Below are 72089 nucleotides of genomic sequence, written 5' to 3' on the forward strand. Positions count from 1 at the left end.
CTATTGAAATTAAATTCTAATTATGTGATAGATTTTTCCATTATATTCAGCAAATAACAAATTTCTTTGTTTCCATTCATATCATTATACGTTGTCTCCTCTTTGGGCTGGAACCAAGACCCCCCCCCCCCGCGCCTGTTTGCCAGTGATTGAACGTGATTGAACGGGGGGCGTTATAGAGCCATTTGAAGGTTAATGAGCAGCCCCTACTGCGTTGGGGCTGGGGCAAAGCCCCTGTAGCTTATTTGCATAAAATTTAGCAAGCTTATAGCACAATGTTGTATGCAGTCCATCTTTCTTCCCGCTCTTTAATTTCAATCATCGGCAGCCCGGTCGCGTTATTATTTTTGTTCTTGTCCCTTTTCTTTGTTTTCCAATTTAGCTATTGACTAATTACACTCTTACCTTCGTTTCCCGCTATTGTTTGCCACTTTGTCATCTTTTAATTTATTTCCCACCGTGCTATTGCATTACATAGGCCTATTTCGGAATGATTTGTTCTTTCTCAAATGTTCTTCTTTCGTACATTTTCCCGCTTTCCTTCCTTTTTCATTAATTTTTTTTTTTTTCGTTTTCTTTTCCCTTTCCTTTTCTTCCTTTCCTTTTTCCCTTTCCTTCCCCTTTCCCTTTCTTTCTCCCTCTTTTTTTTTCTTTTTCCCGTTTTTCTTTTATTTTCCCGGTGAAATCCGCCAGGGGGGGCAGCTTGCCCCGCCTGTTACGCCGCTGTTCCTGCGGTGCCAATCCTGGCTGGCCTCGCCGCTGGTGTCCTAGGGCAGACAGGCCTTTCGTACGAGAACATTGCCTACTCCTCTGTGGACTATGCAGTAAGTATGATATTTCAGACATGTATGTTGATTTAGAAGATTAGAAAACAGCTTCATAGTTTATATTACTATATAGTATATCAACTTGCTGATCAAAGTTTCAATCAGTGTCTGTGCCTGCAGACTAGGCTACGGGAGCATTGAACTACACAGAATGTTCCACAAATATTCGGAATAGAAAGGGAATCGATTAAAAGAAATGCATATCACATTTGAGGTACACTGTTTATTTATTTTTGCTTGAAGTGCGAGTCAACCCCAACAAAACATTAAACTTATTGAAGCATGAATGAAAATGGCAAGAATATAGACCTAGGCCACAATCCTTCAAAGAATTACGATTGATCCGATCAACCTGTCTCTGGGAATCCACCATTGTCATACATTTTATTCTACAGGAAATTTACACAGTGTCATTTGTAAACAAAGACATGAAAGAAAAGTACACTTAATTTTCAGAAAACGATGAATGTATGAACGTAGAGCATTAGTTAGGACATGTTGAAGTTAATTTTCGCAAAGCAGATTTTTTTTTTTTTGCTTTTTTTTAAGGATGTTTTATTGTATTCTCTCAAATCAAAATACACATTCAGATTCCATAAGCAAGTTGTACAAACTATTTGAAACATGATTATAAATTATACAATAAATCCATAACAAGTATAATTATACAAATTATACATCAAACTTCAAAGATACTGGAAATTAATACTAATGCGTTTCAGCAATTACAAAATTAAATATTAACAAGATGTATGAAATCCTAATCGATATCAAATGATATTTGAAAATATCCCCCCCTCCCGAATATAAGGCGAAAAATATAAATCGTTCAATATGTGGGATTTCCATTTTGTTCTCTATTGTAGTTCAATAAAGATGCTTCCTTATTGTCAAATATAAAAAAAAATCTTCATTTCATATAATACAAAAAAAATAGTGCATGGCATTATCGACTGTCTAATTTGCATGTTGCTGATATAGTGCATAAAGCTGATTTGTGAAAATAAGGGAAACTTTAAAACTGTACAACTTACTTTACATCATATTGTGATAGAGTTTTGCTTGTTTTTTTTTCTCTGGTAATGCCTCTTTCTGTTCGGATAGACTCACCCTTTCAAGGTTTAGGCTAGCATTATAAAGGGCTCATTTAGAAAACTGCTTAACTTTGATACAAGTAGTATTAAATATATTTTTCATATGAATGAGAAAAAAACCTGTGACTGGAAAATCTTCATTAATATAATCGCCTGAAGAGACTATATATACTAACACATGTTAGTAGGCGGATTGAAATTAAGATGGTGTTTCCAGTCACTTTCTATTTCACTTTTATTCGAAGCACTAAATTATGAATTTCGGGTGCGATTATATTTTCTGGGTATCATTTTTATGATATATCACAGACACTGGTAGACCCTTGAATCTCAGATTATTTGAAATCAAATCAAAGTTAGCCTCTGCCTTAAAAGTTTTACGTGAGCCTTTTCGCGAAAAAGGACATGAAGTAAGAAATGCATGTAATAACATCGCCTACCTATCCTGGCTTACTTTTTTTAATAATACTAATATTTCTTTGTTTTCAGATCCACCCAACCCTCGTCAGATCTGTGGTAAGATTAACGAATAAAATCAATTCAGATATTAGATACAAGATAGCTGTAATAACAGAAGAAATGCACGATGAATAATTATGATTAACAATACATCGTGCCGTATATTTTGGTTAATCATGTCTTGGTTATCACTCATGGTCAAAACATGAAAGAATGATTGATTAATTGAATTAATTATTTTATTAAATATTTTAATTCTCGCAGTTCAGAGACCGGAATTTAAATGGTTACAACATTAACAAGATTATTAAAAATCAATGTTGTAACAGCCACATATTTAGGTCGTGAAAAAATTCAAAATAGTGATATACATACATATCATTTAAAAAAAATGCAATATTTGGAAGAGAATACATATTAGAATTGATTATTCAAATATTGACAATACACAGGATTGACACAACACTGGAAAATCTAAGTTAATATCCTCTAAAATATAATCGCTAATAAACTTTTGACCGAAATGATATTAATTCATATTTGAAAATAATCAATTATAAATTGCATAGGAATTCTATGATTGGAATTTCATGCAATTTAGGAATAAGTTGCGAAATCATTATACAGGAATTGGATGTTACAATATTTTAAAACAATGCTCATTTATTGAAATTCTTGACATAATATTGTTACTGCACGTTTTGAAAATATCAAAATAACATTAAAATAACATTAGATGATCTGGGTTAATATCTGCTATAAAATGATAATCGCTAATCAAATTTCGACCAAATATTGATTAATAACTTGAAAAATAACCAAATATATATGATTTACCGAATTATTTCACTAAAATTTCAGTTTAGGAATATGTTGCAAATATTATTTTGAAAAAAGGTTCCTTTATCATTGTATATTGATATTGTTTGATAAATAATCATTGCACCAAATATTGATTCATTTTATTTTTTTCAATTAATGCTGCAAAAAAATAATGAAATCATCAGTGCATGTTATGAATCCGAGCTAAAAAGTTAAAATCTAAATCACAGCTACTTCAATAACCAGACGGTATATACTTAGTATTCCTGTACAATATGTTTTTCCATAACAGAGAACAACCTTGAATAGGACACTCTGTGTCAGGAAGTCAGCCTGAACGTGTATAATTCCAGACCAGCTTGTTGTCCCAGAAAACCAGGCTCAGACGTCAGAGATTTTATGAACTTGATAATGGATCACATCGCTTTCATTTTCGGTTTGACCTGCTATTGGGAAATTGATGATATATTGAGCAATTGTTCTAAGCTTGTCTTTGAGGGCAATTATATGTTAACTTCTATTTTCAAATATGTCTTTAATATTATCAAATAATCACAATAAAAGAGTGAACATAGAATCATTTTATGCGATGGTGCTACGGGTTATTTGCGCATGATGGTGCTGACTATATTAATTATTTACATTACTTATGTTGTAAATTTACGATTTCCATCAATTTGTGATTCGTCTTGAAAGATTAGCAGGGGTAGATGGGTTCTCATAAACCGCATGTAAAACGAAGGTTTTTTAAAGAAAAATGTGCTATTTTTCATTAATATTGATATCTAGTTCTTTCCCGAGGTGAAACACAGCCTTCGTTAGATACAAGGCCGTGTTTAAGTTTTTATGATTTACGTTTAGTTAACTATTACTGAATGAATTAAAAAAAAAGTTTGAAAAAATGTTATTGGCTATACCCGATTCTATATTCACCAATTTACATGTATTGGGCCTATCGATCCAATGCTTTCATATACCTTTGCTATATATTTTTTTCACTTTGAAATGAGTGTTTTAAGAAATATAGTCCTGAATAACATGTTTAACTGGATTCACTTAATTGAATCCCTGCGACTGAAGCTAAAGCTTCTGAACTATAATTTGGGACACCTACCTGCTAAAGAGCTAGAACATGAATATCTGCAGACTGGTGATTGGTATAAGTCATGAATATACAAAAAGAGTAAAGGGCCTAGCGGAGACCCATGAGGTACCCAAGCATAGTTTACAAGCAATCACTTCATAAATTGACTAAATATTTAGTGCAACGTATAATACCGCAATGCCTAGAATCTTCATTGGTAGTGTGTACATGTACACACACACACACACCCTCACACAAATATTAAAATGGTAATTAGTCTGCATTGCAAATCATCAAATAAACCCATAAGACTGTTATGCTACATCCAGCATTAGGTTGGTAAGAAATAGTGTCATCATGTTATTATTAATTCATAATCCGGTATGTGTATTTTAATATGGGTTGTTGTACAAAAGAGGACAACTTGTCACCCCGCATCCAAATATGTTAATAGCGAGTTTTCGAAATCGCGACGGGGACAGATTATACCACATGGTAAATCTTTTGAAAATGCCCGTCAAATCATAATGAACAGCTTAGAAGTCTTTGTCGAAAATTGGTGAACCTGGAGAGCTGATCATCTTGAGATTCGGAGCTGACGAAAAATTGCAAATATGTCGTTAGACCAGACTCCAGGAAAACACTGCTGTTTCGATTCACCGATTTTCGACAAAGTCTGCTTTGTCATGAAGGCCTTTGGGCAAAATATTATCTACGTTCCAGAATGTGTCTACGTAGCTGTTTGCGAAAACTCCCCAATATCAGTATTGTAGTCGCAATATATCTCCCCATTCAGAAATTCCTTTTTAAGCAAAGATTTCTTAAAAATCATAGGATCAAATGCAGAGAGTTGCAATTAATCAACCAAGTACTACATGATTTTCAGCAACTGTGCATTTGGGACTTATATGATATCTGAGAGTTAAAGATTTCATTAAAATATATGGTCTACTTTATATTCAATATTCCTCGTTTTAATATATAACCAAAAATTTCCTCGGTTCAAATGTTGAAGGTTAGGCTTATGTAATATTCCTTTTTACTACTATTGATTTATGTTGCAATAAATGATCATGGTATATTGGATTTTTTTTCAGATTCAACTGATTTCCTTGTCTTTTTTTTTTTGCTTGATGTAATAGATTTCCCTGTTTGTTGATTGATTCAACTGATTTCCTTGTTTGTTTGTTATGCGTTTGTTGTTTGTTGTTTTATTCAACTGATTTCCTCGTCTGTTGTGTATTTGTTGTATAAATCAACTGATTTCCTCGTTTGCTGTGTGTTTGTTGTTTGTTGTTTGATTCAACTGATTTCCTTGTTTGTTGTTTGTTTGTTTTCTGATTCAACTGATTTCCTTGTTTGTTATTTGTTTGTTGTCTGATTCAACTGATTTCCTTGTTTGTTGTGTTTGTTGTTTGATTCAACTGATTTCCTCGTTTTTGTGTGTTTGTTGTTTGTTTGATTCAACTGATTTCCTTGTTTGTTGTTTGTTTGTTGTCTGATTCAACTGATTCCCTTGTTTGTTGTTTGATTCAACTGATTTCTTTGTTTATTTTTTGTGTGGTTTTGTTTGTTTGTTGTTTGATTCAACATATTTTCTTGTTTGCTGTTTGAATTAACTTACATCCTTGTTTTGTTGTTTGATTCAACTGATATCCTTGTCTGTTTGTTGTTTGATTCAACTGACATCCTTGTCTGTTTGTTGTTTGATTCAACTGACATCTTTGTCTGTTTTTTCTTTTTCTTTGTTGTGTGATTCACCTGATTTCCCTGTTTGTTTGTTGTTGTTTTTTGTTTGTTTGTTATGTGATTCAACATAATTCCTTGTTTGTGTGTTTGTTGTCTGAATCAACTGATTTTCACGTTTGTTTGTTGTTTGATTCACCTGATTTCCTTGTTTGTTGTTTTTGTTTGTTATGTGATTCAACAGAATTCCTTGTTTGTTGTCTGAATCAACTGATTTCTACGTTTATTGTTTGTTTGTTGTTTGTTGATTAATTCACCTGATTTCCCTGTTTGTTTGTTGTGTGTTTATTGTTTGTTCGTTGTTTGATTCAACAGATTTCATTGTTTGTTGTTTGATTTAACTTACATTTTTGTTTTTGTTGTTTGATTCAACCAGGGACTCACGTCCCTGATTCAACTGAGATCCTTGTCTGTTGTTTGATTTAAATGATATCTTTGTTTGTTTGTTCATTGATTCTACTGATATAATTGTTTGCTTGTGGTTTGATTCAACTGATTTCCTTGTTTATTTGTCGTTTGATTCAAATGATATCCTTGTCTGTTTGTTGTTTGATTCAACTGATTTCCTTGTTTGTTTGTTGATGTTTTTTGTTTGTTGTTGTTTTTTGTTTGTTGTTTGATTCACCTGATTTCCTTTTTTTTTTTTTTTTTTTTTTTTTTTTATTCAACAGATTTCCTCTTTTGTTTGCTTGTTTGATTTAACTTACATCCTTGTTTTTGTTGATTGATTCAACTGATATCCTTGTCTATTTGTTATTTGATTCAACTGATATAATTGTTTGTTTGTGGTTTGATTCAACTGATTTCCTTGTTTGTTTGTTGCTTGTTGTTTGATTCACCTGATTTCCCTGTTTGTTGTTGTTTTGTTGTTTGTTTGTTATGTGATTCAACATAATTCCTTGTTTGTTGTGTGTTTGTTTGATTCACCTGATTTCCTTCTTTTTTTGTTTGTGTGTTTTTTGTTTGTTTGTTTGTTGTTCGATTCAACAGATTTCCCTGTTTGTTGTTATTTGTTTGATTTAACTTTAATACATCCTTGTTTTTGTTGTTTGATTCAACTGATATCCTTGTCTGTTTGTTGTTTGATTCAACAGATTTCCCTGTTTGTTGTTATTTGTTTGATTTAACTTACATCCTTGTTTTTGTTGTTTGATTCAACTGATATCCTTGTCTGTTTGTTGTTTGATTCAACAGATTTCCCTGTTTGTTGTTTTTTGTTTGAATTAACTTACATCCTTGTTTTTGTTGTTTGATTCAACTGATATCCTTGTCTGTTTGTTGTTTGATTCAACAGATTTCCCTGTTTGTTGTTTTTTGTTTGAATTAACTTACATCCTTGTTTTTGTTGTTTGATTCAACTGATATCCTTGTCTGTTGTTTTTTTTTTTTTGCAGGGGCTGCGGAACGGTTTTCAAAGTGGGGAGGGCTGAGCCAAAAGTGGGGGGGGTTTACCATGCAAAAAATCACAATCATATGGTAATTTTTTACGTTTTTGTACACGGTTTTTTAAAAAAGTGAGGGGGGGCTGAAGCCCCACCGGATTTTGATATTACACGACTTTGATTTTCTTCATGCACTATACACGGATTTATCATTTAGTGAAACCAGTTTAATTATTATTCTTAATGAGTTTTATTTGCAATTCACATTTTAACAATAGATAATCTCAAAAACAAATACATGTTTATTTTACATTCATCAAAAAATTTAGATCATTATACAATAATCTCTCATAGTAATAACAATATTCCACTCGGATCGATTAAATTTGAAAGATAATATAGTGTTCTGCTTGTTATAACTGCATTAAGTGCCTACAAACAACTTGAAAAGAGAGATTAATTTGATATATTTACGCGAGAAAATGAAATATTTGACGTATAATATTATGGTATACACCAAATAAAAATATTTTGTTCGCTTTTCAAAGTTCCACAGCAAATTTCCAAACTGGATAATTTATATGGTCGGATATATTTTGAAGTCAATCAAGTACGCAAATCGTTCCAAAAATTTGAAATAAATTGGCTTTCAAAAACAGATGAATCAAATGAATGTTTAGTTCTGATACAAAATCAAATATGTTTTGATCGAAGTTTCCGAATTTCATGTAAGTAACGGTTCGTCGACACTTTTCAGTGTATAAATTTGAATTGATGGGTGGTGATTCCATTGCAGTCTGCCTACGTATATGATTATGCATAATCATGATGTACATGTGTGTATATATATATATTTCTCTTTACATATAGGGATGTCACGATAAAAACAAAAGTTTCAGTTTTGATCTATAAATTTCTTCGAATGGATCCGAACCGTTATCTGGTTTGTCTTTACATACATTTACATTCATTTATTCAGTACATGATGTCATGTTCAATGTCTTCCTTTCCGGTCTCTGTGCGAAACTCCTGGAGTAGTGAGACTACACACAATATGCAGGTAATCTGTGAATTAAATCGAGTAATCGTTGAAATTTTAAACCATCACCGACAAGGTTACTCATACCAGATATTTAAAATATATGTTTCTGGGTAATTATTGGATAAATTAAAATTCTAATGATCGAAAAGTTTTATTTTACGTTTTAAACAACGAACCTTCGGAAAAAAGTAGCCAATCCCCACCTTCCCGCAGTGGTTGTTTGAATTCAATTCTAAACTGTTCCCCCACGAACTCAGAATATTATGTGCAGTGGTAATGTAAAAACTTTAAATTTAATATTAACCAGTTTAAATAATGACGTATCATTACATTAAAATACTTTTTTTGATAGTGTAACTGAGAATTCAAATAAAGAAATGGTGAATCATACATTAATTTTATTTTATGGGCAAATCACACTACATATTTTAGGTATAGATCTGTGAATATCTGTGCGGGGGGGGGGCGCACTTAAAAGTGTAGAATGTGTTATGGAAATTCCTGCTGGAAAGAAGAGTGTCACACAGTGTGATCACAGTGTCTTCACATAGTGGACTATGTCATGATTATTAACACTGTTAAAATCCTTAAATTCAACACTGTGAAGATATTTTCACATTGTGGACACCTCGACATGCAGTGTGACTGTTCACAGCGTGTTCACATGGTCGATTATGTGGATAATTACGTGATTCACACTGTTGCCATAAACTCAAAATTAACTTAACAGTGTGAATGTGATTTCACATTGTGTTCCACACTGTGAAAACACTGTGGGACACTGAGTTCTTGCCAGTAATCAAGTAAATATTATTTATGCATAAAGCTGAGAATTTTCTTTAAAAAAAATATTTTTATAACTTACATGAACTGGTAGGAGGAAGATCCAGACAATGAAACCAAATATCATAGCATCTGCATAAAAAGCCTGTTTTATGAAACAACATTTATTTTAAAAGTCACAACTCTATTTTTTGAAATTCATTGTTATCATTTCTTCTGTTCTCGAAATGAAATTGTAATTTCATGCCATGTTTTACTTCAACGAACTATATTCAATGGACTCTGCATGGGCTTCAAATATCTTTGTCATGCTTTTCTCGTACCCTTTATTTTCATTTACAAATGTGACACTTTTTTTCCTTGTCAATGTGAATATTACTTTGCATAGTTATATAAATAAATAATAAAAATGACACTAGCACGTCGACTAGGTTTCGAATCCTGGTTACCGTAATGCGAGAAGTCTTCTTTCCAAACTCATATCGCCTTTTGGGCATGTATGGTGTATTCCATACCAAAATAACTCTACATGATAATGAATGCAATGCAACGTTCTGTGTGTCAAGAGTATGTATGAGTGTGTATTTTTTTTCAGACGGCTGGACCGACCTTTAACGTCACCATCCGACAAAAGTGACCAGGGTTTGAACGTCTGCATCATTTGTAACTTCCCCACATAGCTTAACTTGAATACAGTCACACGCGCGCCACAACGCCCAGTTTTATTTCATGCTTCCTATATACACAAAGCCGTAGGTGGCGTAATCTACAAACTGTTTCCAGAGCAAATTTGAAGGTGCGAAATAAAACACTTTTTTATGTTGAGGATTTGTTTAATATCAATATTAAAACTGTTATATTTTGGACCATACAAGTGCAGTTTTGCGCCTCACCGTTACGCAAATGGGTTATATTTCTTTATTATCGAACGGCTAGGAACTCACAGGTTATATTTTGGGATATCGAAGGCCGGGGGGGGGGGGGCACTTGGTAAAAATATACGATACGAAATGTATGATACGTATGTATCGAGGGGATAGGGACTCACCGTGACCCTAATGGGCTAAATTTTGGAGTATCGAAACTCTAGCGACTCACCATGATGCTTACGGGTTATATTTTGAATTATATCCTACATAGAGTAAATCCTGTATAGTGATTGGTTCAAGTAGCATCATGTGACCGAATATATTTCAACTATGATGTTGCGTGACGTCAGACTTCGAGATATTTTTGGATATACCAATATTCTGACGTCATTATTTCACAAAACTGGATATCTCGGCGCACCGGCTTGCGCGCTCTCTCTCCCGGTCAAGTCCAGCGTGATGCGTCAGCGAAGACACTAATCTGCGTTCCGCTGAGCGCGGTGGCTCGGAGAAAAGTAGGTAATTCAACGCAAGTAACAGGACTTTGCATGCTCAGCGCATAGATTTTGGTTATAAATTATTAAAAGTAGGATATAAAACAAATATATCAGGCGTTTCATTCTAAAGCATAGTGGGAATTATTAATCCTCGGTTGGACTGGCAAAACTACCCGGGGGGGCCACTTCCATTCACGAGTGGATACCATGCGCGACCATGGGGTCTCGAAAAGCACCCTAAACACGTAATTTCCATATTCTGAAAATGCACCCCTTAACAAGTATTGGCGTGTGAAACCCTACCCTTAACAAGTATTGGAAACAAAACGATACTCTTGGCAAATATTCCCTGAAATCAACCCCTAAACAAGTACAGGAATGTTTTATTGTTACGGGTCCTTCTGTCGTCGGCTTTACCTTATTTGGTTTAGTACGACCCCACCTTCTACACCTCGCGCAAATCGGACTCTAAACACGAAGTGTTGGGGCAAAATGGACATCCTTTATAAAACATTTTTTTTTTGGTTTTATCATTCCCGCAAATTCGACCCTAAACACGTAATTTTCCTACCGAAATAGACACCCTTTTTTCATTATTTTTGTGTTTTTGACACCCTTATCACGTTACGTACGTAACGTGCCCTATCGTGAAAAGGACATCCTTTTTACGTGTTTTTTTGGTCGCGCATGGTATCCACTCGTCAATGTAAGTGGCCCCCCCGGGCAAAACTACTATATTTCCCTCGGGGCTTCGCCCCTCGGGGAAAAATAGTAATTGCCAGACCAACCTCGGATAAATAATTCCACTATACTTTCTCAAAGCCTGATATATTTGTTTATTATATTCCGCATACTTGCTACATGATTGGTCAGAAGTCAGTCACGTGATAAAGGTTGGTTTCCCCATCAATATTATCACTCGCAGTGATGGGCCTTTTTTGTTTCGTTGATCTTTTTCAGCCCATTGAGTCATAACGCGTTTGAATTAGTTTGAGTATTATTTTTCCACTCGATTTGTTTGGTCCATCTTTCACCTGCAGTGACGAGCGCGCAAGATCTAGATTGGCGCACGCAGTGTACATGTACGCCGGTCGCCGGTCTTTGTGTACCTTTAGTAAAACTTTGCGCAAAAACGTGCATTGCCCCTCGATTGTTTTGTCGTGACACCACTTGTGAGGTCACAATAAATCTTGCTGGAGCAAGATCTCGGATGCTTGCGCAAAGTTTACATACGCGCTATAGCATTAAAACAAGCATAATGTCGTCCCGTTTCGATTGATTTTTTTTTTCAAAGGAAACCTTGATTTAAGAAAAATCTTCTTATAGAGACGTATTGATGTCGGTTTCTTTGTTTAAAGTGGCTCTCAATGCAGAATATAACGCATATAATCACTACTTAATTTCAGGTGACGAGGCCAACTATCACTTCTCGGCAAGCTGGATGTACTCACTATCTTTCCTCAGCTTCGATTCGGAAAGATAGCTACATCCAGCTTGCCTCGTAGTGATAGTTTGCCCATCACCTTCACTAACGGTGATTATTTGCTTACTATCGAACGGCTGGGGACTCACCGTGACGCTTATACGGACGATCCAAGTAATGATCTGGAGCACGAGCAGGACTGGGATGGTCGCAACATATGGGATGAGATACATCCACATGTCCTTTGGAACAAGAATGAAAATGATAATTGTCATGATTATGGGTGGGAAATGACAATGCAGTCATACGGCAACATTGAGCGTGCCTATAATGACCTTCTTGTATGATAAACTAGAAAATAGTGAGTACTTAAGGGTTAGATACGAGGACTTATCACACCGCAACGCAAAACGTATTCAAGAACGCAGTAAATGTATTGAAAATGCCCGTCAAATCACAATGAACAGCTGGGAGGTCTTTGTCGAAAATTGGTGAACCGGAACAGCAGTTTCGTCCTAAAGTTACAGAGGTGACGAAACATTGCAAATTGTGTCGTTTGTCCATAGTCCAGGACGAAACCACTGTTTTTATTCACCAATTTTCGACAAAGGCTTCTTGGTTTGTCTTTGTCATGAAAGTGCTTTGCGTGTATTCAATGTCTTATGGTGAATAGATCAGATTTGAATTCCCTTTACATAAAAAATGATAAAAATGGTGTTATATCATTACCTCTGCGACTCCGTAGATGAGAAGGACAGATGTGATAGCGAGACAGATGAGAGCAATGACGTCAATGATGTCAGCGGCATAGGCACCGTAACGAGAAAATTCAGCTCCTACATAGAAGCCCCAAAAAAAAGAATTCAATACAAATTTGGTTAGAAACAAAGCTGATCAACATTTACAATTTACTGCACAAATTCCACTCAGTACAAATGAACAATGTTTTAACACATCTTCAATAATCTTCACTAAGCATATTATGCCAATAATTAAGAGATTGGTTCAGTCACGGAGAGGCTATAGCCCCTCGCATATTGAAAAAGTAAGATTAATGAAAAAGAGATAAGACTAAACAAACTTCCCAGTTTATCACTAATGTCCTTCTCATGCATGTTTTAGAGATTGGCTTAATCACAAAGAAGCTACAGGAAGTTAATATCAAAATTTCAATGACTGGAACAATCACACAGCCACCCACAGATTCCCCGGGGATGTACCGGTAGCGAATTTTTTTTTCAACCTCAGTTCTGGGGCCCGAGACACAAAGCTTAGCAATGATCGTAGAACATTTTTCTATGATTGATTCCATTGACTACCATGTATAAATCAATCGTAAAAATCAAGTGTACGATTGATCGTTAACCTTTGTGTTACGGGCCACTGGACTTCAAGTCTACATGATATGAATATTCACGACTTGCGTCTTCAGAATAAGAGTAATTGCGTCGTGAACGTTTACATTGCCACGTATGATCAACACCCTAAAATTACCGGTATTCAATAGTTAGTGAACCCAACCACAAAATGCGACGATTGTACTGAGTGTTGAATGTAGACAACAACACTACAATGTTCGGCTATTTTATTGAATTTATCACCTGAATTCACAATTAAATATCTAAAACATGGCTGAACTTGGACACATTTAAATATATTAATTTTCTGGTGGGGTTCACTAACTTTTGAGCACCACTGTATATCTAGATCCAATTCTTAAACACTTATCAAATTGCCATTAATGACAAGACAAAATGCTAGGCGATAGGCAAGGCTGGGGTAGCGAAGGCTATCGCTTTAACCATGTTAACTTTATCTCAAATTTGGACCTGTCTAATGCCGAATGTCGACGAATGCCATGGTTAGCTTAGAACTGGTTAATTCCGAACTTTACGTTTATTTACTCTAGACCAATGCGATTTATAGATCTAAGCCAAAGGCCTATGTAAGGGTACCGGTAATTTGAGGTTGCTGATTCATAACGACTACAATTAATTTTGTAAAGATGAAAGTCCATGCACATGCGTATGGTGGCCCTGAAGGGACATCGCAAATAGACCAAATCGCGAATATTCACGACGAAATTCACGACGTCGCCAATTTCGTCGCGAATTTCGTCGTCAATTTGAATATTCACGACGAAATTGGCGACGAAATTCACGACATTGTGAATTTCGTCGCCAATTTCGTCGCGAATTATTCACGACAAAATTCACGACGTCGTGAATTTCGTCGCCAATTTCGTCGTGAATTTGTTTTGCTTGCCTGGGCTGTATGCAGGTTGAAACCAATTCGTCTGCTGCTAATTCCTCCACTCACAACAGGGTCTACATTCATTTAGTCTAATGCAATTCTGTCCATTAACTTTTCGCCTAACAACCATATGGTCCAATAACCATTTGGTCCAGTCATCACTTCGTCTAATCACCAGTTCGTCTATGACCATTTCGCCTCATAACAATTAACACTTAGTTCAAATAGACCAAATGGCATATGGAATAAATGGCAATTGGACCAACTTGGTTATTTGACGAAATGGCAGTTAGACCATGTGGATAGTGGACGAACTGATGGTAGACCAAATGATAGCAGACGAGTTGGCATTAGACCAATTGAAAATAAACCATTGAAACGACAGAGCGATGTCCACTGCTATCCATATGCATAGGCGGATCCAGGGGGAGGGCCCCCCCCCCCCCCTATTGGCGGAGCAAAAAAAAGGAAAAAAGGAAAGAAAGAAAAAAAAGAAGGGAAAAGAGAGTAGAAAAAAATAAAAGGAGGAGACGAGTGAATAAAGTAAGATGAGGGGAAGACATGGAAATAAAAATAATCTTTCATGTCACTGTATAAAATTTTCGCTCGCGCTTCGCGCTCACATTGCCTGTTAGGTGATTTTCATATCTTGTTCAATATTTAGTTTAAATATCAAGTTTGGAAGTCAATATACAAAACATATTTCATCTCGAAAATCAAACTTTCATTATTTTGCGTGATTTACAAATTTATTTTTAAAAAGTGCTTGAAATATAGAGCTGAAATTTACCCTTTTTTCAGATCGAAATATCAAATAGTTTAAGCTCGCGCTTCGCGCTCGCTTTGATTTTCATGATAAAAGATGTATTTAGAATGCCTAGATTCTAGGTCTAAATATGAAACACGCACTTGTTCTCTATTAAAATCATTATCCAGTTTCAGATCACAATATAAATAATTTTCTGCTCGCGGTTTGTACTCGCATCATTATGTAGGAATTACTAATTTTTTTTCAAAATTTACAAAACATTAATAGAGTGTCCCGTATTTAGGTCTAAATCTCGATTTTTTTTTCCGTTCGCGCTTCGCGCTCGCATCAATTGTTAAGTTATATAGCTATCCTGTTCACGATTACAAAAATTGATTAAAATTTTCCATTCTTTATGTAGAAATGTCAAAATTTTTCAGCTCGCGCTTCGCGCTCGCATCAATTGTTTATTATATACCTATTCTGTTTTAGTTACAAAAATTCCTTAGAATTTCCATTCTTTAGGTAAAAATGTCAAAAAAATTCAGCTCGCGCATCGCGCTCGCATTATTTGATTTTTAAAATATATAACGTCTTCATGACTAACTGCATACAGTCTTTAACAGGTACCTTTTCCACCAGTTCATTTCTGCTCGCGATTCGTGTTCGTAGTAATTATTTATTTGCATACACATCTCTTTTAGGAAAACAAACATTGCCCAGAATGTTCAAATCTTAGGAAAAAAATACATAAGATTTTCAAAAAAATTTAGCTCGCGCTTCGCGCTCACATTATATAAATAAGGAATATGATATTATATATTTATGTTGATTTATAAGAATAAAGCTAAGAAGACTACCCCTTCACATAAACCAAAAATCATCTTTGAGCGGCCGATCGGGGAAAATATGGCTGAAAAATAATTCCGCCCCCCCCCCCTTATTGGCGAAGGCTGGATCCGCCCCTGGAACACCTAACAGGCAATGCGAGTGCGAAGCGCGAGCGAAAATTTTATATAGTGACATGAAAGATTCTTTTTATTTCCATGTCTTCCCCTCATCTTCTTTTTTTCACTCGTCTTCCTCCTCTTCTTTTTTTTCTCCTCTCTTTTCCCTCCTCTTTTTTCTTTCTTTCCTGTTTTCCTTTTTTTTTGCTCCGCCAATAGGGGGGAGGGCCCCTCGGCCCCCTCCCCCTGGATCCGCCTATGCATATGGATAGCAGTGGACATCGCTCTGTCGTTTCAATGGTTTATTTTCAATTGGTCTAATGCCAACTCGTCTGCTATCATGGTCTACCATCAGTTCGTCCACTATCCTCATGGTCTAACTGCCATTTCGTCTAATAACCAAGTTGGTCCAATTGCCATTTATTCCATATGCCATTTGGTCTAATTGAACTAAGTGTTGATTGGGCGAAATTAACAATAAAATTGATATTAGACCAACTAGTTATGAGGCGAAATGGTCACAGACGAACTGGTGATTAGACGAAGTGATGACTGGACCAAATGGTTATTGGATCATATGGCTGTTAGGCGAAAAGTTAATGGACAGAATTGCATTAGACTAAATGAATGTAGACCCTGTTGTGAGTGGAGGAATTAGCAGCAGACGAATTGGTTTCAACCCGTATACCGCTCAGGCAAGCAAAATAAATTCACGACGAAATTGGCGACGAAATTAGATAAGATTAAGATTTATTTTATTTAAACACGGTTAAAAAGCCCAAACAGTTCACAGACTGATTTCCATTGGGGCCGTGTGGAACATACAATTGACAAAGTAAACATGTTAAAATCAGTGTCACGACATCGTGAATATTACGCGACGAAATTGGCGACGAAATTCACGATGTCGTGAATTTCGTCGCCAATTTCGTCGTGAATATTCAAATTGACGAAGAAATTCACGACGAAATTGGCGACGTCGTGAATTTCGTCGCTAATTTCGTCGTGAATATTCGCGATTTGGTCTATTTGCGATGTCCCTTCAGGGCCACCATACATGCGTACTCTTATTCCGAAGACATGAATATTCATAATCATGTAGACTTGGGGTCCGGAACTGCGGTAGGAAAAATGATTTCGCGTCCCGGTAAGCGAGGGATACTCTGAACGCGGCGTTTACACTGCGTTTATTTGTGTGTGGCTGAGTGAGATACGTACAGACACACACTTTGTTCAGATTATCCCTAAAGTAAAGGGAAAAAAAGAAAAATAAATTATGAATTTAGAAAAGTATAAAATGATGTAAACGGGAGACGAGCAAGAAACTAAAAAAATAATACTTAAATAGGAAAGACCATGAAAATTAAACTAAGAACCTGAAAGCAAAAATATATAAATCATAATTGTTAATAATTATATCAGAAATGTAAGCAAGGATAGATGCTAAAGAAATTCAGTATCTAAAATGGAGTGGGGGTATTGAAAAGTTATACAAACATGAATAAATTGAAGAATATATGCACAACTAATCTCAGCCAAAATAAAATGAAGAAGATGAAGTTTCTTTTAAGGAGTTCTGTTTTTATGGTGTGGGTAATGCTCCAACACAGATACATTCAAATTATGTATTAGTGTCCTATATCGTGCATGGTAATTTGGAACATTACGTTAGTCATGTTATGACAACAATATATGAATGGAAATATTACATTATTATTTTGTGATCTCTTCTCAACAAAAATAACCTTGTCGAAAAGGGATAATATATTGAGTACCGTTTGTTTGTGAAATCTGATACCACTGAAATCCGGTCCAAACAAAGTGGATGGCGCTGTAGTTCTGAGGGGAAAAAATAAGTGAAGCAAAATGAACATGGGTAAAAAGTGTTTTGATAGCAAATATTAACATCAGATTTAGTTAGAATGTATCGACGCTCCAAGAATGTGAAACATATAGACTCCTTTGCATACACGCTTACACAACACTCTTTCTCAAAATAATGTAAAGCAAATATTTCTAAGCCCCCCCCCCCCCTAGAAATTAAATAGGATAATCCGAATTTTCTTGTGTAAAATTTCCTTTTTTATTCAAACCAACTTAAAAACCTACTTGAATAATCCAAAGCGAAAAATTAATTAGAAGAGACTAATATTCAGCTAGTATAAAACTGAAATTTCACTTCAGTTTTGTTTCGAGAGTTCTATCCATTCATGCCCTTTTACTCTGATGAGTACAAGTCGAAAAGCTCCAGTATGCCACTTTTCAATGGTATCATCCGATCTTGCAGTACGAGCTAGCACTTTATGGTGGTAACTCCCGTCGGAACTCGACAGGACAGCTTTTTGCTGGTAAACGCCAAGCTTGTATATAACCAATTACCTTGGAAACATTTTACGTCTATAGGTTAATCAGTCATAGTGGCTGACGTTATAGACGTCGGAGTTGGGATTCGAACTCACATGCAACCTTGCGATTATGAGTCCACTGCTCTAACCACTGGACCACACGCCCGTGTGGTCCAGTGGTCCACTTCATTTATGAAATGTTATTTTCATTATATCATTCTGAAAATTTTAAGTGAATTGTCACCTAAGTACCAGATACGGTTATGTGTAATGAACGTAATCAATAACTCAAAACAAGCGTGCAAAAAAAATCAGACAGCTATAGAACTGTTCCACTAGGCTATTCAATAAGAATGCTTTATCGATTAAACCATATAGCATATTGTAAATGTGAAATGATGCGTTGCCTTTATTCGTTTTATTTTCAATTTCAACTGTAATAAAAAAAAATATCATTTTGAGTTGGTTGGTTGTTTTCGTATGAACATTGTATGATTGCGTTTGATTTATTAAAGGGGTACTGTATCTTCAGGCCGAAAAAAGTGATTTGAACAGATAGAGTAAAAAATCAGACAAAAATACTCTGATAATTTCATCAAAGTCCGGCAAGGAATAAAAAAATTATATTTAAAGTTTTGCATTATTTCGGTAAAACAGTTATATGCATATGTTCATGAATATGCAATGAGAAAGCTGATGATTTCATATCCACATAAATTATTTGCTTTTAGATTTTATCATATGAAATTATGTTTATTCAATTTTTTCCTCCAAAAAAGAAAAAACTATCGTTGTCCAGGGGGTAGATGTCCTGATACGAGTCGAAGAATAATTTTATTCATCTTCGTATTTATTTTTGTAGTAAGTTAAATTGAGTATCGTATCGGAAAAATGATATACTTTTTTGGCAAAATAATTCTAATCACAATTGCTCAAAAACGTCATTTAGCTTCAATGAAGAAGAAAATATTTTTTTCAGTATCGGGGGTAAACAAACAGGTTTTTATGAAAATCAATTTCTTAGATGTTTCACGGATCATTTTTGTCTCACCTGCATAGCAGAGTGAGACTATAGGCGCCGCTTTTCCGACGGCGGCGGCGCACAGTGGGCCAGAATGAACCCAAAGTGCGCCAAAACCCATTATTCACACATTTGTATGATTAAATTTGGTAGATAGGGGTAATTTCACCCGTAGAATTCAATAAAAGTATTTTCAAATATTGATGACGTCGTTAAAATACTGTTTTCTGATTGGCTGTTAACATTTGAGCATAAATTACATGTTTCTAATTCTACAATAAGTTTTAAATTTTCAGAAACTAGTTTTAGATAAATTTCAGCAATAATTAAGCATATCAGCAAACAGCAAACACACAAACAGGCAACCAAACCAGAAAAGTCTGTGCTCGGGGTACAAATAATTCAATTGGTGACCTGAGTATCGCTTAAAGAGGGCGTCCTACCATGAATCCGGAATTGTAAAATTCAAAGTGAAATTGTAAAAAAAAAATGAAAAGGAGTATTTTCATTCCCTGTGTACAATGCACTGGCGTAAATCCCGGGGGGATGGGGGGGATATATCCCCCCCCCCCACTTTTTGAGGAGGGGGGGGGGTGGCCTGTACAAACATCCCCCCACTTTTTACGAAAGAAATGACAAAAAAAATCACAAGAGATAATTGTTTTATTGGTGAAGATTCTTCCTGAAATACCGCTTAACAAATAAAACAATATTATTGAATCATAAAATGCAGATAAAGAGCCAGTTCACCATTTCCAAACGAAATACTTATGTCCTTATTATAACATTGAAGAGAAACTCCCGTTTCTTCCAATTCATCAATGTTGGGGTCTTTGGGAAGGGATTAAGATGGAATGTCAATTCTTTTTTAATGTAATATCTAATAAAACCATTAAACCATCATGGGGTAAAAAAAGATAATAATATTGGAGGGGTATTTGCCATATGGACATACAGTGGCGTAACTACGGGGGGGGGGCATGGGGGGCACGTGCCCCCCCCCCCCCCCAAGCGGCCGACCAAAAAAAAAAACGGGGAAAAGGAGAAAAGAGGGAGAAAGGAAGAGAAGCGTATAGTGGAAAGAAGAAAATATTATTCATTATAATGTTATATTATAATTATGTTATGTTACATTACATAAGAAACATTTTTATCATAACTTCATGAAACATAATTTGCCCAGGGCCTACGTATTCATTGTCCCTGGTGCTTGCATTGTCTGTTAACGAGATATATAATGCTGTTGTACTGAAACATCCCGTTTTCAAGTCAATATAAACCAAATATATTTCCTAGCACTTGAGTTATCATTGTTTTATGTAGTGACATATGCTTCTTTTTCATGACTCAAAAAGTGATTGCCCCATTTTAAGGTCTTCGTATATATGAAACATTTCCTGTCCGTGATTACGTTCGCATTAGTGGATTGGTGAGATATGTCTGCTCTTCATAAATTCCTAAAATCAGTCCTTAAAATGTCCCTTCTTCTGATCTGAATATCAAAAATTTTCAGCTCGCGCTTCGCGCTCGCATCATTTGGATATTGAAATACGTATGGTTCTAGTTAATTCCTACAAAGAAACCTTAGAATGCCCCACTTCAGGTCTGAATTATCTAAATTTTCAGCTCGCGCTTCGCGCTCGCAATATTTGATTAGTGAGATGCGTATGATAATCATGATTGCAATGACTACAAAAAGTGTTTCATGTGTTCAGATGTAATTCTTATAAACCAGCAAGCGCTTGGCACTCGCATTCGATGACTATGGTGAGATATGCATACTCTTAATGGATTCCTAAAATATATTCCTCAAAATCTTGCTGTTTGGGGTCAAAATATACGAAAACTTCAGCTCGCGCTTCGCGCTCGTATTGTTTAGCGAGACAGGTACGTATCATGACTACACAAATTTGATTATAATGTATCTTTTTAGGTGTGAATATAAAAAAAATTCAGCTCGCGCTTCGCGCTCGCATTATTTGATCAGTGAGATGCATATCCGTTTAATGACATTGTCCAGAAAATGTCCCTATTAGGTCAGTATAACTGGCAACTGGCTCGATCACTCAGTGATTCAAACATTTCGCTGGTGCCCCCCTCCCCAATGCCGTGACCCACGGTACGCCACTGTGGACATGTCAATGACAATTCCTTGCATATCTAAAAACATGATTGCAAAAAAAAGCCAAAATATTTCAGTCATCCCCCCCACCCATCAACACGGATTTACGCCAGTGGTACAATGATTAACCACACCTACATGAATTAAAATGGATTGATACCAGAAGTGGACAGTGAAATCTTTAAAATAATGATTACAGTGATTAGAGGCCGGGTCCTCTGCAGGTTAATCAGTACAAGGCCCTACAAGGCCTACCAAGAACGGCGTATACAAAGTTATTCCGAATCAGAGTCTCTCTCTACTATCTCAACAACTATTGTGTCTTTGGTGAGAAGATCTTTTTAGCATACTTTGAACATCAGGGGGAAGAGGCTGTGATTGTTGTACTCTTAAAAACTTGCTCCTAATCACAATGTCACCTGTTACCATTAGCATGTGGAATACATATAAAGTCAATGAGAATCATAAACCAAACAATCATTGAAATAATAATATGCACTTCCTTCTTGATCGATACCAACAATTATAGCAAATTTAGAATGAGCCAAGAGATAAACGAATTCATACGTGTATGTGAAGTTACAAACCCTTTTGGGGGATAAATACTAATAATGATAATGCAATTTATACATGTAATAGAGCCCACGTATATCCCATCTGTGTCCTATACACATTTTCATATTTTGTCAGAAAACTGCGAGAGACCTATCACATCCCTAGTCATGTGTGTTATAGCGATATAACAGTAGCCTCTACTTGGTTTATGAACAACAAACCAAATATATAATCTTACCCGGGAATCTTACCTTAAAGGGGAATCCAACCCAAATAAAAACTTGTTTTTATAAGAAAAGGAAAAATCAGACAAGTTGATAGGTGAAAGTTTGAACAATATTGGACAAACAACAAGAAAGTTATGAATTTTTAAAAGTTGAAAATATTGGTAATCACTATACTCATGGAGACTTCAAATTGGCCGCATATGGGATGTCATAGTGATGTAAGGCATGCAAGGACTACTCTTCCATGTACTCCAATACATATGATGCCTAAAATGTCATTTTTCCCAAAAGTTTTATTTCAAATTATATTTTTCTTTCATGAGGACATTAAACAATATACTACCTGGGTTATATTTAGATTACTGCCCCAGGGGAATGGGTACTTAGGAGAAAACCACAAATCCCTGATAATAAAGTACATGGCCTCTGGGAAAGTTGTCCTTGCCCATTGTCATAATTTACTTACCCAGTTGCCAATTTGAAATCTACATACTATTAGTGATCTCAATTTTAAAGCAGCTATAAATTTCTTATTGCTTGTCCGATTTCTTTCAAACTTTCACCATTCTGTTTAATTATTTTTCTCCTTCCCAACACAACATTTTATCGCCAAGGCTGGATTCCCCTTTAAGAATTAATCTTCTCAGTATGACAGCATATCAGATATGGAACACGGGATGGAACAGTTTGGCATCAAAATGAAGTTGCGTTACATGTATTATTATATAGTTAGTGGAATTGGAAATGAAAGATTGCCTTTACGTATGTTTAACGAAAATATTTTAAAGGTAGACACCAGTCACAAGAGCCACACACTTGAGCCAGCTAGACACCCCCCCCCCCCCTCTCTCTCTCTCTCTCTCTCTCTCTCTCCCAGAACGCGACGGGGAGTTTGATGTTTAATGTCACCCGCAACGTTCGGCATGCACGCGCATATAATGGGACAGTAACTTGGACCAATTTTTGTGATAAATATGGCGAACATGTGGTTGAAAAATTTGTTATATCTCCAGAAAATGCACGTATATGCAGCTAAATTTGGTATCAGTGTAAAGCATGAACTATAACAAAGACCGCCATGGTATTTACAGCGCAGCAATCGGCAGCAATTTGTAAAAGAAATGCTCATGAAAAAAATGCTAAAACACCCCCATTGTCAAATGGTTTCGTCCAAAATTGCCTCTGAAGGGATTATTATTTTATCTTGAAAATCTTTGATCACTTAAAACAATTATTCATCAAAGAGCACCGTGAATTAGAAATAAATTAAGCAATCAGTTTTGTCAAAACAGTGAAATATCTAAAACGTGTCATTTACACATGCGGTAGCCGTAAAGAGTCATTTTCCGGTAACATTGAATAAAAATGGGCAACTAATATTCAATTTAATGGAGAAATATTGTACGGAGGCATTCTACAGGTTCTTATCTTTGCTTAGAACATGAAAAAAACACAATTTGTTTCATGACCAAAAACCAGTTTTGGCGCACTTTTGCTCTCTCCTGGCCCACTGGCGTCAACACCAAATCTTAACCGAAGGGTAAGTTTTCGAAATGACAGCATAACTTAAAAAGTATATGGACCTAGTTTATGAAACTTGGCCATAAGGATTATCGAGTATTACTGAACATCCTGCATGAGTTTCATGTCACATGACAAAGGTCAAAGGTCATTTAGGGTCAATGAACTTAGACCATGTTGGGGGAATCAACATCAAAATCTTAACCTAAGGTTAAGTTTTTGTAATGTCATCATAACTTAGAAAATATATGGACCTAGTTCATGAAACTTGGACATAAGGTTAATCAAGTATCACTGAACATCCTGCATGAGTTTCACGTCACATGACCAAGGTCAAATGTCATTTAGGGTCAATGAGCTTTGGCCGAATTGGGGGTATCTGTTGAATTACCATCAAAACTTTGGAAGTTTATGGATCTGATTCATGAAACTTGGACATGATAGTAATCAAGTATCACTGGACATCTTGTGCAAGTTTCAGGTCACATGATTAAGGTCAAAGGTCGTTTAGGGTCATTGAACTTTGGCCAAATTGGGGGTATTTGTTGAATTACCATCATAACTTTGAAAGTATATTGGTCTAGTTCATAAAACTTGGACATAAGAGTAATCAAGTATCACTGAACATCCTGTGCGCATTTCAGGTCACATGACCAAGGTCAAAGGTCATGTAAGGTCAATGAACTTTGGCCATGTTGGGGGTATTTGTTGAATTACCATCATATCTCTGTAAGTGTATTGGTCTAGTTCATAAAACGTGGACATAAGAGTAACCAAGTATCACTGAACATCTTGTGCGAGTTATAGTAGTTTTCAAAGTCAGTACTGCTGCTATATTGAATCGCGTGATGCAGGTGAGACCGCCAGAGGCATTCCACTTGTTAGTAATATTTCATAGTAAGAACTGTGAATTCTCAAGATGAAAAAATATTTAGATAAAACATCATCGTATATCAGTGTATTTATTATTATTTATCAATATATCTTTATACATCATAATCAAACAAACAACACATTTAACATGTTTAAACAAATCAACTTACCGCAGAGAACACTCCGCTAGCTATTGAGCCGCTAACCGTGTTGGCGAAACAACAACATTTCTTCATCATCACCATCTTTATAATTATCGAAATACGGCCAAACGACAAGAAAAATATTGTGCTTCTTTTTCCTCTTCGTCACTGGTCCTGGTTCTTTCTCCTCTTCGTCATAAATGATTAGTTAGACGATGCGTGTTTATCTTTTGGGTTTTCACTCGATTTTGGGACGTTTTCGTTCACGGAAAATTGTCAAAATATTACAGCAAATGATCAAAATATTACAGCAGAGAATCACTGCCAGTGATAGCTAGCTCGGGTAGGTTGTAAGAAATATACATCGATATGTTGTTTTCAAATGCAACAGCTGTTTTAATGCTGGATACTCGCACAATTATTTGAAAGCAACCTAAGGAATTTTCTAAACCGGTGTTACCAGCTGTTCAAGGATTTGATTAACAATAGTTTATTGTTCGTTGAAGGGTTGAACCCGTTAAAAAAACAAATCGTATCAACACTGGATGTCGTGAATCTTTGTTGCTTTTCTTTACTTCTGTCACTGTTTAAATCAACTTAATTTTTTTTTAAAGCCTGAACCCTTCTTTCACGAACCCATTCTCCAATGTAAACGTACTAAATGTTTCCCTTTAAAATACTAATTCGATTTCAGAGCACTGTGACTTTATATGGCGGTTATAACTGGGGCGAGGGGTGGGGGTCAACAAAAGAACTTTCAAGTTTCAACGGGTTATCCAATGAGCTAGGTTGCTGTCAGTGCATAAATATATCTATACTTGTTTTGTTACCTTTTGTTAGGTAAACTTGAGCCCCCCCCCCCCCCCCCCAGTTAGAAATTACTATATAAAGCAGCGCCCACACCCAGGACTCAAACACATTTTGTCTATTGTCGACACGGCGTGATGATAATCATCATTCATCATTGATGTGATTATTATCATTATAATAATCATTGACATGATCTCTTTATCTTTATCTCTTCATTACAATCATCATCATCATAGTCGTCGTCGTTGGCATCGTCTCCATCATCATCATATAAATCGTTACGGTGATTATTACCACCACCACCATCATCATCATCACCACCACCACCACAACCGCCACCACTACCATAATCATCATCATCGTCGTCGTCGTCATCATCTCCATCATCATACTCATCACTGTACCAGCTACCCAGAACACATTTTTTCAGAGGACTTTCTATTTATTACTACGAGTTTCATTCATCAATGAAAAATCAATTTAATTCCTACAGTGAAGATAATATTATTATATTCATAATATACAAGACATAAAATGCAGAATATCGTGCGCGCATGACCATACACCAGAAATGTTATATATGAAGTAGACCAACTATATATATATACATGTATATAGGTTATATAAAGATAGGCTATAGAAAACATAGAGTAAATACATTAACATGATCTACGATAAATAATGGTATATATACAAGGGAAGAATAGATATAATGAATGAATAAAAATAAGTCAATCGAGACACAAAAAGAGCTGAATCTCCGACATGTTTTGGCTAAAATCACGTCCATGAATATGTACCTTTACTCTGCATGTGTACTGGAAATTTCCTTGAATAGTAACCATTTATTTAATGGAGACACCAAATCTGTAGATTTTTTTAGGAATGACTAATATGCTTCATTTTTTTTTTACATGCGAGTGTATTTCAGAATTACACCTTGATTTGTCTCTAAAAACACACCCTCACACACAGAAAGTGTAATAAACAGAATGCATAAAAGTTTAGACCTACCTATCATCAAGATCATTACGTTAAGCATGTTTACCATGGGAGGTTGATTACTATTAGAAGACATTTTTAGTTTAATTGAAAAGAAGGAAGAAAATATTAAAATATCAATATTTAGAGTCCTCTTTTAAGATATGAGACATGATAACATTTAAAAAACAAATAATGACCCCGACCCCACCCCCACCCCATGTGTTTTGCATTGGTACATCATTCGTTAGGTATTGTTTTTTTTAATTCGATACACATGGGCATTTATGTAATTATAAGCTCGGTTGAGATATACTACATGTATAGATAATATAATGCCTGCGTCATCATTTTTCATGGTCACATTTCTGGCGCTTACCCTAGATTTGCCGGCCTGTCGGGTTGTTTCATAATAATAATGTCAGTCAGATAATCATGTGTATCCTCGATTCCTTTGGCTTTCGTGGCATTGTTTCTCCCAGAACTTCATATATTTTCATTTGCTTATTTTCTCCTTTGTGTTAATGGTGAGCCTATATACATACTATTTTGTCCGATGTCTGTTTAACTACATAACATAGTATACAAATAATGCATATTATCGAGGGCATTAGACAGAACTATACACACATGTAATTTTAGAGCAGTTCTATAACACGTTTGGGCCACTAAAAAAGGTCATGAGACTAGATAAATGCCTCAGCAAACTGCTGTGTATTATACAATATGATTTATGTCGGATAGTCGGATGCGGGTCCTTGTTATTTTATAAACCATTCTCACCTCAAAATCATGACCGGTTATTATACTTTATTAATAACCGTCCATCACCGGTCATTAGCCTACCTTCCAAACTCCCTGGTAAACCTACACGTACGGTTAGGCCAACTCACGTTCGTGTGTGCAACCAATATTATCGGGATCCATTTCGTCATCTGCTGGTTCATTCCATTGGTATCCTAACTCTACGGTAATTCCGACATTTCCTCCTTTTAAATTTTCTTAAAAATCATTCCTGGTCATCTTGCTGTTTCAGGCAACGATCATATCGATCCATAAAATCTCACCGGTCAATATTCCATCGGTTGACCAAATTAATATACAGCCGCAATTAGAAACTATCATCATTAAGTATTTTCAACAGAAGCCCCTTTGCTATCATTTTGGCTCTATACATAACTTCTGGATAATGTTGCTTGATGCGTTGCCATGGTTATACCATGTTATATGGTCGACCACGCCCTTCTTTAAGCTCCTGGTACTGTGATATCACGCAAAGAAGACACAAAATCTGAAAATAAGAAGAACAAATTTAGATAACAGTTACTTTTGTACGGTGCTGCGCAAGAAGAACATAATGTACAACTTTGGAACTATGTAGCCGCGCGTCGCAAATTAGCTCTCAACAGGATGCGTCAGAAGTCAGGTCAATATACGACCAAAAATGCACTTACCCCAAACCAATTTCAACAAATGGTTTTTAGCGGTTTGGGGTACTATTTGACGCCAGGAATAACATACTAAAAATCTACGAAAATCCGCATACGGGAAAGTAGTTATTTTCAAGATGGCGCCAAAGATGGCCGCCATTCACTGAAAATGGATATAACCCACTCATTATCCACACTAAAATCATATTTCGGTGCATATTCCATGGTGTAGGGGGTAAAATAATTTGTTGATACAGGTTAGAGTGAATACTCCAGGGTACCTGGAAAATCCAAGATGGCGCCTAAAATGGCTGACGTGGGCTTGAAATCCACAATTCATCTATTACTTACTAAAGTGGCTTTTTTATTTGGTTTATAACCAATGAAATGGTTTTATGGATCAGGTAGTAAATTGGATCAAGTTACAAGGGTATTCAGTGGTCTGGTATGTCTAAAAATCCAAGATGGCTTCCAAAAATTATTTTTAAATGGCTGCGGATACTTAAGCGGACAGAGCTCATTTCATATCGGCCTGGGAGATGTGATTGTGGTGTCTAAACAACTGGTTTCAAGGGTCAAATAATACATTAGGACAAGTTACAAGGACAGTCGGGTGTCAAGTATGTCCAAAAATCCAAGATGGCTTTTAAAAAAATGGGATCTTAAATTAATTATATTACTTAAAAGTCAATATAGATCATTAAAAATACACCTGGGGATATTATTTTGGTGTCTACAACAGGGTTTCAAGGATCAAATAATACTTTGGGACTGGTTACAATGATGTGCAGTTTCCTTTTGCCTGAAAATCAAAGATATATTTACTTCCAAAAATGGGTTTTAAAATGACTGCTCTTCCTTAAAATAATGATAACAATAATCTTTTTTTACCCAGGGTAGCCACTTCAGTTTATAGAAACTGCTCTTCCAGCGGGCCCTGTATAACATTGCTGAGCGCCTATAGCAAGAAGGCAGATTGTCCCATTTTTATAAGTCTTTGGTATGACTCGGCCAGGGATCGAACCCACGACCTCCCGTTCATGAGGAGGACGCTCTACCACTGAGCCACCATGCCCAGGGAGGGGACACAGTGCTTATATTCACTCTAACCTGTATCAACAAATTATTTTACACCCTGGACCATGGAATATGCACCGAAATAGAATTCTAGGGTGCATAATGAGTGAGTTATATCCATTTTCAGTGAATGGCGGCCATCTTGGATACCATCTTAAAATAACTATTTTCCAGGATGCAGATTTTGTTAGTTTTTAGAAACGGTACCAGAAACGGTTCAAAAACCTTTTGTTGCAATTCGCTTGGGGTCAAACCATATATTAACCCGACTAGCGCGAAATAAGGAATATAGCAACGCATTGACAATTGCTTTGCGCATTGATGGGGAAGGAGGGGGGTTGGAATCCACATTCTACATCCCATGCAATAAATATTAAAAGTCATAATGATGATGATGCGGATCCACAGCAGTTATGTTGCGCCATATTTATATTAAAAACATGCTCGCACAGGCTCATCCATTTAAGCTAATTATTACACATCTACAGAAATAAGCGGTGAGTTTTGAGGGACGATTCGAAGAGTTCATGCAATGCTATCAATTTCACGGAGCGAAGAAGGGAGGGAGTTCCACAGGCGTGGAGTAATAGATGAAAAAGTATAATACTCAAAGAGTCAATTATTTTCCCCGTCAAAGCTATGAACCAAGGGGTTAAAGGTGGAATAACTCCCGGGTGTAACTTTCAGGCGGTGCAAAAAAAGGTATTATAACTTCAGGGCATCTTTTTTTTTTCTTTTAAGCCTGTCAGAAATAACAGTTGAAATTTCAGTACACAGTTACCATAGCAATAATCAGAGACCAGTGATTCTCCCCCAATCAAAACCAAGAATTTTTCAGTTGTCAACTCTCATGCCCCCCCCCCCCCCCCCCCCCCGTTACAATTTATTTATTTATTTGATTCTATTTTTTGGCTTTTAGTTCTGACGCCACTTGCAAAAATTTGCAAATTGACCTCCCTTTAATCATTGATCCTACTAGGATCCATGCTTTCAAGGGTGTCAGTCCTGAGGGGGGGGGGGATGGGGGATATATATCCCAAAAAAATCAGGTGGGGGATGGCCTGTACAATCATCCCCCCATATTTCGTGAACGTGAAAAAAAAACAGAAAAAATAGAATACATTAAATCAATAAAAATTGACAACACTGAAATACAGAAAAAGAAAGAAAAAACGAAAGTCAGTTCCCCAAATAAGTTAATCCTATTTTTTCTGAAGTTGACAATTCTGTTTTGAAAACGCACTCATCTGTATGTGATAAGTGAACTTGCCGATATAGGGTAATTTCAGGAGCCATGAATAAATGCATATGTTTAGGGCATACAAACATGTTATTCTTATTGATATATTCCATTGCTTCATCAAATTGTCATTTATCCGTCAATTGGTTGATAAAGTTGATTTGTTTTCTTTTTATTTTCAATGGATTAATATTTGCCATTGTACATCAGTATAATCAGAGTATTTAAACGCATTAGTCTTGTATAATTATGAACGTGTGGATTGAAGTGGTAAAAATGGCTACGCCTAAAATTTAAGGCTGTGTAATTTACGACTTTGGATCTTTGCTTGTATCGTCCAAAGTCGTAAATAACGCAGCCTTGAATTTCAGACGTAGACAGTTCACATAAGTATTTAAAGGTCAAGTCTACCCTAGAGAAATGTTGATTTGAATAAATAGAGAAAAATCAAACTAGCATAACGCTGAAAATGTTATCAAAGTCGGATGTAAGATAAGAAAGTTATGACATTTAAAGTTTTGCTTATTTTTCGCAATCCACATGTTCAGGGACGAATTAATCAGTCCCTCGCCGGGACTCAGACACCGACCATCCCCCTCCCAATCATCACAAGAAATCGACACCTATGCATGCTTTCATTCTCTTACAATCACACTATTTCCACAAGGTGCGAATGATCCGTAACAATAACATATTTGATTTACTTTAATTAAAAAATGAATTCAGTTTGCCACTCAGTAATCTTGTTATACTTGCCTTTGGTGCCGTCACAATGAACCAAACAACACATTGTGCGATATCGATTCCGTAATCTTCGACTTCTCCCATTCCCTATTAGAAAGAAAAATTAATAATTTCATATTTCACTACAAGGTGATACACACTTCTGTCCATGTTCATGAAGTTTGACCACTTTTTTCTCATGATATTTAATAACAAACCATTGTGACGATTCTCTTATGTGTGGTGGCCAGAGCTTTTATTCATAATTATGTGTGCATGTTTATTTTATTTTGTTTGTTTGTATATTTGCTGCTTGTTAGAGAATCAGCATGCTTCACACTGGGTTTGTGTTCCTATGTACGATTTAAAAAATGCTAAATAAATACCAATTAAATTAATATAAAACTCTGGCAACAACACGTTTGTATATCACCAAAACAACTGATTAATCCAAGAGCCTTGAATAATTTCTCAATTGCGTAACCTAACTCTAAAACACAACAAACAAAAAAGAAAAAAAATTAAAAAGGGTATAACTTTCATAAACACAGCTTGATAAAAAAAACTGAGAAAGCAAGATGTTTATATTAAGCAAACATGCTTAAAATCTCATTTCAGAAATGAGATTTTAAGCATTATTCAGCCCTCCGCCCAAAACTTTCAAACTCATTCAGTCCTTCTGAGGTTCCTAGATATAACCATGGGTCCATGATATAACTTACGTAGATCATGGACCTACTAGCAAAATGAAACAAGTGCCTCTGGCAGTATCGCCTGCATTAATCCGCCCTTCAATAGAGCAGCAGTGCTGACTTAAAAAACTATGAAATGATTATTCACAAAAAAACACCATTTATATAATAATAAAATACTTTGTTCACTGACCCTAAATAACATTTGACCTTGATTGTGTGACCGAAGACTTGTACAAGGCGATCTGTGATAATTGATTAACCTTATGTCAAAATTTCACGAACTTGTTCCATAAACTTTCAAAGTTAAGGTGGCAATTCAAATACCCCCAACATGGCCAAAGTACATTGACCTTGGTCATGTGACCTGAAACTCACGCAGGGTGCTCACTGATGCTTGATTACTCTTATGTCCAAGTTTAATGAACAAGATCAATATACTTTTAAAGTTATGATGACATTTCAAAAACTCAACCTTAGGTCAAGATTTGATGTTGACGCCGCCGCCGCCGTCGGAAAAGCGATCCCTATAGTCTCGCTCTGCAATGCAGGTGAGAAAAGGGTAATTGATTAATTAAATCTTAACTCAAAGGCTATGCTTTTTCAAGGTTTCCCCACAAGAAAGCTGATTTAAAATGATCATTTATGGTTATAATTCTTCAACTCCCATCATATTTATTAAACTACATGTACGCATACATATATATTGCCCCTTTTACTGTACTGTTATAATTCAACTGTATTATTCGAATTGCATTTTCATACTGAATTTGAAAATTAAAAACTTAATGCACTTTGCTATTAATAGATAAAATGAAATATAAATGAATTACCATGAAAACAAAGACGATTATCCATGAGATAAGCTGAAGAACGATGAGAAAGGGAACCGCTATCATGTAGGGAATCAACATGCACTTCGAATTCTGCAACGTTGGTGAAATATAATTCAACAAAATACAAATTAATCGTTGTTTAAGAAATTTTTTTATGAGTCAAAGCATAGATGGGATGTATAAATACAATATTCCTAGGTATTGCCAGCTCCTTTTTAATCTCAGGAAAGTGAATTGAATTTCAGAAGCCAAGCAAGTTAAGACGAAAAACGTTGGGAGGAATTAAATGAGATAATCCATCTGCGTAATATTGATGTTACTAATAGTTAAAAATGTTTTCATCCACTTTCCGCCTTCTCCACTCAATTCAATCCCTCACATTTCCACCCCTCTCTCTCTCTCTCTCTCTCTCTCCTTCTCTCTCTTTTATCCTCCTTTTCCTCTATTTCCCCTTCTCGTTCCATCGCCTGCTCTCTCACACCATCCCATTTTCCCATCTCTACCAAGCTTTCATCTCTATCCTCCCGCCCATCCCATCCATCAGTATCCTGCAACCATGATAACCTACCTTAGCCACGCCCACTAGGAGGATAATGGAAGCAACGAATAGAAAGGTGAGTGCCACTAGGTCAATACTGTACGCAGCGTAAATGCCCTGCCTCGCAGCTCCTGTGAATAAAACACCAAGAGAACTCCTTAAAAAAAAAAAAAAACATGCCTTTCTTTACACGTCATACCAGGGACGAAATAGTTTCATACAAGAGTGCTGAGTTGTATTTCCTTTAAAAAACCTACACCCACATCCCACCCCCACAAAAGGGCTAAAGAAGAAGACAAAAGAACTAATAGAAACAGTGAAAAGGGGGTATTAATTTCAAATAGGGGCGCACAAAACGATTCCCGCGTGAGAGGGACAATTCCCTCCTCCCCCCTCCCCCCCCCCTCCCTCTCTAAATCCATGCGTGTTACTAATCTTCAACAGATGACAGCAAATTGACGGATCTCAGTAACCCCATCACATTGTGTTTTTATGCATGTCTCCTACTTTCATTAGCTAATAAAAGAGTCGATTTGTATAGAAGAGGAAAAATAAGTTTATAAGAAATCAAATCGGACATTGAAAGGAGGTAATTGAGATTATGACGATAAACTCGTGAGAACCCCTTTCATTCTGTACTCTAATGAAATTTCAAGAATTTCAATCTGTCCCCACGAAAATTTCAGATATACTCTGCAGTAACATGTTTGTTTTTTCCCCATCTGTCTCTCCTAGAAATAACTATGCCATTTTTTACTTAAATATTTTCAATGCCATTTTTTATTCGTATTTGTTGTTCCTCGGGTGTTTACAACTATATGTTCCTAAATATGTGCAGTCATGTAATCTCACGGAGTTCGTAAGCTGAAAATGATCACACTCAATAACACCAATGCGGATAAGCACATATAGGACAAGGTATTACTAGTATTATTGACCCGACCCTTGGGTCAAATGCCATTTAATTTTGCAATGTTATCCATTTCTCATCAATGACATATTTTCTACCACAATCATTTGGTACATATATCATTTACTTACACATGTATCACTTGAATCAATAAGAATCAGACTCATTACGCGTGGACAAAATAAAGAGGAGAAGGGCTGTGTTATGAATGAATGGATGGATGGATTAGTACTGCAACAACGTATAATATTGTATATATGTATATGGACAATTATTATGGTTTGTTTGAATGAATTAGTCATAACCACATGTTTGTCAGTGAAGGATTATTAGTGTCCTTTCTATTTCAAGGCGTCTTAACTACTCATTGCTGCAAAAGTTGTTAAACCATCTGAGTTAAATAGGAAAGGTGACAAATCGCATCCCTGAGGACAAGGGATAGGCTTCCTGACTCAGATGAAATGCTGGTTGGCAAAACACAGGGTTATGATTTGTCACCTTTACTTTTTAGATGACTCGACTGCTTCAACAATGATTACTTGCATGGTTAGCAAGATAAATTTGAATAGAAAGTGAATTACATCTGCATCTCTTATAATAGTACAAAAAATTAGTTTAATTCTGTTATGTAGCCGAAGAACCGCGTTTAACAAAAAAAATGATGAGAACGATATTAACGACGTAGCCATGCTTCTGTTGGTGTAGAAGACGATGTCTCCAAACGTTACTATTTTCTTAAGTATTTCATCATTCCTTTTTTTAGGGGGGTCATTAATTTGTTAATTTTCCAGACACCTTACATTGGTTTTCCATTTACCATGTTCACCGTTCATCATGGAGGTATTTGTAGGGGCACTAGTATTAAGTTCATCACACATTGAACACGCACCCGTAAATGACGACATCTCGATGTAGCCGACGAACTCCCATAGCAGGATCCCCATGCTTACGAAGCAGTAGATCTAAAGACGAAATAATAATGAGAATAGAATGAGAATAGATTCACATCGCACATTAACCAAATATATATGTTCTCAACCCCTCTTCAATTTATTTTTCGTTTTAGGGTGTCTTTTCTCTTTTTAATGCTCGACCAGGACAGCATAAATCCAAGGAAGGGGAAAACGAAAAAAAAAAATTATAATTAAGGACAGACAAACGGAATATTAATATACAGGCAAACATACAGACAAACACCGAGAACAAGTAGATACAAGTATGTACAGATAGAGAGAGAGAATGGGAGGGATAAAGACAGACAGAAAGACAGAAAAAAAAAAGAAAGGAAGAAAGTAAGAAAGAAGGAAAGAAAGAAATGGCAAAAAGAAGCTGCTGAAAACTGCTTATCTAATAAAAGAGAGCCAATGGAGTAAATTAGAAAGTCAAAAAGGGGCCTAAGCTTTCGATCCTAGCAGAATCTCCGACGAAGATTCTGCTAGGATCGAAAGCTTAGGCCCCTTTTTGACTTTCTGGAAAGAAAGAAAGAAAGAAAGAAAGAAAGAAAGAAAGAAAGAAAGAAAGAAAGAAAGAAAGAAAGAAAGAAAGAAAGAAAGAAAGAAAGAAAGAAAGAAAGAAAGAAAGAAAGAAAGAAAGAAAGAAAGAAAGAAAGAAAGAAAGAAAGAAAGAAAGAAAGAAAGAAAGAAAGAATGAAAGAAAGAAAGAAAGAAAGAAAGACAGACAGACAGCCAGGCAGACAGACAAACAGACAGACAGACAGACAGACAGACAGACAGATAGATAGATAGATAGATAGATAGATAGATAGATAGATAGATAGATAGATAATATTCCGCTTTTATATCGCGCTTAATACGTCGTAACGACGTTTCTAAGCGCTTTGCAGATATATAAAGATTGAGTTAGATAAAGATAGATTGATATATAGATAGATAGATAGATAGATAGATAGATAGATAGATAGATAGATAGATAGATAGATAGATAGATAGATAGATAGATAGATAGATAGATAGATAGATAGATAGATAGATATAGACAGGTAGGTAGATAAATAGATAGATAGATAGATAGATGGATAGATAGATAGATAAAGATATATATAATTATAAATAGGTACAAAGATAGATACCAGACAGAAAGTAGGATAGAAGGATAGGAAGAGAGAGCGAGGATAGATAGAAAGGAAAATAAAGAGATGGACATCCATAATGTATCATAATTATGGAGGCAGTAAAAAGCGGGTGAATGACATTTTCATGATTATTACTAGCAGATGACATTGATTTATGATACAATAGAACCATTGAAAATATTTTAGTGAGGTATTTATATGAGTTGAATCCATATATTCATCCTTTCGTGATAAAATGTTTGAATACTCGACTGTGTACTCAGTACTCATTATATTTCTTGCACCCATTTCCAAAGGTTCACGCCCCGGATTTGGAACCTATTGAAAAGGAGATCTTTGAAATCACAAAAATGAAAAGCTTTATCGAAATCGGATTGGGGGAATTGTGTATATAACAGATCCGATTTCATCTCTCATAAAGAATTTCTGGGGGGGAAATTAAAGGCAGAACAGAGGTGCCAATGTAAACAATCTCGTGCATTTATCACGGGAAATGCACTGATGTATCCCAGCAGGGGTTGATTTGTCCATGGAGATATTAATTGATCTGAGTTAATATCTCCATGATTCGTGGATACGGTGCGCTTATTCTACATTTTCTAAAAATTACGTGTGAAACATCATTTCAAAATACTGTATTTTGGGGACTGCAAGTTTTTAGTCTTGTGTTGTAAAATACCTCCATCCTCTATATGATTTAGAACCACCAAAGTCCATAGCATGACCGAATTGTGTATATACATTGGATATTACTGCTTATACACAAGCCCATCTTGTGCGTGATTTATATCCTGGAATTCCATCTTGAAACGTTTATAGTGACTGAAACTTAACCAAACTATAAAATGGACAGCTAAAAAATCATTCCGTTTTCATGATTTACTCAAAATGAACTACAATAGACCTGGATGGTTCTAATATTGATTATAGTTTGACGTTTTCGCCTTTTCTGAATGCAAACTCCACGTCCGTATAGGGTCCACATTCTTCAAGTAGTCACGTTTTTACAAGGCCTCGACGGCGTATTTGGGAGCCACTTGATCCGGCAACCTGATCCGTTGAGAACCTCATCATCATAACAAAAAATTTCCGCAAGCGACATAACCCCTGAACTTCAGTAAAACTCTCACGGGAATACCAAGAGATGAATGTCACATTATATTTACATTTGGTGGAGGACGGACATCCATGCATGCATAATATTGGAGATTTAAGTTATACCAAAGTATAAAAGATAAAAAGCGAACGTTTAACTTACCAATGAATATACACCACTAGCTGTAGAGCCACTCCTGACATTTTTAAAGCAGCAACATCTAGTTAAAATCGCCATCGTGGAAGAGGTGCAACTGTAAGTTCTCTATTTTCTTCGTCTGTTGCTGCTTTGAGACCCTATGAAATGATTTGGAGCTTGTAGGAGTTCATAAGAGTACGATTAGGCATTATAGTTATGGTCAAACCGTCTGGGTAGATAAATAGACAGCGAATGACACTGACAGTTCTTTGACAAGGCACTCTTTGTGGTCCCAATTTGCGAAGCGGTAGAGTAAACGCGAATGGATCCTGGATGAATTCCTTGCATCAGTGCATTGTGTCGTCGACGCGAACTCGAACGACACTGAATGGAACCACTCCAAAATTCGTTGAAAAGGGGTAATTCAGAAAAAAGTCGAAGACATGAATATCGTGCCATACACTATGTAACTAGAAGATCTGAAAGGCCTGCGTAGACCTCCCATACTGATAGTTGTTGGTATGGAAATTCCAATGTACCATGGCAAAAATGTGCAAAGAGGCAGAGGGCAGTTGCCCCAGACATTTAAAAGAATATGCCTTTTTTTTTGTTATATAGAGTGCCCCAATCTGTAGATATCCTTACGAAAGTGTCACAACAACAAAATCCCTGCAATATTATGATAACCTAAACTAATTCAGCTCGGACGCTTTGCTCCATCGCTTGCATGATATGCCCATGATTGGATAAAGCGCTGCCATGTTCCGTGTGCTACTGGGTAGGAGAGATGTCCCCAAGAAATTTAAAAACCTTCCTTGGTCATTTAAATCCACCTAAAATATTCACCAAATCCGGTAGTATTCATGCAAAAAGTACAAAAAATAACAATAAAAAATCCCTCAAAAATGATAATTTATACCAAATCGGCTCGGACAATTTGTTCCGTCGCTTGCATGATATGCTCTTATTACTCTTCTTATTCACCTCCACCCCCTTCAGGAGATCATGCGCAAGACCATGAAAGCCCCCCCCCCCCCCTCCCTCCCATTATCGTGTTATTGAGTGTTATTGATTGTAAACTTGAATGATTCTTCTTTTTGTAATTGGCTAAAATCGGCCAGACCAAGTTCAATTGTCATTATTTGAAATTATGGAGTGGAAATGAGATTGACTTGTAATGCTATACTGTTTTCAGAATTATATTAGTGATATTATATAGATACCTATTTGTATCTCTATCTATTTATTTATCTATTTATATATCTGATCTATCTATTATCTATCTATCTATCTGATCTATCTATCTATCAATCTATCGATATCTATCTATCTATTTATATATATCTATCTATATCTATCTATCTTTCTATCTATCTATCTATATATCTATCTATCTATCTGGTATATATCTGATATATATATATCTATCTATATAAAGATCCATCTATCTATAGTATCTATCTGTCTATCTATCTATCTATCAATCTATCTTTATCTAACTTAATCTTTATATACCTGCAAAGCGCTTAGAAACGTCGTTACGACGTATTAAGCGCGATATATAAGCGGAATATTATCTATATATCTATCTTTCTATTTATCTATCTATATCTATTTATCTATCTATCTATGGCCAAAGATTGAGCAAAATTCTAATACGAATCTCATTAACTTACCAGGTTGGGATTCATAAAACTCATTGTAAAGTTAGGAACGACTTCAGAGCCAAGGGAGATGATCAATCATTGTTATTTAAAAAGAAAATGTTAAAAATAATGCCTTAATTCCCTTCCCCCTGTTAATTAAAACTTACAAACTATTTATTTTCACGTGCTTTTTTATAACAACCTTGAACACCAATTTTTTTTTTTTTTTTTTTTCGTTGATAAAACTTGATCAATAAAGGGCAATGATGGAAACTGGGGTACTCAGTACACACACTCTCTCTCTCTCTTTCTCTCTCTCTCTCTCTCAAATTAATTCCAGTAATAGACTTGTACTTAATTATTATAATTTTGACTCGGGTGGGACGAGTTCAGTGTACATTGTAAACGTAATTGGAATAATACGCCATGCACTTCAATATATACCGGTAGATGTTAGTTAATATATTTTTGGTGGCATTCTCGCCCTCACCCACCCGCACCTGCATATTAGCAACTCGCTCTCCAGTCACGCCAAAAAGGGGTCCTTTCACACAAGGTCGTGTGACTACTTGCGACTCTTGCGATCATGTGGAAAATGTATTGCGACCAAATGAACGCAAAAGGCTTTACGGCGAAATGTAAAAGTCCTTTTATTAATGGACGTTAATTTGACCTAAAGTGGTCAATCACGATCTCGTTTACAGTGTGCTTTTGAATTTGAAAGAAAGGAGAGAAAGGGAAAAGGGCCTATTTGAATAATTAATTTCCTATAAAATTGATATCCTCTGCATTGGGGAAATTGAAAAGATGGCACACGAGCAAAACGCGTGAATGTCAATTTTGTGATCGTTTGTTTGCTGTTCGTTGCCATGGTTACGGACGCCAAAAAGTGCTACATTGGCTACTTGACGAGGTGGTGGGTTACTTTACCTTGGGCATATCTACTTAATTTCATCGATTTGTCAACATGGCGAGATACGTCATCTTAAAGTCAACTTTTACAATGTCTACTGTTTTTTTCATTACAAAAAGACAAAAAAGCACAATGAAACATCAGCTTTTCAAAACGTCAATTTAATTACAAAAATGTGTTTAAAACAAAGCATTTACCAAAGTTTATTTTAAAAAAAGTAAGTAAAAAACAAACGCTTGGCAATTCTTTGCCTACGTTGATAAAAATATACTTCATACCAAAGACATGAAATATTAGTAAATAAAAAGAAAACTACTAATGTTTGCTTACTGTCTCTGTAAGCACACTCAGTATTAATCTTAATTTCAATGATTTATACCGAGTGTATAAAAAGAAATTAAACAACCCTTCACATTTATCATATGAGATTTAAATTATGCTTCCAGGAACATAATTTTAAGACTGGAGAACATTGTTCTGGATTATAATGAAACACTGCAATCGGTATTAGATTTCTTTATTTTTACATTATATACAATTCTGTCATTGTTACAATTATTGTTTTTTATTATATCGGAAAGTCTCAAAGTTTCTTGAGACGGGACTGATTCAACATTTGTCAGGGGCCGCGGAAGCGGGGTGGGGGGCTTCAGCCCTCCCCCCCCCCCCCACTCTTTTTTCCAAAATCATGTACAGTAATGACCATATAATTGTGATTTTTCGCATGGTCAGCCCCCCCCCCCCCACTTTTGGCTCAGCCCCCCACTTTGAAAACCGTTCCGCAGCCCCTGTTTGTAACTACAATATTCAAGAATTCCCGTCGTGAATTATGCGTATATTGCTGTATCTACATACATCATTCAACAAAGCCTCATACTTGAAAAAGGGAAGAACTCCTGTACAAATAAAATTATTAAATTGAATTAAAGAAATAAAAATAAAGTCCTAAATATAAAATTATAGTAGCCATGGCCAAGGTCGTCGAGAACGACTGTCTAGAATGAATAGATAGATGGCGCTACATAAATGCATAATTATCGTCACAAAGCTACAAACAATTCAAAATCGTGAGTTTCTATGTTTACGCCACATTACTTGCTGTTCCACGGCCGTCTCGAAGCTCTTGATATTGCGACATAACACAGAGGAGACAGGTGATCTGAAAGAGAAGAAGAAAGTTATCATGATTTTAGAATTAAATTTATTTAAGAAACACATGATGATATTCCTATGAAATACATGTAGGCCTGTCTATATTTGTACAATTTTATTATTAACATCGCTCTTATAATTAGTAAGTTGACGATATGACACCCATCCCCTTGATTTTCCTTTTATTGATTTTTTTTATTTGATTTTATTTGATTTTATTTATTGTATAGTGCATGATGATAGGACGCAAATAAATATTAAATGTGTGCTTCCAAATGTTTAAAATCAAGTCGTATAAGATCTTTAGGTGAAATATTTGCAATACTTTATGAGGGGTTGGTTGCATTCCATTATAGTCTGCTAACCATCCGTGCCCTAAACGCCATAATAACCAAATGTTCAACCCTTAATGGCGCAAGACATGGGAAACTCCACTCCACTAAGTGGTGAGAAAAGGATTAATCAACTGATTCTTATACCCTCGGTGGCATGAACAGGAAAATGTTCAGTTTGATACCATAAGTTTCTCTAAAACATTTGATAATTATTCATAGATATTTTCCCCAAGGCACTAGTCGGAGATAATCCCTTAAAACAAATAATTTGCATATTAACCAAATTAACAGCAATTAGTGGTGAAACAAGTGAAAATAAGCTACACTCTAAATTCTAAGGATTTGAAATAAACCCAGATCGGCAGCTGAGAATAGTGACCAGCCGAATATTAGAATTAGATTAGAACCTTGTGGATATAAATATAAAACTAAAAGGTTTGAATTTTAATATTTTGAGATTTATAAGTTAATCCTTGAGATAAAAAAATAAAAATTTGATACTCCCCCTTCCTTACCACCGCCCTAAAAAAAACTTACGTTGAGACCAGTGAAAAGCAGCCAGACAACGAGATTACCGATCAGGAGACTACTTGCCAGGCCCTGCGCAAAAAAAAACATTGAACACAATTTTTATGAGAAAATACTTTACCGTATATCATCATTTCATATATCTAAACATTGCCAAAGAATTTCAAGATGAGGGGCGGTTTTACAAACGTAACCGTTTTATACGCATAACTTTTCACTTATTTCATTTCATTTATTTATTTATTCATTTTTCCAACAAAATTTATAATGCAAAAATTACAATAAATAAAACATAACCGAAAATATAAATGACATAAATATTCAAATAAACCAAATATAAAGAATATACACCTGATACAGAAAATGATATTTCCAATTTGATAATAACAATATGCAAGATATGTTGGAAAAATGGCCCACTAAAAAGCAAAGCTTGTAAAGTGTGGACCACTCAAGAAGAAAAAAAAAGTATAACATTTAAATCTATATGGGCCTAAAGCAAGCAGCAATACAAAATAGATAATGAAATAAAGATATAAAAAATAATTATAATAAAGGAAATTAATATTAAAAGGTGAACAGAGACAAAAAAAGACATGAAGACACAACAAAACAAAACAACAACAACAACAAAAATAAGACACAAAACAACAGAGTAAAAATAAACAAACATTGCTGCACAAACTTCGAAAATCCGAAGAAGGGAGAAATGGAGAAAGAAAAAGGCAAAGAGAGAAAAAGAGGGAGAGAGAGAGAGAGAATGAGAGAAGTGTAGTCAATCTAACTTTATGATCAACTGCATGATATGAGTATGTTCTTGTGCTAAGTTTTCCCTGGAAGATAAAAGGCACTGGAATTTTCTAATGAATTTGAAACAAAATATATTTCAACTTACAAAGGTTGTATTTTAACTCTATCTGATGAGAATATAAGTTATTAAGAAACTGATTACCATCCAATAATAAATAGGTATTCCATTGCAGCACAGTTTAAAAAAGTTATTTCAAAGGTCAAGTCCACCGCTACAAAAAGTTAAATTGAGTAAAAAGAGCAAAATCCAACTCGCATAATGCTGACAATTTCATCAAATCGGATATAAAATAAGAGAGCTATGGCATTTTAAAGTTTCGCTTAATTTCACAAAACAGTTACATGCACACCCTGTTCGGTATATGCAAATTAAGAGACTGATGACATCACACACTCACTATTTCTTTTGTATTGCATGCATTATATATGTATTTCATTATATCATATGAAATATAAACTTATTGAATTTTCTCCTCATTATCTTGTGAAATAAAGTTTTATTCCTCCCTGAACATGTAGAACTACCAAAGTTTTAACATTTTTTTCGGTTCAGTCACGTTGGTCATTCTTGTCAAATATGTAAAAATAGTATAATTCAAACAATAAGAAAACTAAGGAAATAGTAGTGAGGGACATAATCGACTCTCTCATCTGCATAACACTTGCTATGCTTTTTTTTCTATTTTGATTCAAATCAACATTTTCTTGGGTGGACTTGACCTTTAATATTATTTTAAGAAAAACATATTTAAGTTCATATATGAATTTGATCAAAATCAGCCAGGGGCCGCGGACCCGGGGGGGCTGGGAGGGGGAGCCCCCCCTTCCCACTTTTTTTTTCCCAAACCGTGTACAAGAACGTAAAAATTACCATCTGATTGTGACTTTTTGCATGGTCAGCCCCCCCCCCCCCCCACTTTCAAAACCGTTCCGCGGCCCCTGTCAGTTGTTAATCGATTTTAAAAACAACACCTGTCATTAAATGATAAAACATTTACGATTTGATTCTAAAGTTGATTTTTAAAAAAAGAAAACAAATCAAATTAACACTGGAGTTTCTAGAGTGTACAAGCCTATCAAAATCCACCAACGACTCAATACACCGCGCGGCCGTCTCAATGGCAAAGCAATGTATGAGGCTGTTCTCACTACGTTCCTAAAACTAGTTTACTGGGAACCGGTTCAGAAAGCCAGTTTGGAAGATCGCTTTGCTAGCGTTCTCACTTGATCACACGAAAGTGGTTTTCAAAATCACTTCACGTATAGCGCTCTTGTTGCTATGGAAACGCTCTCAGTGGGGAGACACGTTTCGCGCGAAATTCGAAACCGCAGCATAGGCATTCTACACCTGTCGTGTGGAGTAGCGCGCTCAAAATGTGCGAAGATCGCTTCCCGAAGAACGGTTGTGTGCTCACTTACGCTAAAACCACTTTTCCGATGCGAAGCGATCTTGAAAACTACATCGCGAGGTGGTCTTCCAAACTGGTTTGGAAGAGCGCTTCCAAGAGCGCTTCGACCGTTCTCACTTAGCGTTAAACTAGTTTCCACTAAACTAGTTTCCACTAAACTAGTTTAAGGAACTGAGTGAGAACAGCCTCAATGTGTATCTGAATTTTTTTACTTTTTCAGGTTTTGACGGGTTTTTTTTTTGGGGGGGGGTCAGGGAAATCTTTTAATTTATCTTACTCTCATAATTGCAGGTATTTACATTTTAAATGTAGCATGGGCTATCTGCAGTACCTTTTTCTTTGAAATTTGCCAACTCGTTTGATGGTAAAATGATGTATTTTACTGTTTCTTACAGATTCTGTGCGCCCCGAAAGTCAGAGACTAGTTTCTAGTAAAAGAGTTGTATGTGCCAATTACACCCTTTAACATGTTTAACCAGTTGTCATGTCTTTATAGTTTTAAAGGCTCGTTTCATGGCTAGATTGATTTGACCATAAACACTATATAAATAATGTATATCTGCAGACATCATTTTGCCATAGGACTAATATGGACAATTGGATATTGTGGCTAAATGCTGTATCTACATTAAAAAAAGAGTTATTTTGATGAGAAAAAAAAACAAGTTAAATGGGAAGATGATTTAAATTACATGCCCTTTGATGATTTAAATGACATGCTAATAAATCTACCTAAATTGAAGAATGGGTTATTTGCCTTGGAAGAAAGACAAATCTGTAACTTCAACATGATTTTTTTACGAATGCGCACTGCATTTTGCAGCTACATTGTTTCGCCATGTAAAAATAAAGGGTGTCACCTACGAGCAATGCGAATATTATAATCCAGGCGATGGCTTGAAGAACCATGAGCAGAATAATAGCTACCATGTACGGGATCAGCATCTCTTTATTATCCTGAAAGTGAAAAGAAATACATATCATTACAGACTAACAGAAGCTGAAGTCATACAAACAAACTGAATTCCCTTCCTTGAAATCATAATTATGTACCTTAGGCACGCCCATTATTTGTTTTTCTTTCTTGAATTTACATTGAACACAGCTAACAAGAAGATAAGACGTCTATCTTGTTCCTACCCCCAGAAACACCCGCAATGACATGAATCAGGATAATAATCATCATCGAGAACACATTTCGGGCACGCCCATCAAGATGACATTGTTAACTATCTTGAAACTACGTGTGAACCATCTTATTCTTGGATCTACACTCAACACACCCAATATTAGGGAAATAACTCTACCTTCTCTCTACCCTGGACACGCCCACAATGACATGAATGAGGGCAATAATGACTTGAGCATATACATTTGACACGCCCCCTAAGAGGGCAATCTTGCCTTCCTCGAACTTACGTTAGACACGCCTACAAGGAGGACAATGGACGCGATGATCAGGAAAACGGCTACGATGATGTCAATACTGTATGCCGCGTAGATTCCATCAACTACTGGATCTATGTAATAAAATTGCATAATGGATAATAATCCTCTATATGGTCAGTTATCGAGGTACCATAATGTTAATGATAAGCGAGATCTAGTCCATTTAATAAGTGTTATAGTGTTATTGTCACCTAGAACCAACCTGAATTTACATTTCAGCGAGGGGGGTGGAGAAATTAAGAACATTCAATTATTGTGATCTATAGGTAAATATTGCAAGGCTGAGCGAAATACGAAGCTTTCACAAACTTTAAGGGACATGTCATGTTATAATATCCCCTTTAAAGGGAAGTGTCTTGAGGGATGTACCCCCCTAGGCCTTCCTCCTTCCCCATCCCCTTTTCCCCTCCCCGCCCCGCCACTGGATTGACGTCATGAGTTGTATCATGCGTCGAATCAGACATTAGGTTGAGGATTGATGAAGGAATTACCTGATACTCCTTGGAATGCTGTAACAGCTTGAGCTAAATTGTAGGCCCATATTGCCAAATAGATGCAGGCACTTATCTGTGATTAAAAATATATTTTAAAAAATCATGAAAAAATTACATTTCTCAAATGAATTACTTTCTAGAGAATTTAGAGAAGAATGGAGCTGGATCCGGATGGCAGAAAACAAATAAAAAAATAGGATTAAGTACGGTATATATTATTATAGGGATTGGAATGTTACTGCGTGAAAAGGACATTAAAGGGATGGTCCGGGCTGAAAATATATATATTTATATCTAAATAAATAAAGTAAAATTCACAGAGCATAATGCTGAAAAATTTCATCAAAATCCGAAAATAGATAGCGAAGTTATTGAATTTTAAAGCTTAGCACGTCGTCATGAATATTCATTAGATTGGCTGATGATATGACATCCCCACTTTCCTTTTTCTGATGTTATTACATAAAATCACAATTGTTTCATTTTTTCATACTGCAAGTGTGAATGATATGTCTACCTTATAATGAAATAAGTTCCAGTAATAAATATCTAATGCACCTAATCAATTGTTATTCCAACATTTTGGTACTTGAAGGAAAAATTGATAAACCTAATTTCATATAACAAAATATAAAAGAACAAGTGGAGATATGACATTACCAGTTTGCCAATTGAATATTTATGAAGACGTGCCAATAACAATTTTACCGGAATAATGCAAATCTTTAAAATGCCATAACTTTGTTATTCTTTGTCCGATTTGATCAAATTTTCAGTGTTTTGTTTTGTCTGATTTTACTTAATCTGTTCAAATCGTATTTTTTCAGTCTGGAGTACCCGTTTAATCGTGTTTGTTCTGATTCGTCCTTTCGCCTCGTAGTCGGCTCAACGGGGAGGGCCCACAAGGCCGAGTGTCCATAAGACCCACGAGACGTTTGTCTATAAGTACGTATTGTCAAAAGACTTTCCTCTTTTTAGCCTGATCTTCAATATAAACTGAAATTCTAAAAACACCATAGTCATGATAGTCATTTTGATCACGTAGAAGTAAACCATGCACCTTCAGGGCGTGTTATGAAACCAGAAACAAGGTTTAAAAGATTAGGCTAAGCATAAAATAATATTTATGTAGACGGATGATAATCCTCGGCCTCGTGGACTGTCGGTCTCTTGGACCATCATCGGCCTCCCTGATGGGTCAACAGTGGCGTTATGAATCAAACATTTACAATGCATAGTCGTATTTTTTTTCATTAGTAGACGAGAAACTGTGCAGTTTTTTATCATTATTTTAGAAACAGGCTCAAATTAATTCATAGAAAATTGTCTATGTTGGGATTTTGCATATCAATAGTGAAAGAGTGTCATTTTAAGAATAAGTTCGTTTACAAAAGGAACTAAACAGAGAGATATTCCGTACATGGATGAATAGAGTAAATTTCGTTATTTTGGTGATACTGATGGGCCTGACATTTTTTTATCTCAGGTTTTTTAAATTTTATCCAAGCTTGGTCAGTTTTCAGGCTAGTCAATTTGATTGCATTAAAACTGAAGCTATAATACTTGGCTCAGAAAACGATTTTATATACCGATTTTGCCTTCACCAATCTTGGTTTATCATGGGAAAAATTGATATAAGTGTTAGGGAGTAAGTTTTTTTATGAATTATGAAGAAAAGATAAAGATGAATAGTTGTTGGCGTATGAGAAATTTTCTCTTGTTGAACAAGTATGTGGTATAACAAACACAGGAATTACCACAACTGATTTCTTTTTCTTCCTTTCACTATCTGGTAAGATCTCAAAAAAATTTTATCTTTTTAAGTATTCTGTATTCAGGCATTAGAACCATAAATTCCTATTTTCAAAAAAGTTGAAAAGAATTGTTTTTAATTCATTTATAATTGTAGGAATGGCAACACGTTCGGAGATGTATTACGCAAAAATAACTATTCGGAAAGTGGCCTGAAAATGATCGGTCCTTTAACATTTCTTCAGACTGAATAAATGATGTGGGTAAAATATGCATATAACATGGATATGCATTCTAACATAAACACATAAGTCGATTGACAACTTGTAATTTTCACGATTACGGGACGTCAATCATGCTGAGATAACTAAGGGAGTAGAAAACAATATTTTTCAATGTTTTCTTGAAATAAATCAACATAAATACATATTTACAAACTTTGAAAGATTCCAAATAAGTACAAAATTCAAAAAATAATTAACGATAAAAAGGCATGCAGGCATATAAAATACCAATAAAGAGTGATTCGAAAACATTTTGATTGTTTGTTTTGTTTTTGTTTGTTTGTTTTTGTGTGTTTTTTGTTTGTTTTTGTTTTGTTTTCACTATCCATGTTATAACAGCTTAAAACAAATATTGCACAATAATACAACAACCCAAGTTCAGTGTGATAAGAATATATTAAAATAAATCAAATTCGAAATTTCGATCGATTGCACTTTCGTTATCAAAGTTTAGATAACTATAAATTGCGAAATAAGAAAATGAAATTCATAGAGAATAGTATTCTCCCTTACCAACGAGTAGACTCCACAGGCAGTAGAACCCGTCCTGACGTTAGAGAAACAGCAGCATTTTTGCATAATCGCCATGGTAATTTGTTCCTTTCTCTTCTTTCAAATGAGATGATTTATTGAAAGAAATTGATTGGAGCTCGCGTCATGTATGAGCACCTCCGTCTAATATGTTGCAGTTAGAAAAATATCGGAAGTTATATAGTCCTGATGGTTGTGGGATCCCCTTGGCGGAAAGGGTTTATTTCTTTTTTCTTTTTTTTTCTTATTCGTTTCTCGATTCCCAATTTTGGCTAGGTGACGCTGTAGCTCGCTAAAATGTGATTGGCTGCTATTTTCATCTTGTACGCAATCATATCTCGACAGTTCGTCATGGTAGTGTGGAACTTTCCCAAAATGCCATGATCACTAATTATAAAACCAGAACTTGTTTTTAATCATGAAAATTCTTACGATGGCAGCCATTTTGGATTAATGCAAATTAGACCTCTTTCCACCACTTGGGTTTTGTTGGAGATATAGTATGTCATTTTGGGGACTTCATGGAAACAAATTGCGATGAAAAAATCAATTGCAATTACTTTGAAGTTGACCCCCCCCCCCCCAAATTAGTCATTTTTCCTGGACTATGCGTTATGTATTGCGTAGAAATTGACGGTGTTGCACTCGCTACTTCTGTATATTACAAAATGGTGATTTCATTTTTCCACTCTTGGTAACATCATGGAGAGAAAAAAATATTCGAAATTTCAAATTATTAATTCTAAAAGAAGGAGGGAATATGTGACCTCACCTGTTTCCTCGCTCGTACTAAACAAATTGCTAAAACATGCTTTCAGATGAATGATATAATATTGTATTTATCAGTATTGTGTTGTATTATTCAAACCTCTCTTTCTCTCTCCCCGCTTTTCTTTCTTTTTAACTCTCTCTCGCTCTCTCTCCATCTCTCTCTTTCTCCCACACAGACCTGCATATAAACGTGTCTTTCCTTTAGTCAACATTTTCAAAAAAGTGTTGTTGGTTTTTTCTTTTAGCTTTTTTGTTTGTTTGGTTGTTTATGATTTTGGGGTGCATTTTGTTTTCGTTTGGGTTGATCCATTACCATCAGGCAGAATAATAGGCAGAAAGGTAATAAAACAGTGATTCTATTTCCATGTTTAACATGTTTAATCCGTAATTACGTGCTGTGCTGCGTGCCTTTTCGAATGACCTTTCGAATGATAACCTTGGAGCTGTAAGCTAACATGCAAAAGCCAAAAGGGACTAAATCCACTTATTTTAAAATTGAAATTTTTTGCTTCTTTAAATAGACATTCACCATGTGCATGAAACTGACTTTATATAGTCCTGCTCCAAAAAGTTCCAAGAATCGTATAGAAAAATGGACATGAAAGTTACGTTTACATGCAAAAGGGGCTAATGCCGAAACACTTTTCAGGCAAAGGGGACTAAATCCACTTTTGTCCATACTTCATGAATCAATTCTTTCTTATTTCACCCAAATCTATGTTTCAATTCAGAAAGTTTTTCCTCCTTTATGTTTAATGGGGTGTTGCAAGAAACTTGCGATCAATTGCAAGTCTATTTTTGGTCCCTAAATCACTCAAATGTTTTGCAGTTAATTGCAAATTAGTGATTGATTGCTAATTTGCTCCTTGAAACAAAAAGTTTAATCTGATTTGCTATAACTAACGTTGATCTATCAGTTGTAAAATTGCAACAGAATATTTGCAATTGATCACAAATATTTTATTGCAACAACCCCTAAGAGTACTCGATATACATGATATAGGTAATACAAATGACAGTTTAAAAGATCATGCAGATGTCTTTTATTTTATGTGATTTTTTTTTTAATATTTTGGTGGATAAGACCCGAAAGGTAATAGGAGTACACAAAGTTTAACATGATAATAATAGAACTTCTTTCTTCCCTTACATTTCCTCTTGTCCTTCTAGATGTTGAAATGATTTATGGTTCTGTTCACTTTGCCTGATATAGCAACAGCTGGAAATCACTTTTCACACAAAAAGGACTAAATCCATAAAAATGCTAAATTTAAACATTGGACAAAATAAAAGGCATCTGTAAGATTTTTTTTTTTTTTTCATTTTTGTTACCTACAACGATGACTCTTAAACTTAAAAGAAGAATTTTCTAAATGGAAACATAAATTTGAGTGAAATTAAAAACGTTGATTTGTGAAGAATGAGCAAAAGTAAATTTAGTCCCTTTTGCATGTAAACGTTCAATTTACATGTACATGTAGGCTTACCTGGAAAAAATGAATCCGGGAATTGTAAACACGCATCTCATAACACCTCACTTCCTATTATGAAGTATGTTGATATAATGATTGAATTACTGTATTTCCCGACTATCCAAGAAAAAATATGAGTCCTGCTACACCTTGATCCACTTTTTTTAAATGAATCCTAAACCTTTGGAAATAATTTTTCAATCAATAATGTTCCTTTTTAAGATATTATGTATTTTATTAGATCAGATATTGTGGCTATATCGATACAAGAAACAATCATATCTCGACAGTTCGTCATGGTAGTGTGGAACTTTCCCAAAATGCCATGATCACTAATTATAAAACCAGAACTTGTTTGAAAATTCTTACGATGGCAGCCATTTTGGATTAATGCAAATTAGACCTCTTTCCACCACTTGGGTTTTGTTGGAGATATAGTATGTCATTTTGGGGACTTCATGGAAACAAATTGCGATGAAAAAATCAATTGCAATTACTTTGAAGTTGACCCCCCCCCCCCCCCCCAAATTAGTCATTTTTCCTGGACTATGCGTTATGTATTGCGTAGAAATTGACGGTGTTGCACTCGCTACTTCTGTATATTACAAAATGGTGATTTCATTTTTCCACTCTTGGTAACATCATGGAGAGAAAAAAATATTCGAAATTTCAAATTATTAATTCTAAAAGAAGGAGGGAATATGTGACCTCACCTGTTTCCTCGCTCGTACTAAACAAATTGCTAAAACATGCTTTCAGATGAATGATATAATATTGTATTTATCAGTATTGTGTTGTATTATTCAAACCTCTCTTCCTCTCTCCCCGCTTTTCTTTCTTTTTAACTCTCTCTTCCTCTCTCTCCATCTCTCTCTTTCTCCCACACAGACCTGCATATAAACGTGTCTTTCCTTTAGTCAACATTTTCAAAAAAGTGTTGTTGGTTTTTTCTTTTAGCTTTTTTGTTTGTTTGGTTGTTTATGATTTTGGGGTGCATTTTGTTTTCGATTGGGTTGATCCATTACCATCATGACCATCAGGCAGAATAATAGGCAGATAGGTGATAAAACAGTGATTCTATTTCCATGTTTAACATGTTTAATCCGTAATTACGTGCTGTGCTGCGTGCATAAAGATGACCTTCCGAATGATAACCTTGGAGCTGTCAGCTAACATGCAAAAGCCAAAAGGGACTAAATCCACTTATTTTAAAATTGACATTTTTTGCTTCTTTAAATAGACATTCACCATGTGCATGAAACTGACTTTATATAGTCCTGCTCCAAAAAGTTCCAAGAATCGTATAGAAAAATGGACATGAAAGTTACGTTTACATGCAAAAGGGGCTAATGCCGAAACACTTTTCAGGCAAAGGGGACTAAATCCACTTTTGTCCATACTTCATGAATCAATTCTTTCTTATTTCACCCAAATCTATGTTTCAATTCAGAAAGTTTTTCCTCCTTTATGTTTAATGGGGTGTTGCAAGAAACTTGCGATCAATTGCAAGTCTATTTTTGGTCCCTAAATCACTCAAATGTTTTGCAGTTAATTGCAAATTAGTGATTGATTGCTAATTTGCTCCTTGAAACAAAAAGTTTAATCTGATTTGCTATAACTAACGTTGATCTATCAGTTGTAAAATTGCAACAGAATATTTGCAATTGATCACAAATATTTTATTGCAACACCCCCTAAGAGTACTCGATATACATGATATAGGTAATACAAATGACAGTTTAAAAGATCATGCAGATGTCTTTTATTTTATGTGATTTTTTTTTTATATTTTGGTGGATAAGACCCGAAAGGTAATAGGAGTACACAAAGTTTAACATGATAATAATAGAACTTCTTTCTTCCCTTACATTTCCTCTTGTCCTTCTAGATGTTGAAATGATTTATGGTTCTGTTCACTTTGCCTGATATAGCAACAGCTGGAAATCACTTTTCACACAAAAAGGACTAAATCCATAAAAATGCTAAATTTAAACATTGGAAAAAATAAAAGGCATCTGTAAGATTTTTTTTATTTTTTTATTTTTGTTACCTACAACGATGACTCTTAAACTTAAAAGAAGAATTTTCTAAATGGAAACATAAATTTGAGTGAAATTAAAAACGTTGATTTGTGAAGAATGAGCAAAAGTAAATTTAGTCCCTTTTGCATGTAAACGTTCAATTTACATGTACATGTAGGCTTACCTGGAAAAAATGAATCCGGGAATTGTTAACACTCATCTCATAACACCTCACTTCCTATTATGAAGTATGTTAATATAATGATTGAATTACTGTATTTCCCGACTATCCAAGAAAAAATATGAGTCCTGCTACACCTTGATCCACTTTTTTTTAATGAATCCTAAACCTTTGGAAATAATTTTTCAATCAATAATGTTCCTTTTTAAGATATTATGTATTTTATTAGATCAGATATTGTGGCTATATCGATACAAGAAACAGGGTTACCCCCCCCCCCCCCTCCTCGTAAATATTCTGTGCCTTGGGAACGATTTTTACTGGGGGTGCTGATGTAAATTTGACAAGCAAAAAAGGGGGGGTTCACAACAAAATGGAAGTTACCGTATGTCGGTCCAAAGAAATTTGACAAGCCAAGAAAAAAGGCTTTCACTATAAAATGAAGGTGATTTTGCCATTACATTTCTCCATTTGGGGATGCATCAGCACCCCCAGCACCCCGCATCACAGGATCATATAAATATTGCTTGACTTTTTTATATACAGCATAATTCTAATACCAATATATTAAGTTAGTTTCTGCATATGTCATTCACATTGGAAATAGTCAATTGGGATTTAACAATATTCTTTCTGATCGATGATCGATATATACCAGTCGTCACTATAGGGCAAGTCGATGGTACCCCCCCCCCCTTCCCCCATTGCACTCTCTCCCTCCCCTCTCTTTCTCTTTCTCTCTCCCTCCCCCTTTCTCTCTCTCATTCTCTTTCTCTCTGTCCCACTTTATCACGCTCTCCCTTTTGTATTTTACTATTTCACTCTCTCTCTCTCCTTTGATTTCAGTTTATATTTTTATCCTTCTTTCTCCCCTTTCCTCATAATGCTCATGCATAATTAAAATAATGCTGAAACAAAAAGCCCTTCAAAGGAATTTCAACAATAATTGGATGCCAAACTCATCTCCGGTCCTTACTTTCAAATTGCAAAATAATTAAAGGAATTTCAACAATAATTGGATGCCAAACTCATCTCCGGTCCTTACTTTCAAATTGCAAAATAATTACTTGAATACTACACACTTAAAGGTGAATCCAGCCTTGGCCATAAAATGTTGTGTTGGGAAGGAGAAAAATAAATTAAACATAATGGTGAAAGTTTGAAAGAAATCGGACAAGCAATAAGAAAGTTATAGCTGCTTTAAAATTGAGATTTCAAATTGGCAACTGTGTAAATAAATTATGACAAGGGGCAAGGACAACTTTCCCATAGGCCATGTACTTTATTATCAGGGATTTGTGGTTTTCTCCTAAGTACCCATTTCCCTGGGGCAGTTATCTAAATATAACCCAGGTAGTATATTGTTTTATGTCCTCATGAAAGAAAAATATAATTTGAAATAAAACTTTTTGGAAAACTGACATTTAAGCCATAATATGTATTGGAGTACATGGAAGAGTAGTCCTTGCCTTACATCACTACATCCCATATGCGACCAATTTGAAGTCTCCATGGGTATAGTGATTACCAATATTTACAACATTAAAAAATTTATAACTTTCTTGTTGTTTGTGCAATATTGTTCAAACTTTCACCTATCAACTTGTCTAATTTTTAATTTCCTTATAAAAACAAGTTTTCATTTGGGTTGGATTCCCCTTTAAAAATAATGTTTGGCAACATCCTGTTCATTGTGTTGGGTTATGGGTTATGTGGAGCGTTGTGGCCCAGTGGATTAGTCTCCGGACTTTGAAACAGATACCCTTTTTACACACGCTAAAATTTCCTTAACCCCGTACTATAGGTGGGGCTAAATTGCCATTTAGACCCACCTATAGTACGGGGTTAAGCTTAGCCCACTTTCTTTTTACACAGCATTTTTGCAAAGTGGGCTAACCCCACCTTTAGTACGGGATTATTTGGCCCTGCAAAAAAGCAGGGTTATCCCAGCAATTGCGGTGCTAAGAGCGATAGTACGGGGTTAAGATCGCTAGTGTAAAACGAAAGTGGGCTAAGCTTAACCCCGTACTATAGGTGGGGCTAAATGGCAATTTAGCCCCACCTATAGTACGGGGTTAAGGAAATTGTAGCGTGTGTAAAAAGGTACGAGTGAAGTACAAGTACTACGAATGATCGACAAAAACCACTAGTCCGGGGTTAGCGAGTTTCGTGTGTGAAAAGCAAGCATTCCTTATCCGGGGTTAGCGATAACAATTTGGCATGTGTGAAAAGGGAAAAAAATAGTACGGGGTTAAGGATAGTACGGGGTTAGCGATAGTCCGGGGTTAAGAAAATCCTGTGTAAAAAGGGTAAGAGAGGGTCGTGGGTTCAAATCCCATCCATGGCGTAATTTCCTTCAGCAAGAAATTTATTCACATTGTGCTGCACTTAACCCAGGTGAGGTGAATGGGTACCAGCAGGAATTTATTCCTTGAAATGCCGAGCGCGTGAAAGCTGCTTGAGCTACAGCCAGGGTAATAATATCCAAGTCCTTTGGAGGCGCATAGAGACGTTATTCATAATGTGTTATGCGCTATACACAGTAAAAAAAATATACAACGCTGTTTACTATATGAACCTTACAGTAATTGTTTAAACAGTTTAAACAAGTGTTTAAATCTTAAGCAACAAAGTTTAATTATCAATATCTAATCTTCAATAAATTAAACCTGATTGTTTAAACGGTTAAACAAATACTGTAAGGTTCATATACTAAACAGCGTTGTATAAAATCTTAAACAGCGTTTTTACTGTGTACAGGAACTGACTATTATTATTATTATTATTATTATGTTAGTAAAAAATATAATATATGCATATATATATATTCTGGGCAATTGTTATCTAACTGAGCAAATTTATTACCTGATAATTAGTTTTTATTACCCAATTTGGACAGATTTTAACCAATAGTTGTGTGGACAGTATGTTGCCCAGTGATGGTTAAAAAATTTGCCTTTTTTGCCCAACCTTTTTAAGAGTGCATAATTATTACCCGGAATATTTTGAATCTATCTTTGCAGCCCGAAGGTGAATTACATGTTAGTGCACAAGATACAAGATACTCATTGAATAGAAATAAAACTGAAAAGATGTTAGAAAACAAGAATTAGATTAGATATCAAGTCGATGTATGATGTAGGATTAACTCCACTCAACTTTGCACTTCAACAAGAAAACAAACGAAAGTTTGCAACATCTGCAGGTAGACGGAAACTAGTCTGCAGGCACAGACCCTGATTGAAACTTTGATCAATAAGTGTATCTCCACGCAAAGACTATACAAAACTTGCTCTTTCAATTCAGTGCTGCAATTCAGAACCTTTACTCGAGTGAAGGGATTGCAAAGCGGACCAGATGTCAGGAACGAGGATATAATTCCACAGAACATAATGCGGTAACCGAGAAAGACACGCAAGCACCGTTTAGGGTATTGGGTGCATGGAAAATTACTGTAGATTGTTGAATCATAGATTCTGTAATATGATCATATAATATATATAAATAGCCATGATGAAAGTATGAGTAAATGATAACGTAGCCAATCAGATACTTTGCAAAGTTGAATGAAGCACTACCCCAGGAAAAATTGATTTTAATCAATAGAGAAAGTCAAGCATAACACTGAAAATTTCATCAAGATTGGATGTACAATAAAAAAAAAAGGTTTATGACCATTTAATTTTGCTATTTTTTTACAAATAAGCTATGTGCACGACTGACTGATATGCAAATGAGAGAGTTGATGATATCACTCACCATTTCTTTTGTTTTGTATTTTGCATTATTCAATAATTCATTTTTTACAAATTGGACAAAATGGACTCACTTTAACGAACCACAAAATGTTAAAACATTGACAATTCCACTTTTTCAGGGAAGGAATAAAACTGTTTCACATGAAAAAGGGAAAAAAAATTGAACATTTCATATTTCATCTTGATAAAATACAAAAGAAATAGTGAGCGGGTGATGTCATCAGTCCTCCCCTCATTCGCATACCGACCAGGATTTAAAAACCTCAATTTCCTAACGCACGTAAAGATTCACAGGTTCAAACTGTCTAGATAATCGTCAATTACCAAAAAGCAAAGACCGGAAAATCTACAGGAGAAGTTTTTCATTTCCGTAACTGATATGATGTGCATATAGCTGTTTTGTCATGAAAGTACGCGAAACTTTAAACTCTCATAACTTTATTACATTACATCCGATTTTCGATGAAAGTTTCACTGTTTTGCTTGTTAGATTTTTATTTCTTAATCAACTTTTTTGATGGGGTTAACGTACCCTTTCATAAAGTGAATAAGGTATGCATCGAATGTTGAAAATACCAGCGACAGGTAATTAAAGGAGAGGTGACCCGAAATTTGCTCCGGGCTTAATTTCGTCTGAGATATATAGGTTTAGGATTAGGGTTGCAATAGGGTTTTATGTTAGGTTTAGGATAGGATGTTAAATCCAGTAAATATAGGGTTAAAGTTGGTCATTCCATTAATGTGAGAAATTTGCAGCGGAGGAATTGTCACCGGAGCAAATGTCATGGAGCCAAACGGGAAATCCAATAAATTAGAACACCCCCTCAAGTGTATAGGCCTCCCATGGGTTACGTTATCATCACAACAGGATTTCCAAGCTATACCCCGAACCACTAGGCCAAGATGCAACCACACTCAATTTTACTTTCGATCCAGGATTTACCGAAAGGGGGGGGGGCACTTTACAAATTAATGACAAGCAAAAAAGTACTCAAAACTGTGGGCATGCAACCCCTCCCCTGCATCCGCGTCTGTCATTTATGTCCTTCCTTAATACTGAAAGTATATACTAGTCTTGATTTAAGATACCTTCAGTACTCTGAACGGCAACATCTTTTTCCCCCTTTTCGCCTTTGTTTTTTCTTCGAATAAGTTGCGCTTGTGACACCAAAATCATGAAAATTGATATCAGTTTCTGCACTCGTTTCAATCACCAACACAGAGTGAAGTTCTCAAAGATCAATCAACCCAATAATGGCAAAGCGTTCATATCAAAATTCAAACAAACCTCCAATCGGTCTTAAGTGCAAATTACATCATTTTATTTATACTAAGCTTACTCGTAAATCCACATACCAAATATGTAGGCTATTATATACATATCAAATATCCCAAGATTAAAAATGAGGTAAAATGAGAAATATATATGTATATGTGTTACCATAACAATGGTGCAGCAAGCATGCAGAATGAACTATCAATACAAGTAAATAGGAATGACGATATAAAAGGCATGAATTATAAAGAGTATTTACTCAATATGAGCTTTTAAATTCAAGGACGGTAAATTTACTGGAAATAATAGAATCATGTTTATGCCTTAAGCACAGACGGCTCTGGAAAATGTTAAAATTTTTGAAACGCTGGGCACAGAAGAAAAAAAATTGACAGTGAAAAAACAGGTTAACACTCAAAATCTGCAATCATGTTTTATGTACAAATAGTTTATGATTTTATCCCAATTTAAAGTGATAAAAAATAAATGTATTAAAAATGAAAAAAAAAGGTATTTTCTCCATTCTCAATTAACAATTATAATTCTCTTTTGTTCGTATGCACATACACGCCCATTATTAGGGTGTTCCATATATTTTAAACACAAAATATTTAGTCATATATGTACAGATATAATGAACCATGTAGTAGGGTTCATGAAGATGAAAGTGCCAATCAATTCCCACATATTCGTGCGGTAACTACAATGTCAAGTGTTTAATAAAGGTTTAACATCTGGGTCGGTGAGTCGGGTGCGGATCAAGAATGTCAGATTTTGGGGCACAGGATTTTATTTCTTGGGGGTGTCAAGGGGGAAAATTCATCACTTCAGAAAATAAATCACCTTTTTCTTTCAATTTTGTAAAACAATTTTCAAGAAATAAGTTTTCACTTAAAAAAAAACTGAGGGCCAGTTTCATCATTACTGCTTAGGGGGCACATTAGGGTAGCAACCGTTACCCCCCCCCCCCCCCCCCCTCTCTCTCTCTCTGCTGGAACCGCCCCTGTCCCGAGTTTACATGCCTAGGTACCTCGATTTATACATAAGTGCTTCTTAATGATTTAGGTTTCATGACTGCATAGACTAGAACAATAGGACACAACTTTTGCATTCATAACAATAGTGGACAATTAATAGATATTTGACATTTCAACAAAATACACTTTGCATAATTCACAATTTTAGCCTGTCACAAATTAACACATGTTTCAATCATTACTTCACATAATTTCCAATAACAATGAGAACAAACACATAATCATAACTGAAAGAATTTGGGGGTAGTTAAGACTTGAAATTACCGTATTGTACTATCACATCTGGGGAGCATTTCATGAAAGGACTTGTCGGACGTTTTATCCGACAAGTCACATTTTATCCGACAGTTACCATAGTAACAGTACCTCTCAGCCAATCAACATCAGAGAAAGATGTCAGATCTGACAACTTGTCGGATGAAAATGTTGATGAAACACTCCCCAGGTGGGTGTTTCATATAGAGCTGTTTGTAAGATACGAATTACTTTACGCACGACTGGTGATCCTTTCTTGTGCCATGTGATATCCCTATGTAATTGAGTTATGACCTAAGAACATGTTCCAGTCGTGCGTAAAGTCGTTCGTAACTTTACGAACAGCTTTATGAAACACCCACCAGGTTATCGCGTCGGGTCGGGCAATCACGTATATCCAAATAGTTTAGAAGAGGGCCCCCTAAATTCCCGAAACGTCTGGTCTGGTTTACCCGATCATTCGAGAAAAGGGCACTTTATATTCCCGAAAAGACGGGACCATTTTATCCAATACCACAACTTTAGACCAGAGGAATATCTTAAACCCTAGTTCAGAATACGGGTCATGGGCCCGGGGTCATGGGGTCAAGTTGGGCTCAATGTTGTAAGTTGCTTTATGTTTAGCTCAACGTCTGGTCGTCAAACCAAGATGGTATGATTCTCAAGTTCTGTGAGGACTTTGAAAAAGGTGGCACCTTCAGATATCGAGAGGTTCCAGAAACATGACCAACGACTTTGTATACTACTTAGGACGGCTAAAGAGTTAGACTACCCGCGAACATCGCTGTGAATAACATACAAGACAATAAAATTTCCCACATTTCGTCGCAAAGATATTGGCGGTTTTGTAGTAAGATATTATAATGACTTTTCTGAGTTTCAGAACTAATGTTGTGTCTTCCGTTACTGTACCATGTATGCGGGAATCTATGATGGCTCTGAAGTATGGTCGATCACACACATGACACACGACTTCAGTCGTGAAGTTCGCGATTTTCGTTGCAAACTTTGCGACTTTAAAATCGCGAATTTCACGACTGAAATTGCAAAGTTTGCAGCGACAATCGCGAACTTCGCGACTAACAAAATGTAAAATTTGCAACGAAAATTGCAAAGGTTGCAAATTTAGTCATGAAATTCCTAACTCTCGTTGCAAACTTTGCGATTTTATACTTTTTCGACTGGAATTGCACAGTTTGCCATAACTTACAATTGCAAACGTTGCAACGAAAATTGCAAAGTCGCGAACTTTTGTCGTGTGTGATCGACCGTACTTCAGAGCCACCATATGAATATCTTTACTTTGTTGGGTAGGACTGGTTTTGTTGCTGTTGGGCTGGGTCTTGCTGGGAGTAACCTGGTGCCGGATCCGCTGGTTGGCCGGGCATCTGGCCCGCTGGAGGGTAACCCCCTTGCTGCTGAGGCGGTAGCTGAGGGTACCCTTGTTGTGGTGGAGGGTACCCCTGCTGCGGTGGCGGGTATGCCTGCTGTCCGGGAGCGGCGGTGACGACTGTGGTGTTGCCTGCATATGTGGTGGTGGTGACTACCCCTGCTTGTACCCCTCCCGGTTGTATCACCACGACCCGCTGGACATTTGAAGAATTAAATAAATAGGTATTTGATTATTTCTCAGAGTGGGAAAGGGAAAAGGAGAGGGGGGGGAATACTGAATGGAGACGAAGAAGGGTAGAGGGTGGTGGAGATAGCATCAGGTTTATTTATCTTCCATACACGTCAGGGATGAAATTTCAAGCAGAACGTGTTCAAAGACTGTTTTTTTAGGTTACTTTGTTCAGCATTTTTGGATATTTTTTTCTCTTTCTCTCTCTTTCCAAAATGTGTAAGTTCCATATTTATTCAAAATATTCGAACGGTATCTGGGCATCATGTAATTGATGTAGAGTTTTGTTAAAACTATAGCTTTTCATGAAAAAGCTGTATTTGAAGAAAAAAAAACTGGTGTGTATGTGTGTACCCAGCACCCATCCCACCCACTTGATTGTTCTCTCTCTCCCCCTCTCCTTTCTTTGTTCTCCGTTTGTCTCACTCTTTCTCTCCTCTCTCTTTCATCTCTTTCATTCATCTTCCCCCCCCCCCCCTCTCTCACACACACCATCACACATACAAAAATTAAAAAGCGGGAAACCCCCTATCAGAAAACTATATTATGAAGGAGAGATTTACCGATGCTCGAGCGGCTTGGATGTCTGCCACCTTGCCACGTCCTTCATGCAGTTCTTGGTACTGTGAGATAACACACAGCAAGCAGACAATCTAAGAACAAAAAAAAATGTTCCTTTATACGTCTTTCCAATTTGTACTTTTACGATCTATAAATGAAATTAAAAGCATTGAACAGTATTCTGACATGAATGAAGTCAGGTTTTACTTAGACCATGGTCTAACTCTGTGCTAAAATTATGGGAAGCCAAAAATGTCAAAACCTTGTTATTATGTGCTCCTTTATCATTATGTAATGGGAGAGAAAACTGATAAAAGCTTTCATCCCCAGACACATTTGAATGATTCGAGTGGCAGATAGCTGGTAAATTGAACCTGCACTATTAGAAATGTATGTTACAACTAGCTATCCATACTTAGACCACGACTAAGTTAGTCTGCTGTGCAAACCCTTCACTCGAGGTAAGGGTCTGAATGTGCAGACTACTCATTCTTGTGTACTGAAGGCCCTCTGAAATAGCAAGTTTGTATGTGCTAGTCTTTGCGTGGAGACACACTTGTTGGTCAAAGTTTCAATCAGGGTCTGTGCCTGCAGACTAGTGTTCCAAATTTTCTACTTTTTGTAAAAACTCGTTGGCCCTTATTCTGAATTCGGGTTTAGGTTAAAGGGGTACTCCGAGGTTAAAAAATATACATCTGGAAAAAAAATTGTATAAAATCTGATAGGAAAAAAGGACGTTATTGAATTTAAAAGAAAACAGTTAACCACGCAAACCGTCATGAATATGCAATAGGTGGGCTGATGATGTCATGCCCCACTTTCTGTTTTTCTTATGTTATTGCATGATATCATATGCGACCAAGAAGTGTGATGTCACACTTGTACAACTCCCATTTCTACTTTATGGCATGCAGATTTTACTTAAAATTTTACTTTTACCAAGTCCATCCGTAGATTAGATGTTCTTTTCATTGGAGGACATGACATTGTAATAGAAGTTTTCCCAACATAATCACGTAAAACGAGTTTGTACTATCAATCATCTGGAACGAGCAAAGATAGATGTTGAAGGTTTTATTTTCAGTGAACAAGAGGGGTGTACAAGTGTGGCATCACAGATCTTGGTTACATTGTCAATGAAAGGGTCTCCACAGCACTAATCATCTCTGAATTCAAATGTACATAACTCTCCTCTGTTCTCACTGCTTATCAATTTTTTTTCTAATTTTATGTATCCTATCATTTGTCGAGGGAACGAGTTATATAAAGTCGAAGAAACAAGTTAGTATGTCGTGGAAATGAGTTATAAGTAGAAGGGAAAAATTGGTATATCGAGGGAACGAGTTATAAGTCGAAGGAACAAGTTAGTATGTCGTGGGAATGAGTTATAAGTCGGGGAACAAGTAAGTCATGAAAATGTTGTATAGGTCGGGGAACAAGTTAGTATGTCGTGAGAACGAATTTAAAGTTGGGGAATGAGTAAGTCGTGGGAATGGGTTATAAGTCGAAAGAACAAGTTAGTATGTCGTGGGAATGGGTTATAAGTCGGGGAACAAGTAAGTAAGTCGTGGGAATGGGTTATAAGTCGGGGAACAAGTAAGTATGTCGAGGAATGGGTTATAAGTCGAAGGAACAAGTTAGTATGTCGAGGGAATGAGTTATAAGTCGGGGAACAAGTAAGTCGCAAAAGCGATTTAGAGGGGGAACAAGTTAGTATGTCGTGAGAACGAGTTATAAGTCAGGGAACAAGTAAGTCGTGGGAATGAGTTTTTAAGTCGAGGGAACAAGTTAGTAAGTCATGGGAATGAATTTTAATTCGAGGGAACAAGTTAGTAAGTCATGGGAATGAGTTATAAGTCGGGGAACAAGTAAGTCGTGAAAACGATTTATAGGTCGGAGAACAAGTAAGTAAGTCGTGAGAGCGAGTTTTAATTAGGGGAACAGGTTATTATGTCGAGGGAACGAGTTATAAGTTTGTTTGTTTTTTATTTTATTTGTCGTTTTATGTTAACAGGGTAGCCTTTTCAGTTACAAGAACTGCTCGAGCAAGGGGCCCTGTTGAGGGAACAAGTAATGGGAATAAGCTATAGGTCGGGGAACAAGTTAGCATGTCGTGGGAATGGGTTATAAGTCGGGGGAATAAGTTAGAATGTCGTGGGAATGAGTTATGAAAAAAACAGAAGACATGTAGCCTCAGAGGCTCTGTTAACAAATATGATATTCTAAAAATGATTTCAATCGATGTCAGTATAATGATTATGAATGATTAATTGACATTAGAAGGAATTCATTGACCATGTTGACATAAGTTTTTATTGACACTAGAAAGAAAGTATTCCTTGAAACCGTGGTAATTATGCTGCACTACTGTAGAGCGATAAGAGACTTATCAGCTTATGGTAAAGTAAGTGTTAAGCGCTATAATAAGCAAGGGTAATTATCATCATCATTATTATTGCTAATATATGAAAACCACGGAACTTACGTTCATAGACAGGAATCCGAGCCAGACAACGAAGTCGATGATGAGAAGGATGGCAAAGAATCCCTGGAATATTAAAAAGGGTGAAATATTGATTAATGGAAAGAATCAATATATGAAAAATTGTAATCTAAATGGGTATTTATATATTACATTCTAAGCTGTCTGCATGTTGTGTTTCTCCCGCATTTGTTGATGATTACAACTATAATATCAATCGTTATGATTATCATAATGATAATAATAATAATAAAGCAACCACTTTAGTTAGGAAACTGCTCTACCAGCGGGCCCTGCATAACATAATATGATATTTTCACCCTTCTCCCATGCACCTAAATGCTGAGCGCCCAGCAAGAATGCAGACGGTCCCTTTGATAAGTCTTTGGCCAGGGATTGAACCCACGACCTCCCGTTCACGGGGTAAACGCTCTTCCACTGAGCCACCATGTCCGGCATCATGCTTATAATAATAATTTACGTATTAATCATAATGATAATAAGAGTAATCAACACAATAAAAAGTATAATTATCATTACTACTTAAAACTAACTGTAAGGGGATCTGTTTTCCCCTCTCCCATTTCTCTAATTCCCCCTAACGTAGATTCGGTTCCTCTTAACGTCATCACCAGCCCTCTGTTTGACGATATAAACATAATTGTCTCCCTAATGTCGAATGAAACTTACATTGCCGTTCTTTGCAGCTTTTATAGAGTTTCCCTTTATCAATATTGTACTTTTATCGCTGGTCATAGTCTTAACTCGTACCCCCCCCTCCCCTTTTGCATTTTGTATAGGAATGTGGTATTACCAGTACAGCGAGCCAGATGATCCAGCTAATTAGTTGAAAGAAGAGAAGTAGTCCGAGGAGAATTATGTAGGGTAGTAGCAGTACCTTATTATCCTGCGTAAAATGAAATAAAAATAAAAGTATGAGAATGTTCCTGTTCGTTAGAAAAATACATCAGAAGCTTGGTTCATTTTTTTATTCATATTTTTCATTTTTTATATTCTTTTATTCATTTTCATATTTATCATTTCTATTTATCATTCGACTAGTTTTATTATTTCTATTACTAATTTAATTATTATTTTAATTTACTTATCTATCTATTCTTAGGGAGCAATATGTGACCAAAAATGCGGTTCTCGTCTACAAAAACGGTCGTCCATGCAGGTAACATGGTCGAACTTTGCATCCTCTGAAATCTGATCCAAAAAGGAAGAGTGACAATCCCCCAGGCCTCTCCCTCTTTTACATAAAAATTTAAAAAATACAAACTCCACTTAAAATAAGTAACCAAAATGCGATTATGACATGATTGCTTTATAACATATACTTCCTTCTACATTTTGTACGTGCAGCATCTTCATAACAAAATGGAAAACTTGAAATTATCATTAAGCTTTTTTTCTCTCAGTCCAGGATGGAAAGAAAATGTATTATTTATTTTGTTTTTTCTTATATCTTTTTCCAGCAATTCATTTCAGTTTTACATTTTAAATTTTCTGTTTCTGGGATTACACGTTATGTCCTGAACCATTTTCAACCACCGCCACCCCCCCCCCCTCCCATTTGATTTCAACCATATTTATTCAAATGTTTTTTTATCATTTAATACAGCGATTTTCGTTGCCTAGGAAACAGAATGTCTTGCAAGCAGAAATTAAGAAGTATCAAAAATTCACATTTAAAAGTGTGTGTGTGTGTGTGTGTGTGTGTGTGTGTGTGTGTGTGTGTGTGAGGGTGTGTGTGTGTGTGAGGGTGGGTGTGTGTGTGTACCATTGTTTTGGGTGGGTGGGGGGTATGGGTGGTAAAGATGTAGTTTCTCATATAAGCCCCAGTACACTGCCATCTCAAGACATACACCATGTCCATGCTCGTACGCAAAAAGCACCTGAAATGCTGATTATCAAGGCTGGAGTGAAAAGTTTATAAAAAAAATTGCAAATATCAGGAAAATGTGTTTTATTTTTAACCCTATCATGAAAAGTAAATGTTCGAGTCAATAATTACGGTAGGAAAAACATGACAAAAATACGCGATTATAGGGTACTCTGAGATATCAAAGTATGAATTACCTGTTAATTGAACGAACACAATGTCTAACTCCTAATGATAGTGACCCCCCCCCCCCCTTCCCCAGGGTGATATACCTTCAGAATATGCAACGGAGCATTCCTTGTATAGCCATGCATAATTTCACAATCATTTGATGAGTACTAGTACTAATTATCACGTAGGTTAGCAGGTAGGTTTCATCAAGCCTGAAAGTGACCATCCTAATTTTGCAATTACGTAAATAGTACTCGTCACTTACAAATGAGAAAGTAGTCAACCATTATTAATTGTAAACTTTCAATAAATAAACGACAATAATTAACGCCTTAATTTGGCAGTTGGCGACCCCCACCCCTCTCCGCTACGCTAGAGCAAAGTATTAAGCATTCAAAACGACAAAAACAAATTGTGTTGAAAATCATATAATAAACGAAAATAATAGATGTGTTTTTTTTATCACAATTTACCTTGGTAACTCCGATCAGGAGAAGTATGCAGGCGACGAAGAGGAGAGAGAGGATAAGAAAATTGATGATGTATCCGGCGTAGATGGCGCCATAATTTAATCCAAATGGGTTGAAAGCTGTTGGGAAGATCAAAAGAGTCAATAGTAAACTTACACATTACACATTTATAACATGTATTGGAGATAATGAGAGGACGAGAGCAAATCGGAGATTAGACCGGAGAAATGTGCATTTTGAATATTGCAGTTTCTGTCATATTATTATGGTTATGAAAAAAAAATATTTAAACCCACCTCACATCCCATGGTTTCTCAGTCCGGGGTGAAAATATCACGATACAATAAACATGCTGAAAAGGCCTAAAACATTGACAAAAATCAATTTAACTTCAAGTGAGCTTAAAAATGTAAACCGGATAATACCATTTGAAATCAAACTTTATCATAACCATCTATATAAAAAAAAATGGATAGAGCTCGTGTGTGCTACCACACACACAATCTTGGAGCTACAGAAAAAGTACTCGATGGCACAATGACAGTATATAACAACATGCACACGCAAGAGAATAAAGTGTGGAAATTTGTGCACGCTTGAACTTTTGGAGTACTTTTAAGTGTTTCCGGTGTCTTGGAAAGAGTCTTTTTCTTTTATATTGATGATAACCGTGGTAAGAATGTAACTGAAATAAAAAAAAATTTAAAAAAATACATTAATTTGTCAATGCCGGCCCGTGCCCCCCTTTTGAGAGGCACAATTAAAATTCGTAATGTAAAATGGCGTTAAAAGAGAAGTGTACCCCCCCCCCCCTTGAAAGTGAAGATTTTTTTTTTCTTTGAATGTCCTTTTTTGGTTGAAAACCTTTTTTTTTTTTTTTTTTGCTTGTCAAATTTTTCCTTGTGAAAAGTCCTGGATCCGCCCCTGTTTTAATGCCATATGATACATACAAAGATTACTCGACACATAGACCCAAACATTATACAAATCAACAAACAAAGATAAGAGAAATTCAGATAAAGGCAGGAAGGGGAATATCATTTTAAGTATGGCTATTAAAATAATGTACGAATTGAAACAGGAACAAAAGAATTTACGAAGCCTGAGGTTCTGCCGAGAAGTGATCGGTAGTCTGGCGGTGACGCGACATTTGCTCTGGCGACAATTTTTCCGGGCTTAATTTTTTCTACGATATATATATATATATAGGGTATGGGTTGCAATATGATATTATGGTAGGTTAAGGGTTAGGTTTAGGCGAGGGTACCGAGGATTGAAGTTGGTCATTCGATTAGTGTCAGTGGAATTTAGAGCGGAGCAATTGTCGCCGGAGGAAATGTCATGGAACTATTATGGTAATTGAGGTGGTATTAAGGGTTGAAATAACAAAATAAACATACATAGTCTGAATGTGAATGAGTAATTTACCTTGGATTAGCCTGATACTAAGATACTGTTTTATCCACCATCCAAGGTACACAACGGTGTATATCTAACAAAGAAATTAATGAAAAATATTACTTATTATTGTAGGAAAATATCAAATACAATTATACTTGATTGCATAGCGCTTGACACTTACGTTAACAGAAGTCTCTAACCGCTCTACAATGATGCAGCATTATTACCCTGGTTTGGACATAACTCCTACCAGGTACCCATTCACCTCACCTGGGTTGAGTGCAGCACAATGCGGATAAATTTATTGCTGAATGAAAACAGGCCATGACTTGGATCGAACCCATGTCCCTCAGATTGAATGACGAGAGTCATAACCACTAGACCATTATACTTGTTGTGAATATAGACCCCCCATGGCAAAAATAAGTAAAATAAAATAAAATACAACACAATAAGTGGGTCTCCTTTGATTTTTATTCCTCATTTGCAGACAGCGTGCACAGTTTGTAGAGGTGCTGAGGTGTAGAGGTTTCGTGGCTCAGTGATAAGTCTCCGGACTTTGAACCACAAGGTCTGGGGTTCAAAACCCACCGCAGACCTCGCGTCCTTTGGTAAGGCGTTTATCTACATTTGCCACTCTCCACCCAGGCGTTGTAAAAGGAATTCCTTGAATGCTCGAGCGCCCGATCAGGATAGTCGTGCTAATCCCGGGATAATAGTGTGCATGCAGCGCCTAGAAACATTTGTATAATTATCATAATTATTTAAGCGAAACCTCCCAAAGTTTTGGCCGTGTATAATTGGTAAGACTACGTGTTCGAGAGAGCAGAATGATGCATTTCGGGATATCCAACGAAATCGATGAGTTCAGGGCGCAAGATTGAAGCTATACTGAAATTTCATGCAGGGGCAGTAATTTACTTATTCTTTAAGGAATGTCTTCCTGCAATGGACCCAAGCTTACTAAAGTGGAATGTTGAATTAAGTCACATTTTTAGATGTTTCCATGACATGAGACCACTTTGATCCGTATTACGCCAGTTATCTGATGGCTACCACAAACTCATTAATCATAAAGATAGACCTCTCCCTTTATGAAATCCATAGATGATTTTTTTTTTACAAATTGTGTTTAGCATGTTTTGTGATACCGAATAAAGATTTCTTCCATTTCTTGGAATTGATCGGGATTTTTCACTTTTATAGCCGGAGAGCATGGAGATAGATCCAAGATATTGAATCCTTTTCGTACAACCTTTTTTTTAATAGCACAATCGAATTCCAGTTAATGAAAAATAGCATTTTGTATATAAATAAAGCTTCGATTGAGTCAATACTATCATATGAGCTTACATATTTCAAATTGACATTCTATATTGTATATATGGTTTTCGTTCACAGATGTATTCTTGTTGGGTTTTTTTTTTCTTCACTTTCATGACTGTGATACACGCCTTTAATCAGTTAATTTCCGTTTTATTTAATTTGTACGATGAACCACTCTACATGTCCATGGAAACGTATAGTTGCACTCAACTCAATGCCATGAAGCAATTACAGAGCATCCAAATGCTCTGTCTTTCGCGTCGATTATAGCTTTCTAATTACAGTATTATGATTATTATCGATGAAGGTGACGGAGTAGGTGCACTCTTCCGATACTAAGTAGATGGGGTCGTCCAACGAGGCCAACGATTACGTTGGGCTACAACTATTAATTTCTGCTTAGCCTAATTTTATAAGCCCTGCTCCTGGACCTACACAGATAAAACAAATGGCGATAGTGGTCTTGTGGTTACGACTCTTGTCTTTCAATCGGGGGGACGTGGGTTCGAATCCAAGCCATGGCGTGTTTCCGAAGAAATTTACCCACATCGTGCTGCACTCGACCCAGGTGAGGTGAATGGGTACCCAGTAGAAGAAATTTCTCGAATGCTCGAGCGCCCGATCAAGGTAGCCTTACTAAAGCCGGGATAATAATAACATCATGTTAAGCAGGGCCAGCTGGGAGAACATTTTTTTCAGAACTGAAGTGGCTCTCCTGAGTAAAATATGGCATTATTATTATTTTCTCACTAGAAACTGTGACAAAACACCTTATCTTGGGGGTTGTGCTCCATTATGTATTCAATTTTTTTTTTTTAACTTTCGGAGGAGGCTTAAAGGGAGCATCACGCCATTGCCACGTTAAAGAACCTGCTTCTTTGTTAAAAAAGAGTAGGGAACATTTAACATTTACTCTCCTCCATTATTAATCCACAGATCAAAATTGAAAAACCAATCCTACCACTTAACGTAACATTACAGATTGATATTCAGACACTTATATGAAACATTGGTGTCATTTAACCTCAATTATTCTACTGAAAAAACCCAACAGTGTCCCACAGTGTGTGCCACATTGTGTTCACAGTGTGTAAAGTTAAGTTTACATGAAATAAGTAATTATAGACCTATATCGATTCTCCCTAGTATATCTAAAATCATTGAAAAGATTATTTACAAGAGGCTATACAAGTTTTTGGATACACATAATTTATTAAATTCAAATCAATATGGTTTCAGAAAAAGTCATTCAACTGACCTTGCGCTGATTAGATTATATGATAAAATAACAGATTCTATAGCCAATAAAGAATATGTAATAGGGGTATTTATGGATCTATCAAAGGCCTTTGATACCATTGACCACCAAATTTTACTTCAAAAACTTTACTCTTATGGAATTCGTGGTGTTGCTCTTTCATGGTTTCAAAGCTATTTAACCAATAGAAAACAATATGTTGTATTAAATGATGTTTCTTCAACTTTTCTACCAATCCGATGCGGTGTCCCACAAGGATCGATATTAGGCCCATTACTTTTTTTATTATATATCAATGACTTAACTAATACAACTTCTCTTCTATCGTTTATATTATTTGCAGATGATACTAACATATTTTACTCACATTACAACCTTAACACTCTAGTTGACACACTAAATAATGAGTTACTGAAATTATCATTATGGTTTAAATGTAATAAATTGTCTCTCAATATCAACAAAACTAATTTCATGTATTTTAAACACATACAATCTCATATAAATGACGTACATTACAACATATTTATAGATAATGTTCCTCTTGATAGAAAGCATCAAACGAAGTTTTTGGGTGTCGTCATTGACGAAAATTTAAATTGGAACGAACATATACGCCATATAATAACTTCTATTTCTAGGAATGTTGGTATACTATATAAATTAAAGAAATGTATTCCTTGCAAAACACTTGCGTTGCTTTATAATTCATTGATTTTACCGTATATAACGTATAGCAATTTAGTATGGGCCACAACAAACAAAACAAAAATAAATTCTATTCACTTATTGCAAAAGAAAGCGCTTCGCATTTGTACCGGTTCACAATATTTATCTCACTCCAAACCATTATTTTACCAATTAAAAACTCTGACAGTATTTGACATTAATACACTACAAAGTTTATTGTTCATTTTCAAGTATTTAAATGGGATGCTACCAAATTCATTTCAAAATTTTTATACTTTGAATAAAACCATTCATGATTACCCCACCCGTAATTCCTCTAATTTACATTTAGTCAATCCAAAACTACGTATTGCCCAGAGATCCGTAAGACATCATGGTCCTGATCTTTGGAATCCTCTCCCAGACTCAATTAAATCCTCTTGCTCCCTACACTCATTCAAAGCTAAAGTTAAGGTCATGTTACTATCGGAATATGTAAAATAAACTTTCTTGTGTCATAATCATGTTCTAATATTCCGTTTCCATCATCATTAACATTATTTCCACCACCACCGTCACCACTATCATCATCATCATCATCATCATCTTCATCATCTTCATTTGTCATTATCATTATTATTATTATTTTTTTTTTTTTTTACTTGATTATATATATTATAGCAAGTTTTGGCTTGTTAGATTTTGTTTTTCTCTTTTTATATTATACTTAATTGATACTTTAATAATTTGTTATTGTCCATTCTGCTCATAATATGATTATATGGTTAAAATATGTTTCGGTTTGTCATAATTTTCAAGCAT

The 72089-nt window shown here is 35.8% G+C and overlaps 4 protein-coding genes and 1 long non-coding RNA gene across 8 annotated transcripts in view; 1 reads left to right on the forward strand and 4 right to left on the reverse strand.

The window, feature by feature from the left end:
• Nucleotides 1-693: 693 nt before the first annotated feature.
• Nucleotides 694-5380, forward strand: LOC135154060 (uncharacterized). Its single transcript, XR_010293507.1, has 3 exons — nt 694-824; nt 2411-2437; nt 3495-5380. It is a non-coding gene; the product is annotated as an uncharacterized LOC135154060 (long non-coding RNA).
• A 1317-nt stretch (nt 5381-6697) lies between these two features.
• Nucleotides 6698-25156, reverse strand: LOC129261297 (uncharacterized). The gene is made up of 6 exons (XM_064099194.1): nt 24811-25156; nt 17752-17815; nt 12758-12864; nt 12178-12270; nt 9322-9384; nt 6698-8479 (listed from the first exon to the last, which is right to left on the reverse strand). The coding sequence occupies exons 1-6, from the start codon at nt 24883-24885 to the stop codon at nt 8390-8392; spliced, it is 492 nt and encodes a 163-aa protein (XP_063955264.1). The 5' UTR covers nt 24886-25156; the 3' UTR covers nt 6698-8389.
• Nucleotides 25157-26020: 864 nt separating this feature from the next.
• LOC129261131 (uncharacterized) lies at nt 26021-38384 on the reverse strand. 2 transcript variants are annotated; one of them, XM_054899180.2, is made up of 6 exons: nt 37371-38384; nt 34910-34982; nt 33141-33241; nt 32570-32662; nt 31078-31152; nt 26021-27865 (listed from the first exon to the last, which is right to left on the reverse strand). In XM_054899180.2, exons 1-6 carry the CDS (start codon nt 37443-37445, stop codon nt 27788-27790), a joined length of 495 nt encoding a protein of 164 aa, XP_054755155.1. In that variant the 5' UTR covers nt 37446-38384; the 3' UTR covers nt 26021-27787. The 2 variants fall into 2 exon arrangements, with proteins under 2 accessions (XP_054755155.1, XP_054755154.1); XM_054899179.2 differs by having other exon boundaries at nt 34838-34982; nt 37371-38063.
• A 1661-nt stretch (nt 38385-40045) lies between these two features.
• Nucleotides 40046-48895, reverse strand: LOC129261130 (uncharacterized). The gene is made up of 6 exons (XM_054899178.2): nt 48632-48895; nt 46080-46155; nt 45559-45659; nt 45004-45096; nt 41930-41992; nt 40046-41064 (listed from the first exon to the last, which is right to left on the reverse strand). The coding sequence occupies exons 1-6, from the start codon at nt 48704-48706 to the stop codon at nt 40987-40989; spliced, it is 486 nt and encodes a 161-aa protein (XP_054755153.2). The 5' UTR covers nt 48707-48895; the 3' UTR covers nt 40046-40986.
• Nucleotides 48896-58154: 9259 nt separating this feature from the next.
• LOC129261295 (uncharacterized) overlaps nt 58155-72089 on the reverse strand; it is a 21141-nt gene continuing 7206 nt past the window's right edge. The window contains exons 2-8 of one of the 3 annotated variants that reach the window (XM_064099195.1): nt 68042-68105; nt 66617-66732; nt 64899-64991; nt 64088-64150; nt 61605-61694; nt 60723-61006; nt 58155-60358 (exon numbers count right to left, since the gene is read on the reverse strand). In XM_064099195.1, the coding sequence (XP_063955265.1) occupies nt 60184-60358; nt 60723-61006; nt 61605-61694; nt 64088-64150; nt 64899-64991; nt 66617-66732; nt 68042-68105 (885 nt within the window). In that variant the 3' untranslated portion in view covers nt 58155-60183. Of the gene's footprint in view, nt 60359-60635; nt 61007-61604; nt 61695-64087; nt 64151-64898; nt 64992-66616; nt 66733-68041; nt 68106-72089 lie in introns of those variants that run through there. The other 2 variants (XM_064099198.1, XM_054899355.2) reach the window with 2 other exon arrangements.

This window comes from Lytechinus pictus, chromosome 5, assembly GCF_037042905.1.
Source record: "Lytechinus pictus isolate F3 Inbred chromosome 5, Lp3.0, whole genome shotgun sequence".
Taxonomy (NCBI): domain Eukaryota; kingdom Metazoa; phylum Echinodermata; class Echinoidea; order Temnopleuroida; family Toxopneustidae; genus Lytechinus; species Lytechinus pictus.

Coding starts and splice junctions, on each gene's coding strand:
- LOC129261297 (XM_064099194.1), bottom strand. CDS start 24,885: ATGGTGATGATGAAGAAATGTTGTTGTTTCGCCAACACGGTTAGCGGC. Junction 12,865..17,751: donor TCAGATTTCACAAACAAACG/GTACTCAATATA, acceptor GCTTCTATGTAG/GAGCTGAATTTTCTCGTTAC. Junction 9,385..12,177: donor TCGTCCGTATAAGCGTCACG/GTGAGTCCCCAG, acceptor TTCATAAAACAG/GCTTTTTATGCAGATGCTAT.
- LOC129261131 (XM_054899179.2), bottom strand. CDS start 37,445: ATGGCGATTTTAACTAGATGTTGCTGCTTTAAAAATGTCAGGAGTGGC. Junction 31,153..32,569: donor TAATCGTCTTTGTTTTCATG/GTAATTCATTTA, acceptor TCTTTCTAATAG/GGAATGGGAGAAGTCGAAGA. Junction 27,866..31,077: donor TCATTGTGACGGCACCAAAG/GCAAGTATAACA, acceptor TCTTATTTTCAG/ATTTTGTGTCTTCTTTGCGT.
- LOC129261130 (XM_054899178.2), bottom strand. CDS start 48,706: ATGGCGATTATGCAAAAATGCTGCTGTTTCTCTAACGTCAGGACGGGT. Junction 46,156..48,631: donor CCTGTGGAGTCTACTCGTTG/GTAAGGGAGAAT, acceptor TTTTAATCACAG/ATAAGTGCCTGCATCTATTT. Junction 45,660..46,079: donor AGCATTCCAAGGAGTATCAG/GTAATTCCTTCA, acceptor TTTATTACATAG/ATCCAGTAGTTGATGGAATC.